The sequence below is a fragment of the Podarcis gaigeae genome (genome assembly GCF_964106915.1).
Source record: "Podarcis gaigeae genome assembly, chromosome: 4".
NCBI lineage: Eukaryota > Metazoa > Chordata > Lepidosauria > Squamata > Lacertidae > Podarcis > Podarcis gaigeae.
The window spans coordinates 102,149,411-102,220,370 of record NC_139677.1 but is presented as its reverse complement, the minus strand read 5'-3'; the positions used below and the strand labels follow the sequence as shown (position 1 = coordinate 102,220,370).

The 70,960-nt window shown below is 42.8% G+C and overlaps 1 protein-coding gene across 2 annotated transcripts; it reads right to left on the bottom strand.

Moving 5' to 3' along the window:
- Positions 1-20,587: 20,587 nt before the first annotated feature.
- Positions 20,588-70,733, bottom strand: LOC310843385 (uncharacterized protein). 2 transcript variants are annotated; one of them, XM_083736690.1, is made up of 5 exons: positions 70,241-70,733; positions 69,963-70,044; positions 69,596-69,678; positions 66,556-66,682; positions 20,588-22,437 (listed from the first exon to the last, which is right to left on the bottom strand). In XM_083736690.1, the coding sequence occupies exons 1-5, from the start codon at positions 70,640-70,642 to the stop codon at positions 21,095-21,097; spliced, it is 2,037 nt and encodes a 678-aa protein (XP_083592816.1). In that variant the 5' UTR covers positions 70,643-70,733; the 3' UTR covers positions 20,588-21,094. The 2 variants fall into 2 exon arrangements, with proteins under 2 accessions (XP_083592816.1, XP_083592815.1); XM_083736689.1 differs by lacking the exons at positions 66,556-66,682; positions 69,596-69,678 and adding exons at positions 31,971-32,097; positions 33,014-33,096 and having other exon boundaries at positions 70,241-70,726.
- Positions 70,734-70,960: the final 227 nt, after the last annotated feature.

Here is a 70,960-nt window from a genome sequence, read left to right as displayed (position 1 = left end):
AACATCTCTCTATTTTTAATGACGATCCAATCTTTTACCCAACAAAGACATGCGGCCTCATAATATAACCTCAGATTTGGGACCGCAAGACCCCCCCTATCTCTTTGGTCTGTAAGCAGTTTAAATTTAATTCTGGGTCTTTTTCCCTGCCAAATAAATTTGGAAAGTAGTCTCTGCCATTCTTTAAATATTGCAATTCCCCTAATTATTGGAATGTTCTGGAATAAGAAAAGTAATTTGGGTAATAAACTCATTTTAATTGCCGCCATTCTGCCCATCCACGAGAGATGTAATCCAAGTCCTTCATTATCTCTTTCCATGTTTTCTTATAATTATTTTCCATCAAATTTATATTTTTCATAGTTATCCAAATTCCAAGGTATTTTACTTTTTTGGTTGTTTTAATTCCAGTTTGTCTTTCAAGCTCATTTATGGTGTCTTCTTTCATATTTTTAGTCATTATTTTGGTTTTTTCTTTGTTCAATTTAAATCCCGATAATTTTCCAAATTCTTCTAGTAATTTTATAACTTTGCCAATGCTCTCCTTTGGTTCTTCCAATGACAACATAAGATCATCTGCATATGTTTTCAATTTATGTTCATTCGCGCCGATTTTTATACCACGGATCTCTGGGGTTTTCCTTATCTTATTTGTAATTGTCTCTAAGACTATGATAAACAATAGCGGTGATAGAGGGCACCCCTGTCGAGTACCTTTTGCTATTTCAAACTGTTCTGTCAGGTTGTTATTTATAATTAATCTGGCTCTTTGTTGTGTGTATATTGCTCTAACTCCTTCTAGGAATGTGCCCTCTATCCCTGTTTTTTCCAGACATTTTATTAGAAAACCCCAGGAGACATTATCGAAAGCCTTCTCGGCGTCGACGAACATTAAAGCGGCAGGGATTTCGTTATGGCATTCTAGATATTCAATAATGTCTATTGTGTGTCTGATGTTGTCTTTTATTTGTCTATTAGGAAGGAAGCCGGCCTGATCACTGTGTATAAGGTTAATTAAACATTTTTTAAGTCTATGTGCCATTATGTCTGCAAAGATTTTATAATCATTGTTCAGTAGTGAAATCGGTCTGTAATTCTTAATATTAAGTTTATCTGAATCTGGTTTCGGGATCAAAGTAATGTAGGCTTCTTTCCAGGATGTTGGCATTTTTCCTCCTCTTAATATCTCATTCATAACGTCACATAGTACTGGTGTTATATATTCCTCTAAGACCTTGTAATATTTAGCTGATAAACCATCTGGTCCTGGGGCTTTTCCTAATTTCATCCTCTTGATCGCTTCTCGAATTTCCTCTATTTTTATAGGTCTGTTTAAGGCGGTTCTTTCTTCTTCTGTTATATTTTTTGGATTATTTTCTTCTAAGTATTTTATAATGTTCGTTAAATCTTCTTCTTCTCTTTTGTATAAGTTCATATAAAATTTAAGGAAGTGCTTTTTTATTACTTTAGGGTCTTCCAGAACTTGCTCATCCACTTTTATTTTGTTTATGATGTTACATTTTCTTCTTTTCCTCAGTTGCCACGCCAGAAATTTTCCAATTTTATTTGCCGATTCGAAGAACTTTTGTTTTATTAACTTTATTCCCCATTCAACCTCTTGGCTTATTAATGTTGAATATTGTATTTGGAGCATTTTATATTGTTGCTTATGGCGATCCTCTTTTGGATTTTTTATCATGTTTTTTTTCACATTCTTTCAGTTGAAGGATTAATTCTTCTTTTTTTCTTTCCTTAGCCTTTTTTCTTTGAGAGTTTTGTTGTATCAGGAGACCTCTTAACACTGCCTTACTGGCATCCCATACTGTATCTATTCCAGTCTCTTTGTTAATATTTAAAGCAAAATAATCTTTTATAGTGGTTTTTGCTTTTTCGATCACTTCTTCTTTTTCAAATAGGTAGTCATTCATTCTCCATCTGTACAAACCTTGGGTCTTCCATTTTAATTGTAATGTTATTGGGCTGTGATCCGATAAAGTTCTGGGTAAAATTTCACATCTCTCCGTTCTTATTACTAATTCTCTCGAAATCCATATTTGATCCAGTCTGCTCCAACTCTGGTGTGGTTCAGAGAAGTGGGTAAATTGTTTCGTTGTGGGGTTTCTATATCTCCATATATCTATTAAGTCCAGATTTTCTTCCAAATCATTGAACGATTTTGGTAATTTCCCTTGATTTAAATTTTTTTCCCTTGTGTTTCTATCTAATTCTGGTGTCGACACCGTGTTTAAATCTCCAAGTAGGACTAGTTTGTTGTTATCTAAATCTAATAAAAGTTGTTCCAATTTTTTAAAAAACTCCATTCTATTTGAGTTTGGGGCATAGACTGTTACCACATTTATTCTCTCTCCCTGGTAATTAATTTGGATTCCTAAGATTCTTCCTTCCTCATCCTTGCATATTTGTTTGGGTTCTAATTTCTCTTTCGCATAAATTACTACTCCTCTCTTTTTCTTAGAATCTGAATTGATAAATTCTATTCCCAACCTTTTATTTATTAGAATATGCTTGTGTTTTTTAGCAACATGGGTTTCTTGGCAACAAATGACATCAATGTTTTTTTTCTTTATAATCTTTTCAAATTTATTTCTCTTGGACTTATCATTAAAGCCGTTCACATTCCACGAAAAAAACTTAAGAGACATTTTGGGTTATTGCTAGGTTCACTTTATCCTTATTTCTGCTTTATAATCTGGTATTATTCCTTCTTTTAGATTCTCTGCCTTCTCCTTCTTCTTCTTCCTCCGACTTTGAATCCTCCGTTTCCTCCTCTGACCCCCCAGCCCCACCCCCGGCTCCATCCCTCCCTACCCCCCCCAACCAGGTCACCTCCTCGTTGTCTTGCCTCCTCTCCACCCAAATCTTTTTCGTATCTTCTCAAGAACTTTTCTGCTTCAAGTGTATCTGTCAACTTGAATTTTTTATTCTTGTAATAGAAAGAAACCCCTTCTGGGAATTCCCATTTATATTGGATTGCATTTCTTTTCAACACACTTGTCAGCTGAGTATATCCTTCCCTTTTGCGGAGAATCCTGACTGGAATTTCTTTGAAAATAATGATTGGGCGGTCTCCAATCACTAACTTTCTTTTAAAGCTCGTTCTTAATATTGTATTCTTCATTTCAATGGTATTAAAAATTACCAAGCAATCTCCAGGGTTTTTTTTTAATTTGTTTTGTTGTGGTTTCCCTCTTATTCTAAAGGCATTCTCTATAGTATATGCTACTTGTTCTTCTTCCCTCTGTAACCATTTTGCAAGTTCTTTGACTATTCTTTCCCTTATATTTTCATTTACTTCTTCTACTATCCCTCTGAATTTTAAATAAAGATTTTTTGGCGCAGTTCTGTCATAGCTAAATTGTCCCATAGTTGATCTTGTGTTTTATTTAAACTTTTTATTTCATCCTTTAACCTCTCAGTTTCTTTCTTTTGGTCCCTCAAATCTTTCTGTGTTCTTTTATTTGATTCTTCAAATATTTTTGATTTGACTGTTAGGTCTTGTATCTTTTTCGTCAGTTCCCCTACAACACTTTCTATTTTGTTATCTATTTGCTCCTGCAGTTCTCCTAATTTGTTTTCATGTGTACTTCCCTTTGTTTGAATTCTTCTTTGATTTTTAACCATAGAATGTCTAAATCTTTGACCTCCTCATGCCGGGATACCTTCCTTTCCACCGGGGTACCTCCGGTTTTTTTTGTATCTTTCCCCGACATCCTATGGGTTGTTTCTCTCTCCCCAAAGGGGCTCACAATCTTATTTATTTTGTTTTATTTTTTATTTTTTATAATTTTGTTTTTTGTTTTTTGTTTTTTGAGCCTCTTTTTTGTTTCCCCCCTTTCAAAACCTTTCGTTTTCTTAATTCAGTATACCTATTTCCACTATTCACTTCATTTACGTTTTCAAAAACCTTTTGTTGTTAAATACTCAGAGTTTAGTTAGTATGTTAGTATAGTTGATTTAAAGACCAAGAAGGTTAACCAAAATTAGAAGGATGTAGGCAAAGATCAAATATAGTGTCCTTCTTTTGTCCTTCTTTTGTAGTCCAGGGGGAATTGAATAGTCTTTCTATGTTCCAGAACTTTCAGCCACTTGATAGGCTTAATCCAATTTCCAGAGGTTATGTTGGGTTTTTGCACTCTGGAGACTCTGGGTCCAAATTCCAATGACTTTCTATCCACAGTTTCTTGTCATCTAACGTGGGGGTTTTATCTGGCAACTTACAAGGCGACCAATTCAAATGTTGTTCAGATGGTTCAGATAGTTCAGAATCCTTCCATAGCCAAAATGTAAAAAATGAGTCTAAGAATGAATTAAATAGGTTTTTAGTTGAGTTAAATTTTTACATTAGAGGGGAGAGAGAAGGAAGAAAGGCAAGGAGGATAAATATTCAAGAGAAAAAACGAGGGGGGAAAGCAGAGGGTGGAAAGATAAGGAGGGGTGACTGGGGAGCACAAAGGGGAGGAGAAAAGAACACTAAATAATATATGTAGTAGATAAGAGGATTTTATACAGCGGGTGATTATACTTTGTTTCTTAAAGTTTTATCTTAGCAGTAAGGGTCTTAAAAGAATCTTAAAAGCGCCTCTCTTCCGTGTCCTCAGATGTTCACAAATTGAAGGCTTTTTCCGTTACAGTTCTTTTATACTTGGACCACGTTCCCAACCAATTCTTTCAGGACTTTCAGATCTTTCAAATCTTTTCCCCGGATGCTTTTACCTTTCTCCCCCGAGAACCTTTACAGACAGTTCATAGGAACAGTCAAACTCGCAAAAATCCTAGCTTGGGGAGGCTTGAGGAGGCTCAATGTCGTGCTGTTTTTTAAAATCTTTGCAGCTCCTCTAAGCCGGCGCTAGCAATTCAAAGCAGTTCAGAGTCTGCAGTCCAAAGTCTAAATAGACGCTAGCGATCTTTCAGGTCCTTCTCCCAAATACTTTTACAGGTAGTTCATATAAGCAGATCTTTTTCTCTATTTAAACCTGCAAAGGTCCCGTCTTGAAGAGGCTCGATGTCAGACTGTTTTTTAAATCTTGGCAGCTCCTCTGAATAGGAGTCCGTGGCTGTGAGATATTTCAGGCTCTTTTTTTTTTATGTTCGTTACTCTAGAAGTCCAAAATATTTGCTTTGTAACTCAAAAGGTCCAAGATAATTGCTTTATGGCTTTATAGCTCACAAGTTAATTGCTTTATGGCTTTATAGCTCACACAGTCAAGCGGAAAAAAAGACTTCCTGCCACCTCCTTGCTACTTAATAGCCAGCGCCATTTTAAGCCTCTGATCGAGATAAACTCCCAAAGTTGAATCTTCTAACATCTGACGTTCTCTTAGTGTATTTTCAAAGTTTTTGAAGTAAAAAGCAGCTACTCACACTAAGGGTTCCGCACTTATGGCTTTGGAGGTCCGTCGCCTTCTTCAGGGGGAGCCTGAGGCATCGTAATGCAGGATCGTTGTTTCCCCTTTGATGCTAGCGGTTTCGTCACTCCGGGCTCTTAAACAAAAAAAAACCCGAAAAGTGGCGGTCCGCATCCACACGGCTGGGGCTCTTTCCCTCAAGAGATTCCCCCCTTGAGCTTTCTGGGAGGGCGCAGTGCCCTTGCGACCCCCCCTTATCACTGCATTATTCGGAAAACTCCTCCGGAGTTTTTCCGCACTCCCTTTCTGCTCGCGACGGAAACTGGAAGCCGACCAAATTCTTGAATCAATTCTAATACTCTTTTTGTACTAGATTCTGGCTCCTGTAACGTCAAAACTAAGTCATCTGCAAAAGCTTTTCAAGCCGGTCTCTTCTAATCATATTTAGCAAAACCTCCAGGACCGAAATAAAAAGCAATGGGGAAATTGGGCAACCTTGTCGTGTCCCTTTCTCTATCTTAAATTCCTCTGTCATCACATTATTAACCAATAGCTTAGCCTTTGTTCTGAATAGATTGCACTTATACCATTTTCAAACCCTTGACCAACCCCCATCCCCTGAAGATTTTTCTTCATAAAATTCCAAGAAATGTTGTCAAAGGCTTTCTCCACAGCTATAAAATATTATCACTGCTTTAGTATTGATGTTCACTTGCAATTTCTCCAAAATGTTAATTATATTCCTCGTGTTGTCAGACAAGTGTCTACCTGGGAGAAAGCCAGCTTGGTCCTTGTGTATCTCTTCCACTAATACTTTTTTTAATCTATTAGCCAAAATATCAGCAAATATTTTGTAATCCACATTGAGCAGGGATATGGGGCGGTAGTTCTTAAGTTGTGTCTTTTCAGACTCAGTTTTCGGTATAAGGGTGATGTAGGCTTCCTTCCACGACTCTGGCGCTTTTTTCCCCTCCAAAATTTCATTACAAACCTCCTTTAGTGGTTGAATTAACCAGTCTTTCAAAGATTTATAAGATTTTGAGGTTAGGCCATCCAGCCCTGGAGATTTGCCCAACTGCATATTCTGAATGGCACCTTCTACCTCCTGTTCTGTAATTTTATGGTTCAGCATTATCTTATTTTCTTGAGAGATTTTTTTGTAATCCATTTGTTTTTAGAAAATGGTCCATATCAAGTTCTTTCTGTGGCCCTTGTGTATATAACTGCTTAAAATACCTCTGGAAGCATTTTCTAATTTCCACTGCATTCTGAATATTCTTTCCTTCCACTTCCAAGTTAGTAATTGTATTAAGCTTTTGTCTTTTTTTCATTTGCCAAGCTAACAATTTTCCACATTTATTCGCCGATTCAAATGTCCTTTGTCTCATTTGTTTGATTTTCCATTCAATTTCCTGGTTCATCATCTTCATATATTGCACTTGATATAACTTTATGTCTCTCAGAATCTCTTGTGACTTTGGTTTTGCTCTTAATTTCTTTTCACCCTCTTTTATCTTTTCAAAAATTTTATCTTTTTTCTCATTCTGGGCTCTCTTCTTTATTGCATTCTGTTGAATCAGAAACCCCCTCATGACTGCTTTACTTGCGTCCCAGATTATTCTTTTTTCAATATTGGTATTCAAATTTATCTCAAAATAGTCTCTCAAAGTTTTTTGGGCCTTCTTAATGACCTCTTGATCTCTAAACAAGGTGTCATTCATCCTCCATCTGAAGGAACCGGTTGGTGTTTGCTTCATATCCATTTTCACAGCATTGTGGTCGGAGCAAGTTTTGGGGCAAATTTCCGCTTTTTGAATCTTAGGTGCCATTCCTCTAGTTATCCATATTTGGTCAATTCTTGTCCATGTCATTTTGGCTCCAGAAAAGAATGTTCCCTCACAGAAAGAACATGGCTCCTCAGACCCCTTTTAATCTTCTTTTAATTTTTTATATTTTATCTTAACTGACTCAGTCAGTTTTTGAAGTATTTTATAATTGCTGCAGCCACATGCTATGGAAACTCTCTGAGAGACTTGGCTCTGCTCCAGACTGCTGCAGCCCGCTCTTTGTTTCCCTCTTATCAGCGAGCCGGCCTCAGCTGCTAAAAGAGTTGAGACATTATTTTAATTGTGTGTCAAGTACTATGTTATTTTAAGAATCGTATAATCCCTGGTCTGAGGAAAGTATGGGTCAGAAAAAACGCTTGAGAGACTTTGACGAGCCCCTATCATCCCCTAAACCAAAACTATCAAGGTTGGTGCCTCACCGGAATAGAGGAGGGTGTGACCACGCCGAGCAGTGCTTTGCAGTGGAAACCCAAAATCGCTTCCTACCTCTAATTGATTTAGAAGCTACTCCAATTTCGACGACTCAAAATGTCTCAAAAGTAAAGTCTGTAAAGGAGAATACAAAAGAAAAACTCTCAGCACAGGAAGATGGTTTGGCATCTGACGTGGGGGAGTTCCCCGGTTGTGAGCAGTTACACTTAGTAATTAAGACCCTTCACTATATTTTTAAAAGGCTGGACGAGGTATCTTCACAATTATCCAATATCCTGCTGAAAATTGAAAAATTTGAATCAACAACACAATCCTCAGTTCGTGAGGTCAAAAACTTACTGCCTCACCCCAATTCAGATAAAATAAAGGAGACTAAAATTAAATATATCTTAAACTCCCAATTGAACAATCAGATATTAACTCTGCAACCCAAGAAAAGTTGCCTTTCTGTCAGGTCGGAAATAGGAAGATGGTCAACGCTAGAAGGGGCTAAAGACTGTTTAAGCAAACTTTTAAAAATTAAGAAACATCAGATTGACCTATATGCTGTGATGCCCCTTCCCCGGCAGACCAACTTCTTGAAGGTGATACTTGCGTTTCACTCTGGAAAGATACCATCTATTATTGCTAGGAGAAAAACGCTTTTGTCCATGGCCGACATCGTAGCAACGAGGGTTTTTATAGACACTAAGATCAAACCCCTTCTAAATAGGTGCCCTGGCGGTGAGGACGTTAGGACAAGAGGCTCTGTCTTACTTCAAAATACTGTCAGGCCCCACCGCAATGACTCTGCAGCGTGCCATCCTCGACCAAACTCGATACCCTCTCAAACAGCCATATATGAGGACGATAATCTGCAGACTGCCCTTGACGAAAGGGAACTTATTGATTCATTCAGAGCCCTCCCGCCAAAAGAACAGTTGGCGATGATGCAAAGATTTGACACGCTTAAATCTCAGCTTTTGCAAGTTCAACATAGAGGGGAAGATACTAGCGAGGTCTCAAATAATCCCACTGGGGCTCACCGGACAGAAGTGGTTGACCTTCTTCAGCTCAGCCCTACTCTGAAAACAAAAACCATCCGACAAGACTCAAATCTTCAAGTTGTTTCTGCCCCGTGCGCTACATCACGAGACGACCAGGCTCTGTCATCCTCACGGAACCTTCATCTATATTCATCGACCAACATACCTAAGGATGAAATTCTGATTTCCCTGCTTGACCCAAATCCCTCCTTAACTCACTCATCTATGCCAGAGCTAGAATCTTCTCCAGTTTCGACCAGATATAGAAGTAGTCCACAAGTGATGCCCCTGAGAGAGCCTTCCGCAATTTCCGCCCCCGTGATGCCCCCTCAATTACCTTTATCAAAGGAAACTGGGAATGTTACACCTTGGGACCCGCTGTCGGAAACGATTGAAGACCCGACGGGACGCATCAACAAAATCATCCAAATGTCGGGTGATAAATCTGCGAGAGGGCTTCCTTCGACGGACTTAACTTCTCCCTCCCTGGGTATTTCTCTGTCAAGTGGTACCAAGAATTTCGAAATGAAAAGACTTCCTGTTCAGGGATCTACCTTCAGTGGATCATCCAACAGTCGAACCAAATTGTTAAAAACTTTAATTTGGAGGGCTCCCCACAGTTACCATCTTCGCATATGCAGGCTGCGCCGGAATTCCAGCAGGATCCTCCCACCAACGCCCCCGTTGCCATGACTACAACAGACAATAGGAACAAAGGAGGACATGAGATGGATGAGGACCGCTATCAGCGCGTATCGGCATTAGATAAAGGGTCATCATTGACATTAATTCCAGGGGTCTCTGGAGCAGGCAAATCAGTTTTGCACTCTCCATCCCCAAAGGCTGAAACAACTGATTTGGATGACCTGGACCAGCTTCTTGGAGAACTACCTGATGACCTTTTCTCCAACGTTGATGCCCAAAGCAATCTATGATAGCTCACTGATGTCCAAACAAGAGGACCTGCTGTCATAGAACCATGGCTACTGTCCTGAGCCCTGCATAGACTTGCCCAGTGACGCAGACTCCCTTGCACATATCTTTGAGATTTTTGCCTTCAGCATCTCTATCAACATTGGTTGCGATTGGAGGAAAGACGCTCCTTCCGTAATTGGACAGAAATTGGAGCCCCAGCAGGAACAGCATTGGACATTAAGCTCTCACTACTTCTAATTTTACTGCAGCCTGCCAGTTGTTTAAAGGCACAGCCCACCAAGCAACAAGATTTCTGGCAGTCCACACCCAGCATCACACCTTATTCCAGACCTACTTCGGCCTGCGCAGCGCTTTGCCTGGATGTTCAAGCCAGCCAGAACGGTTGTTTAGCACGTTAAGCAGCTGTCGTTCTCTTCTGATTTGAAACACTATCTCTCCTGATGCCTGTCAGGGGCAACACGCGAATAATCTTGTAAATAACCTTATAAATAATCTTATGCGGATGGAAGCAGTTAGCAAAATATGTGAAGTTGACTTTTGCCGATAGAACCTTATGAAAAAGACGTTTGGAAAGGAAGGCTTTGAGCGTGTTGTATCTTTCTATTTAATCCTTGCCTTTTATTCCTTTGTGATTGACATTTTGATTTACTGTGGGATTTAAAGGGAGTATGTGCATAATATATTTTATACATATGAACTTAGTGATCTGGCTCCAGAAAGGCAAGTAGCCTTCTCTGCCAGGTAGCTCATGCCAATTTGAACTCTGGATGTCGCAGCAGCCTCTGCCCAACCAAGTGACGGAGCACATAAGGCAGATACGGTCATCCCCATTTATAAAGCTAGTAAATATATTGCAACCAGTTTGTTTCCCCTCCAAAGGTCAATATTTTAACTTAACAAGCAGCTGTTTGTTGAGCTGCTTTCTTGTTTTAGTTTCCTACGCACTCTAGTGTGTGCCCAAAGTTGTTGATGCAGACTCTTAATGGTGTGAGCATAGGTGTACCATGGGGTCAAGTGTGATGCATTTTGTTTTAATGTTATACTATTAACTCAATAAAGTTTTTTTTTTTAAAAAAAAAAGCCTTCCGGAGGCGGCGCGGCCTTCCGGAGGCGGCGCGAACGGTAATGGCTGCCCTTTCCTAACCGGGAGAGGGAAGCTCCGTTGAGAACGGGTCGTCTGCTGCGGCGAAGCGGAGACCCATCTCGGAAAACCACAGGCGGCAGAAGCCTGTGGTCTTGGGACCCGGCGGGCGCCAGGAGCAGTCCCCGAAACGTTGAAGGAACCCCGTAAGGGGCTCCGGATCGCGGAGGGGGCAGCGGCGCTGTGGGTCAATGTGCAATCAGCGGAGCGAAGCCGCGTTGCTGTTGCCGGTGAGCGCTGACCTTTCTTCCTGACACCCAAGATTTGGAACGTAACAACCCGTGAGTAATTAAGGATTTTACCAAATTTCGAGACCGAAAAACACTGAATCAGGCTGAAAGCGGAGCGACGAAAAAAAAGGAAGTCCGTCTTCCGCAGCCATTGAACTTCAAAGTAAAGAGCTGGAGGAGTGGAGGCATTGAGTGAACTTTTGACAGAACAGATTGAGCATCCGCAGAAATTATTTTTAATCAATTTAATGATTTCAAGTAACTGATTTTAGGATTTCTATTAGGACTGTGATATTCCTCTTCTTTGTGGATTACAATTTGATTAAGAAGTCCAGGTGGCAGAACTGCCTGAGCAGCTGAACAGTCAGACTGCAAACTTAGATACTTTGAATTTAAACTTTGAAACAATCTGAGGAAGTTTGGAATGGTTACTCTTTAGCATCATGGAACTCCAGTAAGCACAATTTGAAATATTGTGGCTTTTTTAAAACCAACTCTGCCAAAACCTACTTTAGTGAAGGTTCTTGAGCACTGTTTTAGATTTTATCATTTTTATTGGAATGGATCTCTTCCCTAAGGACATTTTATGCTCCCTCTAGAGGATTTGGGATTTATAACAGTGACATTGTTTTACTTTCTATTTCCCGGCCTCCTGTTTGACTGTTACCATATGGGCCGTTGCTTTCTCATGGGAACAACTCAGCTTGACCTTGACTTTCAGATAACTCTGGAATGAGTGGCGCAAGAAGAAGGGGACCAAGAACCAGACAAACAACTCTAACAACTTTAACTGCAGCCTCACAGGCACGCAGATCATCTGTGCCTACTTTGCCTTCTGAGGAAAAAGCTGCCTCTCTGCCACGGGCAGGGGAGGGAGAAACTGAGGAATTACAATTAGAAGAGATGGCCTCAGGAGCATCTGGCTCTGTTTTAGAGAGAATTATTGAGAAATTGGAATCTTTGGATAGGAAAGTTGATCAGCAAACAGCGAAAATTGATTTAAACACAGAAACTTTAAATAAATTATCTGGGCAAGTTGCACAGAATACACAAGCAATTGGACAATTGAAGGAGGCTGCAGGTGAAAATCAGAAATTGGCTGAAGACACCAGCCAAAGACTGGGAGAGTTAGAAAAAGAAGTAAGGCCACTCAGCAAACAAGTAGGGGAACATCAGACCTATCTCTCCATGATAGAACTTCGGAACAGGGAGACTAATTTAAGGATAAGGTCGATACCAGAAGTGGAAGAAGGTAACCTAGCTGAGTTTCTGACTAAAGAATTTTCCAAGTTTTGGAACTTAGAGGAAAAAGACTTTAAAATTGTGTCAGCCTTCAGGCTTGGAAGACTTATAAAGAAAGAGAAGCCCAGAGATTGCTTGATAACATTGAGATCAAAGGAGGAAAGGGACAAGATTTTAGGCCTGCACTACGGAAAGTCTCTGGACATTTTGGACAAAAGAATTGAAATTTACAAGGACATTCCTAAACAGCTGTTGGACCTTAGATCTGACTATTTGGAACTAGTAAGACCGTTGAGAAGCAATTCAATCATCTTCAGGTGGGATTTTCCCCAAGGATTATCCTTTACTTTTAAAGGAAAGAAGATCAAAATCAGAACATTGGAAGATAGAGATAAGTTTTTGACTGCCTACGGAGAGGACCTTCACAAAGGACTTGAACTACTCTCAGGGCCCGAACCACCAGAGGTACCTGCACCTCCGGATCCTGAAGATCTACAGAACAAAACACCATCCCAAGGAAAATAACCAGATTTATCCAGGATGTCTCTGCAACTCTTGAGCTGGAACATAAATGGCTGCAACAGTCCGGAAAAAAGGAGGAAAATCTTTCACATATTAAAAAAGGAACAATTAGATATTATTTGTTTACAAGAAACACACGTGACCAGGCTCCACAGAAAAATACTAATAAATAAAAGGCTTGGCCAGGAATTCATATCTTCGGACATAGTTAAGAAAAGAGGAGTGGTGATATACGCAAAAGAGAGCCTTTCACCTAAATTTTTATTTAAAGATGAACATGGAAGAATTTTGGCAATTGAAATACAGCATCAAGGAGAGAAAATTTTGATATTAGGAATTTATGCTCCAAACGAAGGGAAATCAGAATTCTACAAGAAGTTGCATGGGATCATGCTGGACTATCTGGATTATGACAACATCATCATGATGGGAGATATGAATGGAATTGTATCAACTAACATGGATAAGTCACAAAGCCAAAAAGTTACCAAAGATGGCAGACTACCAAAGACTTTTTTCGAAATGACAGACAATATGGACTGGATTGATATATGGAGAACAAAGAACCCCTTGGGAAAAGAAGGAACATTCTTCTCTGAAGCCCAGCTGACTTGGACAAGAATCGACCAAATATGGATTACTAGAGGTCTGGCACCTAAGGTTAGGAAAGTGGAAATCTGCCCAAAGACCTGCTCCGACCATAATGCTTTGAAAATGGACATGACACTATTACCAACCGGCTCCTTTAGATGGAAGATGAATGACAATTTGTTTAGAGATCAGGAGATCACTAAGAAGGCCCAAAAAGTTTTAAAGGACTATTTTGAGATAAATTTGAACACTACGGTGGAAAAAAGAATAATCTGGGACGCAAGCAAAGCTGTGATGAGAGGGTTCTTGATACAACAGAATGCTATAAAGAAAAGAACACAAAATGAAAAGAAAGACAAGATCTTGGAGAAAATTAAAGAACTAGAGAAGAAGTTAAGAATAAACCCGAAGTCACAGCCGATTTTGAGAGAAATTAAACTTCATCAGGCACAATATTCTAAACTGATAAATCAGGAAATAGAATGGAAGATTAAATCAATGAAACAAAAAACGTTTGAATCGGCAAATAAATGTGGGAAACTGCTGGCCTGGCAGTTGAAGAAGAGACAAAAGTTGAATATAGTAACAAATTTGGAAATTGAAGGAAGAAATATCCAGAACCCTGTGGAGATTAGAAAGTGTTTTCATAAATATTTTAAAAAATTATATACTCAAGGGCCGCAAAATGAGGCTGAGATTGAACAATTTTTGGGAAAAAATGGACTTAAAAAACTGTCACAAGAAAACAGACTACTCCTGAACAGCAAAATAACACGACAAGAGATAGAACATGCCATTCAGAACATGAAACTGGGCAAATCTCCAGGGCCAGATGGCTTGACCTCCAAGTATTATAAGACATTAAGTGACTATTTGATCCAACCATTGTTGGAGGTTAGCAATGAAATTATGGAGGGAAAGAAGGCGCCGGAATCATGGAAAGAAGCTTTTATCACATTGATACCAAAATCAGAAACTGAAAAGACACAACTCAAGAACTACCGTCCCATCTCCCTTTTAAATGTGGATTATAAAATATTTGCTGATGTTTTGGCAGGCAGACTCAAAAGAGTTTTAAATGAAGTAATTCATAAAGACCAGGCAGGCTTTCTCCCAGGTAGACACATGTTTGCCAACACAAGGAACATTATTGACATTCTGGAACTTTTGCAAACAGATATAAACACTAAAGCAGTGCTAATCTTTATAGATGCGGAGAAGGCCTTTGACAACATCTCTTGGAAATTTATGAAGGGAAACTTAAAAGAAATGGGAGTGGGGCGGGGTTTTGAAAATGGGATTGATGCGATATATTCAGAACAAAAGGCAAAATTGATAGTTAACAATGTGGTTACAGAAGAGTTTAAAATTGAAAAAGGAACACGACAAGGCTGCCCAATTTCCCCTTTGTTGTTTATCTCAGTTCTGGAGGTGCTCTTGAATTTGATTAGAGGGGACCGGTTGGTGCAAGGGATTCAGGTCGGAGCGAAACAATACAAACTTAAAGCTTTTGCAGATGACCTAGTTTTGACACTGCAGGAGCCAGAATCTAGTACGAAAAGAGTATTACAGTTGATTTATGACTTTGGTCGGGTGGCGGGATTTAAGTTAAATAAACAGAAAACTAAGGTGTTGGGGAAAAATTTGACAGATACAGAGGCAGAATGGTTTCAGAGAGAAACAGAACTATCATTGGTGAAAAAGGTAAAGTACCTAGGGGTAGACATAACAGCAAAAAAGCTGAGTCTATTTAAGGATAATTATGAAAAATGTTGGTCTGAAATTAAGAGAGACCTGGACAGTTGGACAAAATTGAAGCTTTCTTTGTTAGGCCGAATTGCCGCTATTAAGATGAATGTATTGCCAAAGATGTTGTTTTTGTTTCAAACGTTACAAATTGTGGACAGAATGTTCCCTCTCTTCCTAAGGGGTTCTTAACTCTCCAAATATCAATCAAATCCATATTGTCAGTCAGTTCAATTGTCTAACAACACTTTGGATGCTACCCAGGGGCTTTCCGAAGGGGTTATGATCCCTGCCTTCAAGATCTCCCTTACCTCATTGCTAACTTTCCCCACATATTCTCCTGTTATCCTATAGGGGGTTACAGCAATGGGCTCGGCATCCCTGGTGTTGATATGATGTACAACTCCCTTAGCTCTACCTGGAGTATTACTGAAAATTTCCTTATAATCTTGTAGGATCTGTTTAACCTCCACCTGCTGATTAAGGGTTAATGTAGGAGCTATCTTAATTTCTTGTAGATTGCACAATTGCTCCCCTCTCCCTTCCCAGCATGTTCTATCAGCTTCGTCTGGATCTTCATGTATTGCATACACTGTCCAGCCTTCTGGTCTAAGATAAGGCTTTAACATGTTCACACGAACCACCTGACGCCCTTCTTCCCTTTGTTGGATTATGTAATTTACATCACTCATTTTGGACACAATTTTGTATGGTTCCTTCCATGCTAGTTGCATTTTATTTCCTTTGGTTGGTCTCAGTAGCAACACTTCACTATAGGGTTCAAAAGTTCTTGGCCTTTTTGTCGTACCAGGTTTTCTGCTTTGTTTGGGCTGCCTTCTTGGGCAAAACTAGGTTTTTGGTTTTTTGTAAAAGGAACCAGCAGGGCTTCATTTCTCCCCTCAGAGATCTGTTCCTCAGCTTTGTCTCCTTTGACAACAGTAGCATTCCCCTCAGCATCGGGTGACTGTTGAACCCCCTTGGAGTAACTACAAAAGAACTCTGTTCATGCTATAAGAGATCCCATCCGATCAGCACAGCGGTGGGAATCTCCTCAGAAATAGCAACCTGCCACTGTCCTGACCAATCTTGGAACTTAACATGGATCTCTGCAACGGGTAATACCTCAGGCTGCTTTGAAATTCCTTTTAATCGCATAACTTTCCTTGGAATTATTTTGGTGGGACAGATTATCTCTGGGTGGACAATAGTGACTTGCGAGCCTGTATCTTTTAACCCTAGAAATCTCCTCCCTTCAATCCAAATAATTTCCCCAGCGTTTTTCAAAAAAGGTTGTCTTGTTTAATGGCATAGCAATGTGCCACTTTAGCCTCCACCACTTCAGCAGGCTTCGGCCTATCCTGACTAGCTTGGCTCTCCTCAGCTGCTTTGATACAATATGTTTTTTTTGGAGGGCTAACATTTCCCCTCCAGTTCTACGATTAAAATTTTTGTGGCCAAATTTTCCACATCCCCAGCATTTCGGTTCTTTGGGATTTGTATAATTTGTTTTCCACTCTTTCTCCTCAGTGAGACTGGTGTTTGCTTGGGCCTTGTCATTTTGCCCTTTTGACAATGGCCTATTTCCCTTGTCTGTCTCTGAAGATGGGTTTCCCTTTGCCTGTTGGAATCTATTTCTGGTAGTCCCCCATACCAGTGTGGTGTAGTGGTTAAGAGCAGTGGACTCGTAATCTGGGGAACCGGGTTCGCGTCTCTGCTCCTCCACATGCAGCTGCTGGGTGACCTTGGGGCAGTCACACGTCTTTGAAGTCTCTCAGCCCCACCCACCTCACAGAGTGTTTGTTGTGGGGGAGGAAGGGAAAGGAGAATGTTAGCCGCTTTGAGACTCCTTAAAGGGAGTGAAAGGCGGGATATCAAATCCAAACTCTTCTTCTTCTTCTTCTTTCCCGCCAAAACTTGGTTCATCAAACCTATGGTCCCTTATTTCATTTATTCGGTCAGCTAAGTTAGCGGCTTCTTGAAGTGATTGGAGGGTGTCTTTCCTTTATAAGATATTTTAATTGGCTGTTTATCATTTCATAAAATTGTTCCAGAGCAAACACTTCTCTGATTTTTGGAACGGAGTCTGCCCTCTCCTGTTCTAAGCATTTTGTGAGGTAGTTTGAGATTTTAGCCCCAAACTGAGCGTATGTCTCCTCCCTCACTTTAGTCACACTTCTAAATTTCTTTCTCAGTTGTTCTAGGGTAATCCCAAACCTGGTATATATTAGTTGCTTAAACATATCAACATTTTTTGATTGGTCCTCAGTCATTTGGGCATAGATTTCAGCTAATGCACCACTTATTTTGGCTCTAAGTATCTTATTCTTATCTTCATCTTTCACTTGAAAATCTTGACAAACTCTTTCAAATGATATAATAAAAGCCTCAGGGCTATCTTCTTCCTTAAACACAGGAAAACGCTTTAAATCTACCTTCACTTGAGTTTGACTAATGGTGTTATTACTATTATTTTGATTTTCCATAGCTGCTAATTCCAGTTTCCTCATCTCCAGCTGAAATTGCATTCTTTCACTCACTTTCCCTCTCCTGCTCAGCTCTCATTCTTTCGCTCTCCTGCTAAGCCCTAATTCTTTAGCTCTCACTTTCAGCTTTAATTCTTTCTATTTCTTGTACAGATCTAATCTTTTCTAATTCCAATTTATATTCTTGTTCTAACTTCCACTTTACAAAGTCTTCAGAGAATTTTGGACCTCCTGCCTCAGGTTGAATGTTAGTTACATTTTCTAAACACTGCTCTCCCCTCTGAGGATTTCCATTTTCCTCTCCTTCAGAACTTTCATAAGTTGTTTCCCTCACAGGGTTTCTTATCTTTTTGGGCGGCATAATGTGTGAGTGAGAATTGTCAGTAAATTAACAAAATAAGAGAAATTTCCTCTCAGTACCGTTCCCTCTGGCTAGGCTTCTCTCAAGACTCTGGTCCCAAAGTTCTGCTATGGGTTTTCTCTCTAACCCTTCAAGCTTACTGCCTCTGACCACAAGCCTAAACCCTCTGCCAGAACAGATTTTGAGCTCTCTTTTTCCTTGTTATTTTGGCTTTGTGGCTTACCTTGGGTATTTTACAACTACACACTCAGGCTAGGTAATCACTTCACAGATTTACCCTTCCCCCTCCAAGTGTATTGTTTTCCCCAACACAGGCGTATCTATCTGATCCCGCCTCAAACATATTGATTGGGATCCCACTGCTGCTGTCGCTTTTTTGGTGACTAGGTGCAACAATCTAAATATCCCACCACAGGGTATTGAATGGATTTCACAGGCATATTGATGTTATCCCACCGCTGCCAACACTTTTGTGGCGTTCACACAGGGTTCCCGGACGTTTGACAGTCTATTGATCCCTGTGCCACCACTGGATCGCCTCCCCGCTGCCACCAACCCGTTTCTCTCAGGTACACACTGCATCTAGACAGTTGTTAACATTAAACCAAATAAACAAGTTTATTTTATAAGCATTAACAAGTTTATGGTTTCAGATAATTTTTCTTTTTTTTTAATGAATATTTATTAGCATTTTCAAAAAAGAACAACACATATAACAACAAAGACAAAGATAAACAAACAAAAAGAAAAAATACAAAAATCCAAAACTTAAAAATAAAAACAATTAAAAACACCTGAAAGTTCAGATACTTATTTTCTTTTAACTTGTTTCTCAGACCTCCTCACACCTCCCCTTCTTGTATTCCAATTTAAATTATTGGCTCAGCAAATCCTTAATTTACTTCTCCATTTTAACTTAATTTAATTTATTCTAACATATTGTTATTTTATTTTTCTTCTTTCTTCCATTTCCTCAATTTATATTTACAAACCTTATTTTCCTTTAATTTTAGCCATTTAAAAAAAGATCAATTTTAACTTAACCAAATTTACACCTACAATATTTATACCTCATTATTTTTTCTTAAACAAAACGTATTTCCTAAAGTCGAGCAAAATTTCCCTTCCACGTCTTTCCCAATTTCCATACCAATAACAAAGCAAAATAAAAATAAAACAAAATATATTTATATACCCTTTGGACTCCCAGACTCCACCCACCCTTTTCCTGGTTTCAGTCCTCAACAAAAATCCATCAGTCTCAATATACTGTTTAGCCTGGAGATCTCACGTCCGAGGCTCTCAATTCTCTCTCAGTTCCTCTCTGCCGGTCTTTTTGATAGTCTTTTATGTTAAACTCCAAGTCTCGAAGAAGCTCCAGCCCAACAGGATCCAAATCTCTAAGAAACTCCGGCCCAACAGGATCCATATTTCTACCAGGCAGACCTCCATTTTTAGTGATAAAGCTTATGGGGTACTTCAAATCTTGTTTTATACTCCTTTCAGGTCCAAATGTCCCCCAGGCTCCAACTTCCACCTCCAATTCAGGCCAGGCTCTCCACATCAGATTTTTATTTTCCTTTTTTGTCATCATGTCAGGCTTCAAAATGTTGCTCTCCTTTAACTTCTGCACAGTTTCAGCTCCTCCTTACTTTTCTTCAGGGACATCTGTCACCTGCTCCATATTGTCAAAGCTCTCCGTTTTCTCTATTTGTTCAATTGGATAGGCTCCTTGTTTCAAGTCCTTATCAGGTTCAACAATGTTCTTTACTGCTGAATCCAGAGCTGTAACATTCATAGCCAAAACATCAGATTGGCCTCGTAACTTTCCCAAGAGAACAAATGCTCTGTCCAATTCAGCCTGAATTTTCCTTCCTCCAGCCATTCCTGTAATGTCATTAAACCCCTCTAGGGGGATTTTAGTTCCTTAGTATTCCTTTCAGCTCAAGTCTAAAAGTCAGGTTATTTTGTATCAGCCCTTCCTTATTTTCAACAAATTATTTCAAATTAACCAACAGAAGCAACAGAAACTAGGTTCTCCTTTTCCGTCTCACAGCCAACTTGACAGCTGTCAAACTTTCCAGTCTTTCATCAACAGGCTCTCTCGTGGGACATTCCCGGGTCCGGGGGGGTGAAACTTCAGCTCCCAAAATTAATCTTTTAATCCTCCAGCAAAAATTCTTATAATGTCAAAACCGTGAAATTAAAGTCTTTTACTAAAAAAAAAAAAAAGATTCTCTCGACCTTAGCTAGCAGGTCCTTTGCTTTAAATTGTTTACAAAGGGGGGGTGGACTTCCTTTTTAACCCTTCCCCGCTCGTTCCTGACCCGCAAAATTTTTCTTTAAGATTCCAATTTCCGTATTACGGGTTGCTGTTTTAAAGTCTGAATGTTCCAAGGAAAAAGTCAGCGCTCTCCGATAATGGCTCGCGGCTTCACTCCGCAGATGAAGGAGTACTCTCAGCACCGCGCCGCACCCGTCCCCGTTCCGAATCCTTTAAAAAGGCTCAGATTGGGGGGGCGCAAATGGTGCCCGCCAAGTCACTACACTCACAGGCTTCTACGCCTGTGATTTTAAGGGTCGCCGCGTCGCCGCAGCGGTAAGACCCGGTCTCTGCAGAGCCGATTCCCTCCGGAGCTCAGAGAGAATCCGCCATTAAACGATGGCGCCAACCCAGAAGTCCCGGTTTCAGATAATTTTTCTTGTCAGTTTCTTAACCTTAGTTTCATTACCGGCCTATACCTTCCTAATACCTTCTAACTGATTATCCCAGCTGTTTAACTGACTCCTCTTAACAGATTCTCTCACTCTCTCGCATCAAACTAGCCCCACCCACAGACTTATCCTCCCTCTCCCTTCTCTAACTCCAGACTCACTTCTTAACAACTCTAACTCCTCCCCTTGGGTTCCTATTGGTTAATCATTTTACACTTAGTTAACCCTTTCCTTATGACCCAGTATGATGCCATACACTTAGGAGGGCAAACGCCACAGGCCAAATTAAATATTTTATGGGGGGGAGACGCCTAGGTCTTTAAATATTGGCGCATATTCCTACACCCACAGGTCTCAGGGTGGTTACAACATAAAAACACAAAACACCACATGTTCAAAAGGCATTAGATGTCAATCAGATAAACTCAAGGTAATAAAGGTGCGGATTTCTTAGCTCCTAAAGCTGTAAAATGGTTTTTCCGACTTTTGAATGGATTCTTTTATGGGAAGTGAGTTTGGAGCTTTGACTGAAGCTCTTTCCACATTCCACACACTGATAGGGTTTCTCCCCTGTATGAATTCTTTGATGGTAAGTGAGACTGGAGCTCTGACTGAAGCTCTTTCCACATTCTACACACTGATAGGGTTTCTCCCCTGTATGAATTATGTGATGAGAAGTGAGAGAGGAGCTCTGACTAAAGCTCTTTCCACATTCCATGCACTGATAGGGTTTCTCCCCTGTATGAATTCTTTGATGAGAAGTGAGACTATTGCTGTGACTAAAGCTCTTTCCACATTCCATGCACTGATAGGGTTTCTCCCCTGTATGAATTCTTTGATGGCAAGTGAGAATGTACTTCTTCCTGAAGCTCTTTCCACATTCCACACACTGATAGGGTTTCTCCCTTGTATGAATTCTTTGATGGGAAGTGAGAATGTACTTCCTCCTGAAGCTCTTTCCACATTCCACACACTGATAGGGTTTCTCCCCTGTATGAATTCTTTGATGGGAAGTGAGATGGTTGTTCATCCTGAAGCTCTTTCCACATTCTACACACTGATAAGGTTTCTCACCTGTATGAATTTTTTGATGGGAAGTGAGATGGGAGCTCTTCATGAAGCTCTTTCCACATTCCACACACTGATAGGGTTTCTCCCCTGTATGAATTCTTTGATGGCAAGTGAGATCGCAGCTCTTCCTGAAGCTCTTTCCACATTCCACACACTGATAGGGTTTCTCCCCTGTATGAATTCTTTGATGGGCAGTGAGATGGGAGCTCTGACTGAACCATTTTCCACATTCCACACACTGATAGGGTTTCTCCCCTGTATGAATTCTCTGATGGGAGGTGAGACTGTGGCTGTCACTGAAGCTCTTTCCACATTCCACACACTGATATGGTTTCACCCTTGTATGAATTCTTTGATGTGAAGTGAGACTGCGGCTGTTACTGAAGCTCTTTCCACATTCCACACACTGATAGGGTTTCTCTCCTGTATGAATTTTTTGATGGGAAGTGAGATGGGAGCTCTTCATGAAGCTCTTTCCACATTCCACACACTGGTAGGGTTTCTCCCCTGTATGAATTCTTTGATGGCAAGTGAGATCGCGGCTCTTCCTGAAACTCTTTCCACATTCCACACACTGATATGGTTTCTTTCCAATGAGATTTTGTTGATGGGAAGTGGAATGGGAGCTCTGACTGCAGCTTTCTCCACACTCTAAATTTTTACGTGGCTTCTCCTCTCTGGGGATTTTATCGTGGTCACCTTTGTTCTCGATTTCCGATTCATCACAATCTGCAATGCAGACAAAAAGGGTTAGAGCCTCCGAGAAGAACTGAAGGGAGTTGGGTGTGTGTTCATTACCTGTGTTGTTTGTCATTAACCAACATATTTATTATGAGATTCTGATGTGTTGTTGAATGTTGCTTTGTTTGATATACAGTAGTGGTCAAAATTGCAGAAGCCTTTGGAGAAATATTTCAGAGGCTTGATGGCTCAAAACTCTGCTTCTTTTGGAGTAATATTATAAAATTATATATCAATGGAAAGATAATTTAATTTAATCAAGAATGCAATTCAAGAAAGTTTGTTTAATTACCCGTATTCTATCAAACATTATAGCGAAAAAACCAGAAAAAGGAAGAACAACTTGCTTAGGTTGACTTTTGTCAGTGTGTTACGTGATTGCTAAGAAGTTGGTTGGTTTTCTGTCTTCTTTCATTTAGTGAGGTTGAACAACATAATAAAATTAAAGAAATGGCACAAAGAGTTGATTGGTCACCCAGAAAGCGATGTAAAATAGTACTATTAAGTGAACAGGGCTACAGTTATTAAGAAATTAGAAGAAAGATTGTGGAAAACATAACCAAAGCTGGCCTTTCTATATTTTTGAAGACGTATATGGACTCTCAGTCACTAAAAAATCAGACTGGTTAAGGCAGGAAAAGGTGCACAAAGGCAAGTGACGATCGAAGAATGGAGAGACTGTCCCTACCTGAAAGAAGAATATCATCTGGGTGTATACAAGATGACATGGTGCAATGTAATTTGAAGTAGTGTGCAAAGACTGGTCGAAATGTTAGAATTCTAAGGAAAAAGCCATTGTTATCTCTCAAGCAAAGCTTGAAAGACTAAACCCTTGTTAAGTGGACAGTGGAAGAATGGGACAGTGTTATTTGAAGGGATGAGACCCAAATCTCCTTGCTTGGTAGTGATGGCATGAAATACGCGAGGACAAGAATCAGAGAATATTTACACGCTACTTGCATTACACCGACCGTGAAACACCCAGATAGTGTGATGATCTGGGGTTGTATGGCAGCAAAAGGTGTGGGCAGAATTTGCGTCATTAATGGAAATGTAAATGCCCCCAAATACATAAAGGAAATACCTTAGCCCAAACTGAAGCGTTCCACATCAGCGTTCCCTGATACTGAAGCATGAAGCCGAAAGCACCAGCCTGAAGATGACGAGTGAGACCTCGTCGAAACGTCGCCTAGACACCCCAACTTTTACACGGGAAGACACCCGAGGACACCAAAACCTGCATTCCTGTACCCGTGAAAATCTACGAAAGCATATATATATGCTTGCCAAAGTTTGGGTTTGTGTTCTGACTTGTCTAAAGCATTGGTTTCAAAGTGTTCCATGTACAGGTTTGCGATGACCGGTGAGAGGGGTGATCCCATAGGTGCTCTCCTATCAGTGAAGAAATCCAGCTAAGAATCATCCCCAGAGAAAAATCATCCAGATGCCCCAAACTCTACGGCCTCCCCAAGATACACAAAGAAGGAACACCACTCAGACCAATAGTCAGCTCCATAGGCTCACCTCTACAAAATCTCGCTAAATTTCTCGCCAAGCAACTTCAGCCCTATGCAGAATCCATCTCTTCACACGTACCAAACTCCTTCCAGTTCATAGAAACAATAAAGAAGCAAAACCTACATCCTAATGACCTACTTGTGAGCTTCGATGTTGTATCTCTCTTCACACAAGTGCCCATTAATGAAGCCTTGACAGCTATTCAAAACAAATACAATCCCCCCGAATACATCTTGGACCTGACCAACCACTGCCTAACCAACACGTACTTCATCCACAATGGACAAAGATACAAACAGATAGAAGGAGCACCTATGGGATCACCCCTCTCACCGGTCATCGCAAACCTGTACATGGAACACTTTGAAACCAATGCTTTAGACAAGTCAGAACACAAACCCAAACTTTGGCTCAGATATGTTGACGACACCTTTGTAATTTGGCCACACGGGAAGGAAAAACTGGATAGCTTCCTCACACATCTCAACAACTTACACCCCAAAATACAATTCACTATGGAAATAGAAGCCAACAACCAACTTCCCTTCCTTGACGTCCTAATCTACAAAAAACCTGATGGCTCCCTAGGACACACTATCTACCAGAAAAAAACACACACCAACCGCTACTTACATGCACAATCACACCACCACCCTGCACAAATAAACTCCGTAGCCAAGACTCTCATCTCCAGAACCAAACGCCTGGCTGACAAAGACCACTTGACAACTGAGTTACAGAATCTCTCAAATGTGTTAATTGCCAATGGATACCAGCAAAACAGGATTACGAAGCTAATCCAAAAGGAAACACCCCCCAAAAACCAAGACACAGAAGAAAACAATGGCATGGCCCTCCTTCCTTATATCAAGGGCACTACAGATAAAATTAGCAAAATCCTCCATAAACACAATATCAAAACAGCCTTTTGCACCAACCAAAAAATAGCCAATATCCTCAGAAACCCCAAGGATAAAATCCAGTTGGAAAACCAAGGGATCTATGAAATACCCTGCAAAGTCTGCCCAGCCACGTACATTGGACAAACAAACAGACGAATAAATGCACGTATCGCAGAACACAAGAATGCCGTCAAAAAAGAAGAAAAAACTTCCTCTCTTTTCCAACACATGAAAGAAACAGGACACGAAATTAATTTTGCAGATTCCAAATTGCTCTTTAACACGGAACATCACCACAAGAGAATAATCATGGAAGCCATCGAGATAGAGAAACACCCTCACAACATGAACAAGCGTGACGACACATCCCGCTTGCCAGACATCTGGAAATTAGCCCTCCCCACAAAAACTGACACCAGATCCAGAGGCACACAGAACGCCAACACCAATCAACCACACCAGACCCAAACCCAGACCCTCTCCACAGATGAATTACTGACACCATCCAGTAGCCAATCCATGGTGGCACCTCCGGATGCTGCACCCCCCTGCAATCCCCACACAGATCTGGCTGACACAAGCCACAAAACCACAGCTCGCCCCTATACACGAAGCCAAGCCAAAGCACAACTAAGTGCAATACAGCCATCTTCTCAGGAAAACTCTTCACAAAGTTCAAGAGGTCAAGACACAAAGACTTTAGCAACTAATCCACACCTAATGACCCACCTAAGTGGTACTCAGGATATCACTCAAGAAATCACTCAAGGTATCTCTCAAGTAATTAAGGAACAAAAGAAGAAAAGGCACACTAGCCTGGGAACTTCCTCTCTGCCCAGAACATTGGAGGCTAGACACCACACCCCCTCTACAGTATTTATAGGAACTCAAACATTGAGATCCCGCTCTGTTCCAGTAACAAGAAGCCGAAAGCACCAGCCTGAAGATGACGAGTGAGACCTCGTCGAAACGTCGCCTAGACACCCCAACTTTTACACGGGAAGACACCCGAGGACACCAAAACCTGCATTCCTGTACCCGTGAAAATCTACGAAAGCAAATATATATATATATATATATATATATATATATTATTTTTCTATTTCAACAAGATTCAGCTCAGCTCCATGTCATGTTGCTGGTGTGTGCAAGCGGTGCTTTCAAGATAATTCTATTCCACTGCCAGAATGTCCTGGGAATAGCTCAGATTTTAACCCAATCGGAAGCCCAATTAATAGAGGCAATAATTCAGTCTTGGTTTCACATTCTCACAGCTGCACAACTAAAAACTTCATGGGAAGGCATTGTAAGGCCGTAATTAAAGCTAATTAATTAATTATGTTAATTAATTACTTTTAATTAATTGATTAATGTAATTAATTAATTTTAATTAATTAATTAATGTAATTAATTAATTTTAATTAATTAAAACACCTTCATGGATCACTGCCTTGCCGTGGCGAAGGGGCTTAAATAACTCAGAGAAGCTATGAGCTATGTCATGCAGGGCCACCCAAGATAGACAGGTCATAGTGGAGACTTTTGACCAAACATGATCCACCTGGAGCAGGAACCGGCAAGCCACTCCAGTATCCCTGCCAAGAAAACTCCATGGACAAAGACAACAGGCATATAAAAGTTATGACGCTGGAAGATGAGCCCCTCAGGTCGGAAGGTGTCCAACATGCTACTGAGGAAGAGCGGAGGACAAGTACAAGTAGATTCAGAGCTGATGAAGCGGCTGGGCCAAAGCAGAAAGGATGCTGAGTTGCGGATATGCCTGGAAGCGAAAGGAAAGTCCAATGCTGTAAAGAAAAATATTGCATAGGAACCTGGAATGTAAGAACCATGAACTTGGATGTGGTCAAAAATGAGATGGCAAGAATATTGACATCCTGGGCATCAGTGAACTAAAATGGAAGGGAATGGGTAAATTCAGTTCGGATGACCATCATATCTACTACTGTGGGCAAGAACCCATAAAAGAAATGGAGTGGCCCTCATAGTCAACAAAAGAGTGGTGAAAGCTGTACTGGGATGCAATCTCAAAAATGATAGAATGATCTCGATACGAATTCAAGGCAGACCTTTTAACATCACAGTAATCCAAGTTTATGCACCAACCACTGGTGCTGAAGAAACTGAAATTGACCAATTCTATGAAGACTTACAACACCTTATAGAAGTGACACCAAAGAAGGATGTTCTTCTCATTATAGGGGATTGGAATGCTAAAGTAGGGAGTCAAGAGATAAAAGGAACAACTGGCAAGTTTGGCCTTGGAGTTCAAAACGAAGCAGGGCAAAGGCTAATAGAGTTCTGCCAAGAGAACAAGCTGGTCATCACAAACACTCTTTTCCAACAACACAAGAGATGACTCTACACATGGACATCACCAGATGGGCAGCATTGAAATCAGATTGATTATATTCTCTGCAGCCAAAGATGGAGAAGCTCTATACAGTTAGCAAAAACAAGACCTGGAGCTGACTGTGGCTCAGATCATCAGCTTCTTATAGCAAAATTCAAGCTCAAACTGAAGAAAATAGGAAAAACCACTGGGCCAGTAAGATACAGTCTATGTCAAATCCCTTATGAATACACAGTGGAAGTGAGGAACAGGTTTAAGGATTTAGATTTGGTGGACAGAGTGCCTGATGAACTGTGGATGGAGGCTCGTAACATTATACAGGAGGCAGCAACGAAAACCATCCCAATGAAAAGGAAATGCAAGAAAGCAAAGTGGCTGTCCAACAAGGCCTTACAAATAGCGGGGGAGAGAAGGCAAGCAAAATGTGAGGGAGATAGTGAAAGATACAGGAAATTGAATGCAGATTTCCAAAAAAATAGCAAGGAGAGACAAGAAGGCCTTCTTAAACGAGCAATGCAAAGAAATGGAGGAAAACAATAGAATGGGAAAAACCAGAGATCTGTTCAAGAAAATTGGAGATATGAAAGGAACATTTCGTACAAAGATTACTGTAATAAAAGACAAAAGTGGAAAGGACCTATCAGAAGCAGAAGACATCAAGAAGAGGTGGCAAGAATACACAAAGGAACTATACCAGAAAGAAATGGATGTCTCGTATACCCCAAGTAGTGTGGTTGCTGACCTTGAGCCAGACATCTTGGAGAGTGAAGTCAAATGGGCCTTAGAAAGCACTGCTAATAACAAGGCCAGTGGAAGTGATGGTATTCCAGCTGAACTACCGTATTTTTCGCTCTATAACACGCACCCGACCATAACACGCACATAGTTTTTAGAGGAGGAAAATCCGTAGGCATGCCACCCGTAGGCATTCCCTCCATAACACGCACAGACATTTCCCCTTACTTTTTAGGAGGAAAAAAGTGAGTGTTATGGTGCAAAAAATACGGTATTTAACATTTTAAAAGATGATGCTGTTAAGGTGCTACACTCAATATGCCAGCAAATTTGGAAAACTCAGCAGTGGCCAGAGGATTGGAGAAGATCAGTCTACATCCCAATCCCAAAAAGGGCAGTGCCAAAGAATGCTCCAACTACCGCACAATTGCACTCATTTCACACGCTAGCAAGGTTATGCTTAAAATCCTACAAGGCAGGCTTAAGCAGTATGTGGACCGAGAACTCCCAGAAGTGCAAGCTGGATTTAGAAGGGGCAGAGGAACCAGAGACCAAATTGCAAACATGTGCTGGATTATGGAGAAAGCTAGAGAGTTCCAGAAAGACATCCACTTCTGCTTCATTGACTCTGCAAAGGCCTTTGACGGTGTCGACCACAGCAAACTATGGCAAGTTCTTAAAGAAATGGGAGTGCCTGATCACCTCATCTGTCTCCTGAGAAATCTCTATGTGGGACAAGAAGCTACAGTTAGAACTGGATATGGAACAACTGATTGGTTCAAAATTGGGAAAGGAGTACGGCAAGGCTGTATATTGTCTCCCTGCATATTTAACTTATATGCAGAATTCATCATGCAAAAGGCTGGGCTGGAACAATCCCAAGCCGGAATTAAGATTGCCAGAAAAAATATCAGATATGCAGATGACACAACCTTGATGGCAGAAAGTGAGGAGGCATTAAGGAACCTTTTAATGAGGGTGAAAGAGGAAAGCGCAAAATATGGTCTGAAGCTCAACATCAAAAAAATGAAGATCATGGCCACTGGGCCCATCACCTCCTGGCAAATAGAAGGGGAAGAAATGGAGGCAGTGGTATCTTAAAAAGTAGAGACATCACCTTGACAACAAAGGTCCGTATAGTTAAAGCTATGGTTTTCCCAGTAGTGATGTATGGAAATGAAAGCTGGACCATAAAGAAGGTTGATCGCCGAAGAATTGATGCTTTTGAATTCTGGTGCTGGAGGAGACTCTTGAGAGTCCCATGGACTGCAAGAAGATCAAACCTATCCAATCTTAAGGAAATCAGCCCTGAGAGCTCACTGGAAGGACAGATCCTGAAGCTGAGGCTCCAATACTTTGGCCACCTCCTGAGAAGAGAAGACTCCCTGGAAAAGACCCTGATGTTGGGAAAGATTGAGGGCGCAAGGAGAAGGGGATGACAGAGGACGAGATGGTTGGACAGTGTTCTCGAAGCTATGAGCATGAGTTTTACCAAACTGCGGGAGACAGTGGAAGACAGGAGTGCCTGGCGTGCTCTGGTCCCTGGGGTCACAAAGATTAAAAAACAACAAGCGATTAAAAAACAACAACGACATTAAAGGTAAAGGTACCCCTGCCCGTACGGGCCAGTCTTGACAGACTTTAGGGTTGTGCGCCCATCTCACTTAAGAGGCCAGGGGCCAGCGCTGTCCGGAGACACTTCCGGGTCACGTGGCCAGCGTGACAAAGCTGCATCTGGTGAGCCAGTGCAGCACACGGAAACGCCGTTTACCTTCCCGCCAGAGCGGTCCCTATTTATCTACTTGCACCCACGGGTGCTTTCGAACTGCTAGGTTGGCAGGCGCTGGGACCAAGCAACGGGAGCGCACCCCGCCGCGGGGATTCGAATCGCCGACCTTTCGATCGGCAAGCCCTAGGCGCTGAGGCTTTTACCCACAGCGCCACCCGCGTCCCAGACATTACTCCACAGAAAAGTGGTGTTATGAGCCATCAAACCTCAGAAACACTTTCCACAAAAGGTTTCCACAATTTTGGCCACCAGTATAAGTTGCTCATTTTATTATTGATGTTTCATGATTATATATGTTGGAAGCCACCCAGAGTGACTGGGGCAACCCAGTCAGATGGGCAGGGTAGAAATAAAAATGTCAGCTTTGTTCCGGAGCTGACAGAGGCTGGAATGTATGAAAGCAGGCAAAGAGAAATAAGGAAACTGGAATGTGAGCCGGAATGTGAGAGGGAGGAGGGGCAGCCGAGTGGCAGAGCTTCAGAGAACAGAGAGCAGGCAGCAGATAGCAAAGATCCACAAAATACCAATCTTAGCTCAGAGACAGAAGGGGAGAGGCCAGGAATAGCTAGCCCAAAAACTCAAAGGCGCGAAAAGGTCAGTGAGAGGAGGGGGAAAGAGCGGAAGCGAAAGGGTTTTTTCCCCTCTTGGAAGAAGAGGAAGGGGCGGAGTTTAGACTTGGCAACTACAAACTTGGAAGTCAGACACGGAGTGAAGGAGCTCCGGAGTGATTTATGTGTTTGAGCAACAAACCTGAGATAATTACTGCCGGTGTCTCGCTTCTGTGGGAGAGCCAAGCCATTACAAAAAATTATTATTATTAGTACAGTGGTACCTGTTCTGGAAAAAATTAAGTTTGTAAACCGAGGTACCACTGTATCATCATCCTCCTCATCCTCATCACTGCTACTACTACCTGAGATTCCATAAGCCTAGCTCTTCTCTGGGATGGATTTTGTTTGGCCCACTCATGGCATCCCCTCCATCTCCAATGTCAGTCCTTGTTATGGCTTGGTCTCTCCCACAAACGTGAGATGACTCTGGCTGTTAATTATTTCAGATTTATTGCTAAAACAACAAACTTGGACGGAGCTCCTCTACTCTTCGTCCTCCCCACAAGATGGAGTTGTCCAGACTGAGCTCCTCCCCCTTCCTCAGCACGGAAGCCCCCACCTTCTCTTCCAGTATCTTTAAGTTCTCTTCCAGTATCTTTAAATTAGGCAGAGAATGCTTCCTGCATTCCAGTGTCTGACTCACTCCTGTAGCTCTCACACAGCTGTCTGTCACTCTGTCTCTCTTTTTCTTCTCCCCTTTGTTCAGAGCTCAGATGACAGTTCCTCTCCCCCTCCTCTCTGCCTTCCGCTGCTAACTCTCCTCTCCCTAGGCCTGCTTCTTCTCTGGCTGGCAGCACCTGAGCTTCGCTGCCAGTCGTCGCTTTGGTCAACCCAAGACTGACAAAAACAAAAACCTGAAGCTACTTATTTTTCCTAACAATTCTGAAGCTGACATTTAAGATGGCCTCGGAAGTTCAGACCAGCTCGGGGGCCGCTAGTGGCGCCTTGGAAGATGGTGGATATTAACATCTATCCAGCTCGCACGTGGTAATTAGAGGCTGATTATGGGGAGAGATGCAGTTTTCACCCGCTGTTCGGAAATCACCCCCGAGTTCGGAAGAAGGAGGGGGTGAGGCACTGGGTGCACAACCCTCGGCGGGCCTCGGAACTCCTCCGAAGCTACTTCCAGGAGTGAAACTAGTTGCGTTACTTAAAAGGAAAAAAATTGGTGAAAGATAACGCACAGGCTTCAAGAGAGGCAGGATATTTTTATCTGCTAACAATTTTACCATTGAAATGAAGAAGACTGAGACGGAAGATTACATCAAAGTACTACAGACATGGTATGTGGAATGGAATGCAATGGAACTGAAAGGGGGGGATGACTTATTTATTTTTTTGCTCTATGTGATTAACTAATAACCCTAACTAATAAGAAGAAGAAGTTCAGACCAGCCCAACTGTGGTAGAAAAAGGAATAATTTGAGGAAGATTGTTCAAAGAAAAAACTGTAATTTACTCTTTATTGTGGGGGTGTTAATTTCCCAGGTGTTATAGGGGGCGCTGTTGAGCTCTGTAAAAATAGATGAGGTTGGTCCCATAGTGGTATTTTTTGAATTTCCAGGCAGATATGACGATCCCACAGGGAGGCTTACCAAGAGAGGCCACGATCCCATGATTCTCCTCCATGACGTCCTTATGCAGAGCTCTCTGGTCAGGATCCAGCAACACCCACTCCTCGTCCGTGAAACGAACAGCAACATCTTGAAAGCACACTGGACCCTAAAAGAAAAAGTGAAATGTCCTCCTTTGAGACAGCAGAAATATGATCTGCTACACAATGCTCTGTTGTTTCCATCCTGTACATTGTGGTGTTGTTTCAATAGGATTGCTTTGCTTCACATTTTAAATATGGATGCTTATTTTATTCTGTGTTCTAATAATGGGTATTCGTCTTTGTGCAAATAGGTGGTACTCCACAATGTATCTTCCAATTCATTCTGCCTACGCAAGCATTCGAGTTTCCCCAATGGAAGGATCCACTTTCTCCCCTCCTCATGAGCTGTTCTGGGGAGTTCCCTCCCAATGCCCTAGAGCCAAATTCCAGGAGTTCATGGGGGCATGGAGGGGGGAGCAATGGGGGGCAGGCCCCATTTTGCAGTAGATTGGGCTGATTAGGTGAATCCAGGCCACTATTTGTTCTCATTTGTCCACTGTTTAGAAACCGATTTTAGCATTCAGTGATCAATTTAGAAATAAAATAAGCCTATTTTAAATGTCTCTAGCATGATCTAGCAGAGATTCCTGCATTGCACGGGGTCTCCTGGCTCTGAGACACAAGCAGGGAAGGTGGCTTCTGGCAAAAGGAGAGGGAGCCACCTATCGCTCTTCCTTATGCTGACTCACCTCTGCCTCTCGACCTTCCTCTCCCACTCGCCTCCTTCCTCTTCTGCCTCTGATTCTGCACTGCATTCTGCCACCTCACTAAGTCCTGTAAGCCCTTCAGCTTCTGACACCTCATCTTCCCAGGCTTATCCCTCTTCCCCCTATCATTCTTCTACCTCCAGTCCTTCGGCTCTGAGCTGTCTTCCCTTCCTGGTTCCCCAGCTGCTTCCTCCCGCCATTCCTCTGTGCCCAACAAGTCCATGACATTTCTCCATCCCTCGGCCTCTGGCCCCACAAGGCAGCTTCCCCTGACCTGATCTGGTTCCACAGCCGCTGCTTCCCTTCTGCCCCTATGAAAAGACAGATCAGGAGGTCTTGCCAGCATCATTCTGTCACCTGCAAGAGATAAAAGTTAAACAGGAGGCCAGGAGTGTTGGATTCTCTCACAGGTGAAACAGGGCATCTCTAACTGCAGATGGGCCGTTGAGAAAGCCTTACCTACTGAGAGCATTTGGACGTTTGTGCCCATTTCATATGTTTGTTCTGCAGAAATACATCTCCCCTCCTCTGGACCCTCCTTCCCAACTGTCTCCCCCCAAAGCAAGATGAAAACAACTCACAGATGAGTTGGAAAACCAACAGAATGAGACCAAACAGAGAAAAGCCTCCTTCCTCCTTACCCAGTGGCCTCTCTCTGGTGTCCAACGGAGGCCTCTCTGCCTCACTGGAATCCAGGTCCATTTCCGCAAAGAGATCCTTTCCCTGAAAAAGAAACACGGATTAAAAACAGAGAATGGTGAGAAAGGCTGTGAGATCTCATTCCATGGATGCTTTCCCATAAAACGGATGGGCCATCAGCAGACCATTATGGGATGTTCTCTTTTTTTAAGAAAAAAATATTTATTAGGGTTTAACAAATACAGACAAGAGAAAAAACAAGCAATAAAAGAAAAAACAACAACAACCACAGTACATCAAGACACTAAAAAAGAAAAACATTTAAAAAGCAAAAACATTTAAGAAGAAAAAAAAACCCAGTATTTTCATGTCCTTCTCTTTCATTTGCTTATTTTCTTGACTTCCTCACACCTCCCTTTTTGTATTCTAGTTCAACTAGTTGTTTCAGCAAGTCCTTTCCCTCTTTCTCAAATTTAGTTCCATAATTTATCTTAGCACAATTTAACCTTGAATTCTACACCTTTACCCACAATCAATCTATTCTTACTTAATTCTTAATAACATTTCTACTAAAGCCATATAACATCTTCCCATAAAACGGATTGGCCAGCAGCAGACCATTATGGGATGTTCTCTGTCCTGTTTGGAGCCCCTTGAGAGTATCCAGAGGAAAGTCTCTCTCACCTGCTTTCTCTCCTCTGCCTGACTCAGGAGGAAACCTTCGGCCAGAGCCACCGCCTGGGAACTGGTCTCCGCTCCGCATTCCCTCACCCAGCTCTCCATCTCCAGGGGAAGGACAGCCAAGAACTGCTCCAAGATCACCAAGTCCAGCATCTCAGCTTTCGTGTGCCTTTCCGGCTTCAGCCACTGGTGGCAAAAGTGGTAGAGTCGGCTGCAAACCTCTCGTGGTCCTTTGGCCTCCTGGCAGCAGAACTGCCTCAACTGCTGGCTCTGCACCTCTGAGCGGAGGGTGCCCTCCTCACTCAGGATCTTCTGCACTGGGTTTTCCCAGATTCCCCCACTGCTCCCAGTTTGGCTGCCATGGCCTCTTCCTGTTCCAGGGCCAGCTAAGTCTCGCTCATCCATCTGTGCTCTCAGGAAGCCTCTGAGAGATCAGAAGGAACCCTTTGGACGTCTGCCAAGTTCTGTCTGTTGTAATGAAAAGCTCAAGGAAATCCTACAAAGAAAATACATTGTTTTGTTACAGAATTTGTAGGTCAGAGGAAGAAAAAGCTTCGCTTAGCAAGCAAACCATGAGCTATTTTCTGAAGAAGAAGAAGAAGAAGAAGAAGAAGAAGAAGAGGAAGAGGAAGAGGAAGAAGAAGAAGAAGAAGAAGAAGAAGAAGAAGAAGAAGAAGCAGCTCTCCCAGAAAGAAGATTGCAATGCAAAATGTGGAGGCAACTGAAGGTGGGGAATGGTTCCCTGAGGAAGCATGGATGAGTCTTGCTGGGAAACAGGGCTGGACTGCACCAGATCCCAGACCATGAGCTATCTTTTTGAAAAGAAATAGGAGGAAGAGGAGAAGAAATAAGTCTCTAGCCTTCTAGCAATGCAAAATGTGGAGGCAACTGAAGGGATTTCTGGGAGATTAATCAACCTGGTTTCTGCTGCCTTCCAGTCAATGCATGAAGTCAGAACCGACTAACAAGCAAATCGTTTGTATCTTGTGAAAAATGGATGCTTGGCTCTAGTGGGGGTCCTCACCCGGGGGTCCTCAGGAGTTGCTCCCCACCCCCACTCCCCTGCTTCTGTCTCCTTTTCTTGCACTTGGACTCTCTGCCGCTCTCAGACAGACTCCTGCGGTGGGGTCCCTTTTTCTTTGCTCTGAGGGCCAGGTATGTATCTGACCAATCCCCTGAGGTCCAAGTGGGCAGGGCCAAAGACATCTGCCTAAAAATTTAGACGGGTAATTTTTTATTATTATTATTATTATTATTATTATTATTATTATTATTATTATTATTCTGCTAGATAGCTTAACAAACACACAGCCATTCATGCCAAGGTCCCTGGAGGCTCAGTGAGTAGCAGCACCCATTTCCGGCTGGTTTGCCAGCAACAATCCCTTTAGGACAGAGAGGATGTGGTTCTGGGATGCCATGCTCTGGGTGCGAGGGGATTGCTGCAGTGGCCTCCGTGGGGAGCTGCCCTTGGAGACAACTGGGAAACTGGTTCGCAATGCAGCAGCCAGACTATGGGCTGGGATCCCTCTCTTTATTCCTCTCCTTTCTCTCCCACCTTTCCTCCCTTCCTCCACGTGGGGTTTTCTTTTTGGGGGGGGGGCTAGTCCACCTCCTCGTCCAGCTTTGGAAAACCATTTGCACATGTTTCCTCTGTTGTGCAATGAGGCTGAGCGACGTCACACAGAGTTAAATCCTAGGGACTCCTTTGTTTAAAGAAGGGAGTTTTTTTCTGAAAGGGGAGGGCGGAGGGCCAGATGAGTTTGGGATCCTCTGATCTCCAGGAAGGAGAGCGTGGCAGACCTGGCCCCTCCCTGATCAGGCCCCCCAGGCATCCTCCCCTGCTGCAGCCCTGGGCCCCCCCCCCCGTCTCCCCACTGCACCCTCTGGGGACTCACCAGATCCCGGGAGGGGACCGCGAGGCAGCCCTTGCAGGAGAGACCCCAAAGCAAGGAAAGGACTGGGGAGGGAGGGGCCTTGGCTCTAGAGTTCCTGGCCCCCTCTTGCTTCCTGGCCTCTCTAGGAAGGCAGCTCGCTTCCCTTTAACCCTTGCCAAGCCGAGTCCCTCCAGCTCAGCCCTCTCTCGCTTGGCAGAACCTCAGATTCTTATTATTTTTTATGGATTTAGGGGGGCAGCTGCCCAGATGCCCAGATATCCTTTTGGGGGTGAGGCTCTTGGCTGGACTCTGAGCATCTCCCTCCCTTGGCCAGAAACCAGAGGAAGAGCTTGCAGGGAAAAGGGCTTTGCAGGAGGCAAGGAAGCTCCTCCTAGAATTCCGGAGTGGAGAGATAGGAGGGGATCCCAGGGTCATCTAGTCCAACCCCCAGCAATGCAGGAATCTCCGCTAAAGCATCCATGGCAGATGGCCGTCCGGTCTCTGCTTAGAAACCTCCAAGGAAGGAGAGTCCCCCACCTCCCAAGGGAGACCTTTCCCCTGCCCAACTGCTCTTAGATGTCCCTCAAGGCAGCGGGTCCTGAGTTCTAGTCCTGCTGAAACAATCGCACTGGCTGCCAAGGAACCCAGCGAAGTTCAAAATAAATTAATCCTATTCTCATCATAAATGAGTAATACTTTCTCATGCATGCTTTTTAGGCTAATAAAAAAGTATGAAGCCTTATTTACCTAGGGATCCATCAGCCTCGCCATCCCCGGACCTTGGAGGGAACAAAAGTACCAGGAAAGCAAAATCTTCTTTGGAGAAAAAGTTTATTGAAATCTGTGCACAGAGACAATCTGTGCGCAGAGACAATCAGCAGGATAGCTCCTAAGAACTGGTTGTGTCTCAAGACACTTCAGCAGACTTTCTTATACTTTTCTGAACACTCTCCCCCCTCCCATACCCTTTACAGACTTTCCCCATCAGCTGGCAAATGTTCAACTTATTATTGCTTGCTTAACACATCTTTCTGCCGGCTAAGCACTTCCTCATACGTGTCTTTCTGCTAGTTAAGCACTCCCCCCTCCCCTCTTGCTTGTATGTGTCTTTTCTTATTTTTGCATTAGTAAGCATAAGCACAGGAAGGGGGCCTTTTTGGCAGGCCTGGTTAAATCTGCAAACAGCAGCTAAAATATTTCTGCAAGCTAAGAGACGGACTCTTGACCCGCCAGACAAATTTAGCAAACACTCACTGGCGGTGTGCTAACTGTCTAGCCGAAATTTGCAGAAGTAAGATTAGCACAGGATTAGCACAGGAATTTGCTGCAGATAGTAATTGAGAGCAACCTTTCTTAGGTACAAAGTACAAAGCACAAAGAACCCCGAGAGAAATCCTTCCCATCTCCCTTTAGTATGCCATTTCCCTTTCCAGAAATGCTTAATTGCTAATTCAATGGACTGAAAATGGATTGTTGTTATTTTTATGTTTAGGGAAGCTTTTAATATTTGATGGACTATTGTATTTTAATATTTTGTTGGAAGCCGCCCAGAGTGCCTTGGGAACCCAGCCAGTGGGCAGGGTATAAATATATTATTATTATTATTATTATTATTATTATTATTATTATTATTATTATTATTTGATGAGGAGGGTGTTCTCCTTTCGAAAGAGGCAGGTGGAATCTCCACGGTTGCTAATAGCATAACGTTGAAACGCTAGGGAAATATGGGGAGCCCTAGAGCATCTGCTTGGCATGCAGAATGTCCCAGGGTCAACCCCTGACATCTCCTGCAAGGGCTGGACGAAATCCCTGCCTGAAACTCCCTGCCTGAAACTACAGTAAGTGTAGGCCAGGGGTCCTCAAACTATGTCCCGCGGGATGAATCCAGCCTGCCAGGGTTGTCAATCTAGCCTGTACGGCCATTTTAGAACTCGCCAAGTGTCTGAGGCTGAAAGCATCTTTCCACCTGCTCAGTCAGTCCCCGTGCCGCACTGAGGTATAACACCGGTCTAGAAAGTCCTACATTGGCTCTCAGTATGTTTCCGAGCACAATTCAAAGTGTTGGTGCTGACCTTGAAAGCCCTAAATGGCCTCAGCCCAGTATACCTGAAGGAGTGTCTCCACCCCCATCGTTCTGCCTGGACACGGAGGTCCAGTGCTGAGGGCCTTCTGGCGGTTCCCTTATTGCGAGAAGCAAAGCTACAGGGAACCAGGCAGAGGGCCTTCTCGGTAATGGCGCCCACCCTGTGGAACGCCCTCCCATCAGATGTCAAAGTGATAAACAACTACCTGAGATTCAAAAGACATCTTAAGGCAGCCCTGTTCAGGGAGGTTTTTAATGTGTGACATTTTAGTGTATTTTTGGTTGCTGTGGAAGCCGCCCAGAGTGGCTGGGGAAACCCAGCCAGATGCACGGGGTACAAATAATAAATTATTATTATTATTATTATTATTAGGTAAACGCTACAAGTGTTGGCGCTGCTTTTCCCCACTGCCAGCCTCAAAACCAGGTCGGGGAGTAGTGCGAAGGTATTGCACGCCTTCCCACTGCCCCCCCCCCCCAGTCTGTGGGGCTGGCGTGGGGGGAAGCGCTGCTTTCCCCCACCGCCAGCCTCAAAGACAAGACTCTCCTGGCTTCAGTGAAAGCAACTCCAAGCCTCCGGAATGCACGCTTCAGAGGCTTCGGGTTGCTATCGCTGAAGCCAGGGAGACTGCATTCGCTCTATAGGATGCACACACATTTCCCCTTAATTTTGAGAAGTTGAGAAGAACTGACTGTCTGACTTTTGCAGGAGCCAGAACAAGACCTCTTGCTCCAGGTGATGCAGAGCTGCCAGGCAGCTGCCTTTTAAAAAAGTAATACTTTGAGCCCGTAGTTCACTTTCCCAGCAGCTCCCCTTGCCCCGGAGAACACTTCTAGCATTCCATCTCCTCTACCTGTGGCATTGTTCAGCAGTGGGGAAAGTGACCTCTTCACAACGGATGTCCATTTGATATGGCCCTTTCCAGGTTTTTCCCTGCCCCTTGTGTTTGTCTTTCATTTGTTCTCCTCTGTGTGTTGCCAGTAGACGCCACAATTCTGTGGGTACTCTAGGTGGTGCAGAAAGCGCCTAGAAGCTCCCTAGAGGTAGAAGTGCCGATCAAACTTCAGTTTTGCGCTCTATTAATTCCAGTTAGCAGTACTGGGGGTGGTTCACATTCTGGGGCAGTGCTTTTGTCCAGCAGAGGGTGTCACAGGGCCAGCCTATTTTCCCTATAAAGCAAACGTGGGTCTCCAGCTGGTTTTGGATTACAACTCCCATCATCCCTAGCTAGCAAAACCAATGGGAAGGGATGATGGTAACTGTAGTCCGGGAGCTGCTGGGGACCCAAGTTTGGCCCATAAGGATCGGACCTGTCCACATTTGTATTTTCTTGTATTTTGTTTTCCTCCTTTGTGCATTTATTTATTTTTTGTTTTTTAAGAGGGCAAATTGAAAGAGAAATTGTATGGTAAGTTGCGGAATAATAAAAGGTTGCGTTTGAAAAAAACAAACAAACCTGGGGGTGGCCTTGTAATCATTTTACACTTAGTTAACCCTTTCCTTATGACCCAGTATGATGTCACACACCTAGGAGGGCTAACGCCACATACCTCCCCCCTTAAGAAGATTGACTCAGGAGGGATAACTTAACCTACCGTATTTTTCGCTCTATAGCACGCACCTGACCATAAGACGCACATAGTTTTTAGAGGAGGAAAAGAAGAAGAAAATATTCTAAACGAAACAGTGGATGTATGATTTTTGTGGTTCATGCTGTGGCCACAGACATGTGATCTGACGGTGAATTTGGGGTGACCCAGTGCAAAAATCCTGAGGATCCATGTGGATCCGTGCTTTGTAACCACGTTTTAAGTGGGGAGGGAAGGAAAAGCACTCAAGGGACAAGGAACACTCGTGGGGTGGGTGGAGAAGGATCTTTTCGGCGAGCTGAGCGGGGAGGAGGGAGGGAAAGAGCACTGTTGCTTTAAAGGTATACTTAAGGTATTTGCCCTTTGCCTGGGGTTTTTTCCATTTAACAGTTTGCTGCCTTTTCCTTCCGCTCCTTGTTTTGAGGCAGAATAGATTTGAGCAAGTGAGGAGGACTTGGATTGCAGGGGATTCACCATTAGCTGTGTAAAAGTGCTCCTCCTTGCAGCCTTCTACTTTGTTTGTACACGTGGCTACTGGTATCAGGTTCAGTTTGAGTGATAAGCAGCCACCAGCAGCAATAGAATGGAGCACAAAAAAGCAGTAGGGGCACTAGGACCCAGACAATGCTCAAATCTATCCTGCCTGAAAACAAGCTGCAGAAGTAAAAAAGCACCTCCAGCTCCTGTCCCCAGCGGATCAGCTGAGACAGCGGGGGATTTGCATAGTTTTGCCCTCTCCCTCATCCCGTGCCTTCCCCAGCTTTTTTTTTTACTTCCTGGTTTTCACTGCGCTCGCTGGTGGCTCAGAGCTCGAGGTTGGGGTTTTTTGGGCTGCTGGTTACTTAATTTTTTTCCTTCCCGATCCAACCCCTCCTGTGCCCTGCCGTCCCTCTGCAGCCTCATTGCTCCGTTTAGAGAGCGAGCGGACCTGTGCTAGCTGAGGCTGCAGCAGCTGTTGCTGACTACGCAACTCTCTTAAAAGCTCCTGCTGGCGTTTAACCGCCTGCCTCCTTCCGGCTCGATATGGCTCCCGTCTGTCCCTCCTCCCGTGTAAGCGGCTGCTGCCCGCTTTGCTGCCATGGCTCTCCTTCCCTCCCTCCTCCCCGGCTCCTCCGTAGGTTGCTTTAAAGCAAGCAAAGCGAGGACAGACGCTTTGCTTGACTGACGGCAGCCTGGGCTCCAGTCCAGTGCATTCGCTCCGTAACACGTACAGGCATTTTCCCTTACTTTCTAGGAGCAAAAAAGTGCATGTTATGGAGCGAAAATTACAGTAGTTATTCTCCTGATCAATCAGCATTACATATCTAAGGCAAATAAACATTTACTAACCTGTTATTACACCCTTCACATCCCACATAACATTGGTACATCAATTACTCTGTTCTGGCAAAATGTACATTTATACATAAAACCTGATATATCTTAGGTATTCAGTTAACTACAGAAAAATTATAAGTGTGCACTGGTTAACTTTCAACCGCAGGTTGGCAAGGCATTCCTTCTCGATGGTCGAAAATGTCTTTCCTTCGGAAGTAATTTCTTGCTTATGAAGGTGATTGGATGCAGGTTGTCCTTCTCTCCCTGTTGACACAGTACGGCCCCGATCCCGGCATTGGAGGCATCGGTGAAGACGGTGAACTCACGATCGTAATTAGGAGCAACAAGGACTGGTCCTGACGTCAAGGCGCTTTTTAAGACATCAAAGGCCTGCTGACACGCTGCTGTCCATTTGACCTTATCTGGCTCCTTCTTCCGAGTTAGGTCAGATAAAGGCGCTGCTAACTCACTAAATTTTGGAATAAATTTTCGATAATAACCGGCTAGTCCTAGGAAAGCTCTGACTTTCTTCTTGGAGGTAGGGGTAGGCCATTTTGAAATGGCTTCTACCTTTGTCTCTAAAGGTTTCATCACTCCTCCTCCCAACATGTGTCCCAGGTATTGAATAATCGAGCCCCCTATCTGGCATTTGCTAGCTTTGATGGTTAAGCCCATCTCTTTAATTCGCTGTAGCACAATCCCGAAGTGCTCTTTGTGTTTATCCCGAGTTGGACTGTACACAGCAATATCGTCTAAATAAGCAACTGTGAACCCTCGTAATCCGTTCGGGATTTTGTCCACCAGTCGTTGAAAAGTGGCTGGCACATTCTTTAAACTCAAACTGCCCTAAGCGACTTCTAAACACAGTTTCCCCCTGGTTCCTAGGGTCCATTTTTACTTGATAGTATCCCTTTGTGAAGTATAGGCAGGTGATGTAATGACACCGGCCTATAGCTTCGATCAGGTCATCTAAATGTGGCATTGGATATGCATCGGCTTTAGTGACATGGTTCAGCTTCCTATAATCCAGGCAAAATCGGATAGATCCCTCAGGTTTGTCTAACAACACTTTGTTTTTTTAAAAAAGATATTTATTAAGGTTTTACAAAAAATAAACAAAAGTTTACAGAATAAAAAAGGAGAACATATAAGAACAAAGAAAAAAATACAAAAAATAAAAATACAATAATACATAGAGCAAAAAAAAATAAAAACACATCAGTGAAAGGAAAAAAAAGTTAAAAAACAAATCCACTTTTTATATCTTTTGGGTCATTTGCCACTTTCCTTGACCTCTCGCCTCCCCTTTTTGTATTCCCGTTTACATAATCAGTTCAGCAAATCCTTAGCCTCTTTTGTTTATCTTAACCCTATATCTTAACACATTATAACTAAATATTTTCATCCATTATCACTCCAGTTTTTGCATATTCGTTTTAACTTTGTTGCTAATACCACTTATTTTCAATCCAACATCAATTTAACATTCATTAATTTTACAATATTTCTGCAGGTAGTCTTTAAATTTCTTCCAATCTTCTTCCACCAACTCTTCTCCCAGGTCTCGGATTCTGCCAGTCATTTCCGCCAATTCCATATAGTCCATCACCTTCATCTGCCACTCTTCCAGGGTGGGTAAATCTTGTGTCTTCCAGTACTTTGCAATAAGTATTCCTGCTGCTGTTGTTGCGTACATAAAGAAAGTTCTGTCCTTCTTTGGCACCAATTGGCCGACTATGCCCAGGAGAAAGGCCTCTGGTTTCTTCAGAAAGGTATATTTAAATACCTTTTTCATTTCATTATATATCATCTCCCAGAAAGCCTTAATCCTTGGGCACGTCCACCAAAGGTGAAAGAATGTACCTTCGTTTTCCTTACATTTCCAACACTTGTTATCGGGCAAATGATAGATTTTTGCAAGCTTGACTGGAGTCATGTACCACCTGTATATCATTTTCATAATATTCTCTCTTAAGGCATTACATGCCGTAAATTTCATACCGGTGGTCCACAACCGTTCCCAGTCAGCAAACATAATGTTATGTCCTATATCGTGTGTCCATTTGATCATAGCAGATTTAACCATCTCAGCCCGCGTGTTCCATTTTAACAGCAAGTTATACATTCTTGAAAGTATCTTAGTTTTGGGATCTAACAGTTCTGTTTCCAATTTTGATTTTTCCACTTGGAAGCCAATTTTTTTATCCAAATTATAAGCCTCTCTTATTTGAAAATAATGAAGCCAGTCTCGCACTTTATCTTTTAGCTTCTTGAAGCTTTGCAATTTCAATTTGTCTCCTTCTTGTTCCAAAATTTCCCAATATTTCGGCCATTTGGCCTCCATATTGAGTTTTTTCAAAGCCTTTGCTTCCATTGGTGACAACCACCTTGGAGTTTTATTTTCCAACAAGTCTTTATATCTTATCCAGACGTTAAACAATGCTTTCCTGACGATATGGTTTTTAAATGCTTTATGTGCTTTAACCTTGTCGTACCACAAATATGCATGCCACCCGAAAACATCATTGAAACATTCTAAGTCCAAAATGTCTGTGTTCTCAAGAAGCAGCCAATCTTTCAGCCAGCAAAATGCTGCTGATTCATAATAAAGTTTAAGGTCTGGCAGGGCCAATCCGCCTCTTTCCTTTGCATCAGTTAATATTTTGAATTTTATTCTGGGCTTCTTGCCCTGCCAGACAAATCTAGAGATATCTTTCTGCCACTTCTTGAAACAGTCCATTTTGTCCACAATTTGCAATGATTGAAACAGAAACAGCATTCTTGGCAATACATTCATCTTTACAGCTGCAATTTGACCCAACAAGGAAAGCTTCAGATTTGACCATATTTCTAAATCTTTTTTCACTTCTGTCCAACATTTCTCATAGTTAATCTTTAAATAGGTTCACATTCTTAGCCGTCATATTAACCCCCAGGTATTTTACTTTCTTAACTATTGTTAAATCCGTCTCCTTCTGAAACCTCTCTTTCTCAATTGGTGTTAAATTTTTCTCAAGAACTTTAGTTTTTGATTTGTTCAACCTGAATCCTGCCACATGACCAAATTCTTGAATCAATTCTAATACTCTTTTTGTACTAGATTCTGGCTCCTGTAACGTCAAAACTAAGTCATCTGCAAAAGCTTTTCAAGCCGGTCTCTTCTAATCATATTTAGCAAAACCTCCAGGACCGAAATAAAAAGCAATGGGGAAATTGGGCAACCTTGTCGTGTCCCTTTCTCTATCTTAAATTCCTCTGTCATCACATTATTAACCAATAGCTTAGCCTTTGTTCTGAATAGATTGCACTTATACCATTTTTAAACCCTTGACCAACCCCCATCCCCTGAAGATTTTTCTTCATAAAATTCCAAGAAATGTTGTCAAAGGCTTTCTCCACAGCTATAAAATATTATCACTGCTTTAGTATTGATGTTCATTTGCAATTTCTCCAAAATGTTAATTATATTCCTCGTGTTGTCAGACAAGTGCCTACCTGGGAGAAAGCCAGCTTGGTCCTTGTGTATCTCCTCCACTAATACTTTTTTTAATCTATTAGCCAAAATATCAGCAAATATTTTGTAATCCACATTGAGCAGGGATATGGGGCGGTAGTTCTTAAGTTGTGTCTTTTCAGACTCAGTTTTCGGTATGAGGGTGATGTAGGCTTCCTTCCACGACTCTGGCGCTTTTTTCCCCTCCAAAATTTCATTACAAACCTCCTTTAGTGGTTGAATTAACCAGTCTTTCAAAGATTTATAAGATTTTGAGGTTAGGCCATCCAGCCCTGGAGATTTGCCCAACTGCATATTCTGAATGGCACCTTCTACCTCCTGTTCTGTAATTTTATGGTTCAGCATTATCTTATTTTCTTGAGAGATTTTTTGTAATCCATTTGTTTTTAGAAAATGGTCTATATCAAGTTCTTTCTGTGGCCCTTGTGTATATAACTGCTTAAAATACCTCTGGAAGCATTTTCTAATTTCCACTGGATTCTGAATATTCTTTCCTTCCACTTCCAAGTTAGTAATTGTATTAAGCTTTTGTCTTTTTTTCATTTGCCAAGCTAACAATTTTCCACATTTATTCGCCGATTCAAATGTCCTTTGTCTCATTTGTTTGATTTTCTATTCAATTTCCTGGTTCATCATCTTCATATATTGCACTTGATATAACTTTATGTCTCTCAGAATCTCTTGTGACTTTGGTTTTGCTCTTAATTTCTTTTCACCCTCTTTTATCTTTTCAAAAATTTTATCTTTTTTCTCATTCTGGGCTCTCTTCTTTATTGCATTCTGTTGAATCAGAAACCCCCTCATGACTGCTTTACTTGCGTCCCAAATTATTCTTTTTTCAATATTGGTATTCAAATTTATCTCAAAATAGTCTCTCAAAGTTTTTTGGGCCTTCTTAATAACCTCTTGATCTCTAAACTGTTGGAATGAAAATCACGGGAGACGAGTAGTAGGTGTCATGTGAGAGGCGTCTGCCGGGGAAGCCCCAGGAACTCTCTTTTATTGAATATTACAAACATTGCCACAGGTGTGGTTGTGGCTGATTGGTTGATACAAACACAAAGAAACTCATTGCCTATTGGTTAATGCAAATGCAAGGCGGGAATTACATGTGAGGGGTGGGAATTACATGTGAACATTAATCACTGGTAGATTAAAGGCTGGGAAACGAGGTTGGGACTAGACAAGCATGAAACCTCCTAACTAAAGATTAATATGGCATGAAACAATTACTAATGATTGATCATAACATGAAAGAATACAATAATCAAGTTCTATAGATGTGGTCAGCTATGCATGGAGTACAAGTCACCATGAACTTAAGGTGAACGGAGCGATGAGGGAATGTCTTGGTATTTGGAGCAAGTTCGTACAGTGTGTGCAGAAACAGAGAGAAGATTATAAGCGAGACTTCCCAGAATGCAAGAGAAAAGAAGCAATACTTCCCATAGCAAGACTTCCCATAAGGCCACAGTTATGTGTAGAAAGAGATGCAATGCTTCCCTATAATGCAACAGTTATGTGCAGAGGGAAAACATATGTGCAGAAGGAAAACTTCCCTTTATCTCCCCCTTTCTTTTCTTTTTTGCGAGGCGTACTGGGTAAATAAGGCAAAAATATTTCGGGATTAGTGGTGTGCCAGCAAATGCCCAAAATAAGTTCGCCAGGGAGGATGGGACAGAAGATCCTACGAGATACGTGGTTTGCCAACGCATGCTCGAAATAAATCTGCCCATATCTCCCCTTTGGTTTACTGTTGGTGTTGCCATTTCGCAAAATAAGCAGCAAGGATTTTATTGGGTGGCTGAGGGGGAGAGAGAAACCGGGAGAAAAGACTTATGAGGCCAGGAATGCATTGGAGGAAGCAGCAAAACAAAATTAATATACATATAATAACAATGGCATATTGAAAAAGACTACGAAGCCAAGTAAGGTTTGGCAGCCATGCTGTAAGCCACTGGGTGAAAGAATCCCAGAAAGCAGGAAAACCAACATCCTGTTTGATATGATGTGTGAGATTTTGCAAATGAGAGATTTGTTTTTGGATAGCCTTAGAATTGTCAGTGATATTAAAGCAGCACATGTTTTCCACTTGTTCGCATCCGTAGTAATGGAGCATCAATAGGTAATCGATAGCAGCGCGGTAAGAGTCCATGACGCAATTCCCTCTGTTCTTTATTCAAAAGGTGAAGAGCTTGTGAAGTAGAATTCAAGGCTTTTGCTGCGGAGCAAGCTAAAGAGTTAATATTCCTGCTATTTCGTACAGCCAATCCAGGAACTCCTAAAAGAGAGACAGCTAGAGAGAAATATTCAGATCTGCTAAGGAGAAAAACAAAATCGTTATAATCATTAGTCAATTGCACAGAGCGTCAATATCGAGAGCGGGATAAATGATGCTTTTTTGGTAAAATAATAGACATACGGCTTAAGCAGCAAGGTGTGCCATGGCTGATGTTTTCAGGAATGTAATTAAACGTAAAGCCTGGACACGACCAAAACCAGCCGTCAGGCAGCTCTGTGTATTTATATATATATGAAATATTTACATAATCAGAGCAATTGAAATTATCCTTGCCCATTTTCACACAGTTGGTTTTTGTGCAGTTCACCATACGGGCACAAGAAACATTAAAGGAAGCCACGTATGGGGTCATGGAATTGGCTGCGTGGAGAAATGATGCAAAACTTTAACAGCAGCTGCCAGCTCAGAATGCTGGGCAAACTTCTGTGGAAGAATGTAGAGGCTGTGCCATTTATCATTTTGTTGCCATGCAACGACCCCCCTGGAGGGGGCTCCATTAATAAACGCAGTAAGGGCATCCAACGGGACAGGGCTACTGCGCTATGCTTAAATTCACTTTCAAAAACTACATATTGAGCAGCAGATAAAAGCATTTGGTTGGCTGCCAAATTTGGATTGGCTCCGGCAAGCAAGGACATGGCATGGCTCTGGTTGCCAATTTCCGCACAGGATTGAATCATGTGAGCCGGATCGTATTTAGGACGGTTAATGATTGACTGCAAAGCCTTCTTACAGTCGGTGTTTGCATTTTCAAAAGCCAATTTTTTCATGAGTTCATTCTGGGCTGTAGTATTATCAACCTGCCTGGTGACTGCTTCTTTCAATCTATCTATAAATTGATGGTAGGGCTCTGAATGCTGTTGTTTAATATTAACAAAAGAGCTAATAGGGAAAGCAGAAGGCAATTCCCCAGCCCACACAGATTCCTCCTCTAAGGACAGAATTCCTTTCTGCCTAGCCAGAGAAAGTGAGGTGCGCACAGCTCCTGTAGGAGAGCACGCAGGGGTTGTGGCAGGCAAAGCAGGCAAAGGAGGAAGGGGAGGGGTGGATGGGTTTGTGGGCTGAGGTGTAGGGAGGGGTTGGCAAGGCTGCAATGGAGGCAAAAGCTTAGGATAAGGGGGGGGAGATTGTCTGCTACAGCCAGAAGGGCAGGGGCCGAAGGAGACGCCTGGGGTCCTAATTTAGCAACGGCAGCTGCACATTTCTGCCAGGTGAGCAGACAATGAATTGGAGCCCTCGGTTCTGCAAAGAGGGTCTTCCCGATCTTTTGCCAAGTCTCCACTTCCAGAGAGCCGGTCTCTGGATAGGAAGGATATTGGCAAGCGATCTCACAAAGCATTTGTTCAATTTCTTTTAAGGAAACATGAACACCCACAACCCGCTGCCTAACTAGAGAAAACAATTCCCTGGCATGTTCTCTCTGCGATTTCGTCAAATCGTTCCCCATACTCACGAAGTAAGCGCGCTGAGACTTTTCCAGTCGAGTGAAGTACAGGGGCTAGGCTGCGTAAGGGATCTGGCACGTCGGGGTCACCAGATGTTGGAATGAAAATCACGGGAGACGAGTAGTAGGTGTCATGTGAGAGGCGTCTGCCGGGGAAGCCCCAGGAACTCTCTTTTATTGAATATTACAAACATTGCCACAGGTGTGGTTGTGGCTGATTGGTTGATACAAACACAAAGAAACTCATTGCCTATTGGTTAATGCAAATGCAAGGCGGGAATTACATGTGAACATTAATCACTGGTAGATTAAAGGCTGGGAAACGAGGTTGGGACTAGACAAGCATGAAACCTCCTAACTAAAGATTAATATGGCATGAAACAATTACTAATGATTGATCATAACATGAAAGAATACAATAATCAAGTTCTATAGATGTGGTCAGCTATGCATGGAGTACAAGTCACCATGAACTTAAGGTGAACGGAGCGATGAGGGAATGTCTTGGTATTTGGAGCAAGTTCGTACAGTGTGTGCAGAAACAGAGAGAAGATTATAAGCGAGACTTCCCAGAATGCAAGAGAAAAGAAGCAATACTTCCCATAGCAAGACTTCCCATAAGGCCACAGTTATGTGTAGAAAGAGATGCAATGCTTCCCTATAATGCAACAGTTATGTGCAGAGGGAAAACATATGTGCAGAAGGAAAACTTCCCTTTACTAAACAAGGTGTCATTCATCCTCCATCTGAAGGAACCGGTTGGTGTTTGCTTCGTATCCATTTTCACAGCATTGTGGTTGGAGCAAGTTTTGGGGCAAATTTCCGCTTTTTGAATCTTAGGTGCCATTCCTCTAGTTATCCATATTTGGTCAATTCTTGTCCATGTCATTTTGGCTCCAGAAAATAATGTTCCCTCTCTTCCTAAGGGGTTCTTAACTCTCCAAATATCAATCAAATCCATATTGTCAGTCAGTTCAATTGTCTAACAACACTTTGGATGCTACCCAGGGGCTTTCCGAAGGGGTTATGATCCCTGCCTTCAAGATCTCCCTTACCTCATTGCTAACTTTCCCCACATATTCTCCTGTTATCCTATAGGGGGTTACAGCAATGGGCTCGGCATCCCCGGTGTTGATATGATGTACAACTCCCTTAGCTCTACCTGGAGTATTACTGAAAATTTCCTTATAATCTTGTAGGATCTGTTTAACCTCCACCTGCTGATTAAGGGTTAATGTAGGAGCTATCTTAATTTCTTGTAGATTGCACAATTGCTCCCCTCTCCCTTCCCAGCATGTTCTATCGGCTTCATCTGGATCTTCACGTATTGCATACACTGTCCAGCCTTCTGGTCTAAGATAAGGCTTTAACATGTTCACACGAACCACCTGACGCCCTTCTTCCCTTTGTTGGATTATGTAATTTACATCACTCATTTTGGACACAATTTTGTATGGTTCCTTCCATGCTAGTTGCATTTTATTTCCTTTGGTTGGTCTCAGTAGCAACACTTCACTATAGGGTTCAAAAGTTCTTGGCCTTTTTGTCGTACCAGGTTTTCTGCTTTGTTTGGGCTGCCTTCTTGGGCAAAACTAGGTTTTTGGTTTTTTGTAAAAGGAACCAGCAGGGCTTCATTTCTCCCCTCAGAGATCTGTTCCTCAGCTTTGTCTCCTTTGACAACAGTAGCATTCCCCTCAGCATCGGGTGACTGTTGAACCCCCTTGGAGTAACTACAAAAGAACTCTGTTCATGCTATAAGAGATCCCATCCGATCAGCACAGCGGTGGGAATCTCCTCAGAAATAGCAACCTGCCACTGTCCTGACCAATCTTGGAACTTAACATGGATCTCTGCAACGGGTAATACCTCAGGCTGCTTTGAAATTCCTTTTAATCGCATAACTTTCCTTGGAATTATTTTGGTGGGACAGATTACCTCTGGGTGGACAATAGTGACTTGCGAGCCTGTATCTTTTAACCCTAGAAATCTCCTCCCTTCAATCCAAATAATTTCCCCAGCGTTTTTCAAAAAAGGTTGTCTTGTTTAATGGCATAGCAATGTGCCACTTTAGCCTCCACCACTTCAGCAGGCTTCGGCCTATCCTGACTAGCTTGGCTCTCCTCAGCTGCTTTGATACAATATGTTTTTTTTGGAGGGCTAACATTTCCCCTCCAGTTCTACGATTAAAATTTTTGTGGCCAAATTTTCCACATCCCCAGCATTTCGGTTCTTTGGGATTTGTATAATTTGTTTTCCACTCTTTCTCCTCAGTGAGACTGGTGTTTGCTTGGGCCTTGTCATTTTGCCCTTTTGACAATGGCCTATTTCCCTTGTCTGTCTCTGAAGATGGGTTTCCCTTTGCCTGTTGGAATCTATTTCTGGTAGTCCCCCACACCAGTGTGGTGTAGTGGTTAAGAGCAGTGGACTCGTAATCTGGGGAACCGGGTTCGCTTCCCTGCTCCTCCACATGCAGCTGCTGGGTGACCTTGGGGCAGTCACACGTCTTTGAAGTCTCTCAGCCCCACTCACCTCACAGAGTGTTTGTTGTGGGGGAGGAAGGGAAAGGAGAATATTAGCCGCTTTGAGACTCCTTAAAGGGAGTGAAAGGCGGGATATCAAATCCAAACTCTTCTTCTTCTTCTTCTTTCCCGCCAAAACTTGGTTCATCAAACCTATGGTCCCTTATTTCATTTATTCGGTCAGCTAAGTTAGCGGCTTCTTGAAGTGATTGGAGGGTGTCTTTCCTTTATAAGATATTTTAATTGGCTGTTTATCATTTCATAAAATTGTTCCAGAGCAAACACTTCTCTGATTTTTGGAACGGAGTCTGCCCTCTCCTGTTCTAAGCATTTTGTGAGGTAGTTTGAGATTTTAGCCCCAAACTGAGCGTATGTCTCCTCCCTCACTTTAGTCACACTTCTAAATTTCTTTCTCAGTTGTTCTAGGGTAATCCCAAACCTGGTATATATTAGTTGCTTAAACATATCAACATTTTTTGATTGGTCCTCAGTCATTTGGGCATAGATTTCAGCTAATGCACCACTTATTTTGGCTCTAAGTATCTTCATCTTATCTTCATCTTTCACTTGAAAATCTTGACAAACTCTTTCAAATGATATAATAAAAGCCTCAGGGCTATCTTCTTCCTTAAACACAGGAAAACGCTTTAAATCTACCTTCACTTGAGTTTGACTAATGGTGTTATTACTATTATTTTGATTTTCCATAGCTGCTAATTCCAGTTTCCTCATCTCCAGCTGAAATTGCATTCTTTCACTCACTTTCCCTCTCCTGCTCAGCTCTCATTCTTTCGCTCTCCTGCTAAGCCCTAATTCTTTAGCTCTCACTTTCAGCTTTAATTCTTTCTATTTCTTGTACAGATCTAATCTTTTCTAATTCCAATTTATATTCTTGTTCTAACTTCCACTTTACAAAGTCTTCAGAGAATTTTGGACCTCCTGCCTCAGGTTGAATGTTAGTTACATTTTCTAAACACTGCTCTCCCCTCTGAGGATTTCCATTTTCCTCTCCTTCAGAACTTTCATAAGTTGTTTCCCTCACAGGGTTTCTTATCTTTTTGGGCGGCATAATGTGTGAGTGAGAATTGTCAGTAAATTAACAAAATAAGAGAAATTTCCTCTCAGTACCGTTCCCTCTGGCTAGGCTTCTCTCAAGACTCTGGTCCCAAAGTTCTGCTATGGGTTTTCTCTCTAACCCTTCAAGCTTACTGCCTCTGACCACAAGCCTAAACCCTCTGCCAGAACAGATTTTGAGCTCTCTTTTTCCTTGTTATTTTGGCTTTGTGGCTTACCTTGGGTATTTTACAACTACACACTCAGGCTAGGTAATCACTTCACAGATTTACCCTTCCCCCTCCAAGTGTATTGTTTTCCCCAACACAGGCGTATCTATCTGATCCCGCCTCAAACATATTGATTGGGATCCCACTGCTGCTGTCGCTTTTTTGGTGACTAGGTGCAACAATCTAAATATCCCACCACAGGGTATTGAATGGATTTCACAGGCATATTGATGTTATCCCACCGCTGCCAACACTTTTGTGGCGTTCACACAGGGTTCCCGGACGTTTGACAGTCTATTGATCCCTGTGCCACCACTGGATCGCCTCCCCGCTGCCACCAACCCGTTTCTCTCAGGTACACACTGCATCTAGACAGTTGTTAACATTAAACCAAATAAACAAGTTTATTTTATAAGCATTAACAAGTTTATGGTTTCAGATAATTTTTCTTTTTTTTTAATGAATATTTATTAGCATTTTCAAAAAAGAACAACACATATAACAACAAAGACAAAGATAAACAAACAAAAAGAAAAAATACAAAAATCCAAAACTTAAAAATAAAAACAATTAAAAACACCTGAAAGTTCAGATACTTATTTTCTTTTAACTTGTTTCTCAGACCTCCTCACACCTCCCCTTCTTGTATTCCAATTTAAATTATTGGCTCAGCAAATCCTTAATTTACTTCTCCATTTTAACTTAATTTAATTTATTCTAACATATTGTTATTTTATTTTTCTTCTTTCTTCCATTTCCTCAATTTATATTTACAAACCTTATTTTCCTTTAATTTTAGCCATTTAAAAAAAGATCAATTTTAACTTAACCAAATTTACACCTACAATATTTATACCTCATTATTTTTTCTTAAACAAAACGTATTTCCTAAAGTCGACCAAAATTTCCCTTCCACGTCTTTCCCAATTTCCATACCAATAACAAAGCAAAATAAAAATAAAACAAAATATATTTATATACCCTTTGGACTCCCAGACTCCACCCACCCTTTTCCTGGTTTCAGTCCTCAACAAAAATCCATCAGTCTCAATATACTGTTTAGCCTGGAGATCTCACGTCCGAGGCTCTCAATTCTCTCTCAGTTCCTCTCTGCCGGTCTTTTTGATAGTCTTTTATGTTAAACTCCAAGTCTCGAAGAAGCTCCAGCCCAACAGGATCCAAATCTCTAAGAAACTCCGGCCCAACAGGATCCATATTTCTACCAGGCAGACCTCCATTTTTAGTGATAAAGCTTATGGGGTACTTCAAATCTTGTTTTATACTCCTTTCAGGTCCAAATGTCCCCCAGGCTCCAACTTCCACCTCCAATTCAGGCCAGGCTCTCCACATCAGATTTTTATTTTCCTTTTTTGTCATCATGTCAGGCTTCAAAATGTTGCTCTCCTTTAACTTCTGCACAGTTTCAGCTCCTCCTTACTTTTCTTCAGGGACATCTGTCACCTGCTCCATATTGTCAAAGCTCTCCGTTTTCTCTATTTGTTCAATTGGATAGGCTCCTTGTTTCAAGTCCTTATCAGGTTCAACAATGTTCTTTACTGCTGAATCCAGAGCTGTAACATTCATAGCCAAAACATCAGATTGGCCTCGTAACTTTCCCAAGAGAACAAATGCTCTGTCCAATTCAGCCTGAATTTTCCTTCCTCCAGCCATTCCTGTAATGTCATTAAACCCCTCTAGGGGGATTTTAGTTCCTTAGTATTCCTTTCAGCTCAAGTCTAAAAGTCAGGTTATTTTGTATCAGCCCTTCCTTATTTTCAACAAATTATTACAAATTAACCAACAGAAGCAACAGAAACTAGGTTCTCCTTTTCCGTCTCACAGCCAACTTGACAGCTGTCAAACTTTCCAGTCTTTCATCAACAGGCTCTCTCGTGGGACATTCCCGGGTCCGGGGGGGGGGGTGAAACTTCAGCTCCCAAAATTAATCTTTTAATCCTCCAGCAAAAATTCTTATAATGTCAAAACCGTGAAATTAAAGTCTTTTACTAAAAAAAAAAAAAAGATTCTCTCGACCTTAGCTAGCAGGTCCTTTGCTTTAAATTGTTTACAAAGGGGGGGTGGACTTCCTTTTTAACCCTTCCCCGCTCGTTCCTGACCCGCAAAATTTTTCTTTAAGATTCCAATTTCCGTATTACTCACGGGTTGCTGTTTTAAAGTCCGAATGTTCCAAGGAAAAAGTCAGCGCTCTCCGATAATGGCTCGCGGCTTCACTCCGCAGATGAAGGAGTACTCTCAGCACCGCGCCGCACCCCGTCCCCGTTCCGAATCCTTTAAAAAGGCTCAGATTGGGGGGGCGCAAATGGTGCCCGCCAAGTCACTACGCTCACAGGCTTCTACGCCTGTGATTTTAAGGGTTGCCGCGTCGCCGCAGCGGTAAGACCCGGTCTCTGCAGAGCCGATTCCCTCCGGAGCTCAGAGAGAATCCGCCATTAAACGATGGCGCCAACCCAGAAGTCCCAGTTTCAGATAATTTTTCTTGTCAGTTTCTTAACCTTAGTTTCATTACCGGCCTATACCTTCCTAATACCTTCTAACTGATTATCCCAGCTGTTTAACTGACTCCTCTTAACAGATTCTCTCACTCTCTCGCATCAAACTAGCCCCACCCACAGACTTATCCTCCCTCTCCCTTCTCTAACTCCAGACTCACTTCTTAACAACTCTAACTCCTCCCCTTGGGTTCCTATTGGTTAATCATTTTACACTTAGTTAACCCTTTCCTTATGACCCAGTATGATGCCATACACTTAGGAGGGCAAACGCCACAGGCCAAATTAAAATTTTATGGGGGGGAGACGCCTAGGTCTTTAAATATTGGCGCATATTCCTACACCCACAGGTCTCAGGGTGGTTACAACATAAAAACACAAAACACCACATGTTCAAAAGGCATTAGATGTCAATCAGATAAACTCAAGGTAATAAAGGTGCAGATTTCTTAGCTCCTAAAGCTGTAAAATGGTTTTTCCGACTTTTGAATGGATTCTTTTATGGGAAGTGAGTTTGGAGCTTTGACTGAAGCTCTTTCCACATTCCACACACTGATAGGGTTTCTCCCCTGTATGAATTCTTTGATGGTAAGTGAGACTGGAGCTCTGACTGAAGCTCTTTCCACATTCTACACACTGATAGGGTTTCTCCCCTGTATGAATTATGTGATGAGAAGTGAGAGAGGAGCTCTGACTAAAGCTCTTTCCACATTCCATGCACTGATAGGGTTTCTCCCCTGTATGAATTCTTTGATGAGAAGTGAGACTATTGCTGTGACTAAAGCTCTTTCCACATTCCATGCACTGATAGGGTTTCTCCCCTGTATGAATTCTTTGATGGGAAGTGAGAATGTACTTCTTCCTGAAGCTCTTTCCACATTCCACACACTGATAGGGTTTCTCCCCTGTATGAATTCTTTGATGGGAAGTGAGGTGGTAGTTCTTCCTGAAGCTCTTTCCACATTCCACACACTGATAGGGTTTCTCCCCTGTATGAATTCGCTTATGGGAAGTGAGATCGGAGCTCTGACTGAAGCTCTTTCCACATTCTACACACTGATAAGGTTTCTCACCTGTATGAATTTTTTGATGGGAAGTGAGATGGGAGCTCTTCATGAAGCTCTTTCCACATTCCACACAATGATAGGGTTTCTCCCCTGTATGAATTCTTTGATGGCAAGTGAGATCGCAGCTCTTCCTGAAGCTCTTTCCACATTCCACACACTGATAGGGTTTCTCCCCTGTATGAATTCTTTGATGGGCAGTGAGATGGGAGCTCTGACTGAACCATTTTCCACATTCCACACACTGATAGGGTTTCTCCCCTGTATGAATTCTCTGATGGGAGGTGAGACTGTGGCTGTCACTGAAGCTGTTTCCACATTCCACACACTGATAGGGTTTCTCCCCTGTATGAATTCTTTGATGTGAAGTGAGACTGCGGCTGTTACTGAAGCTCTTTCCACATTCCACACACTGATAGGGTTTCTCTCCTGTATGAATTCTTTGATGGCAAGTGAGATCGCGGCTCTTCCTGAAACTCTTTCCACATTCCACACACTGATATTGTTTCTTTCCAATGAGATTTTGTTGATGGGAAGTGGAATGGGAGCTCTGACTGCAGCTTTCTCCACACTCTAAATTTTTACGTGGCTTCTCCTCTCTGGGGATTTTATCGTGGTCACCTTTGTTCTCGATTTCCGACTCATCGTAATCTGCAATGCAGACAAAAAGGGTTAGAGCCTCAGAGAAGAACTGAAGGGAGTTGGGTGTGTGTTCATTACCTGTGTTGTTTGTCATTAACCAACATATTTATTATGAGATTCTGATGTGTTGTTGAATGTTGCTTTGTTTGATATACAGTAGTGGTCAAAATTGCAGAAGCCTTTGGAGAAATATTTCAGAGGCTTGATGGCTCAAAACTCTGCTTCTTTTGGAGTAATATTATAAAATTATATATCAATGGAAAGATAATTTAATTTAATCAAGAATGCAATTCAAGAAAGTTTGTTTAATTACCCGTATTCTATCAAACATTATAGCGAAAAAACCAGAAAAAGGAAGAACAACTTGCTTAGGTTGACTTTTGTCAGTGTGTTACGTGATTGCTAAGAAGTTGGTTGGTTTTCTGTCTTCTTTCATTTAGTGAGGTTGAACAACATAATAAAATTAAAGAAATGGCACAAAGAGTTGATTGGTCACCCAGAAAGCGATGTAAAATAGTACTATTAAGTGAACAGGGCTACAGTTATTAAGAAATTAGAAGAAAGATTGTGGAAAACATAACCAAAGCTGGCCTTTCTATATTTTTGAAGACGTATATGGAGACTCAGTCACTAAAAAATCAGACTGGTTAAGGCAGGAAAAGGTGCACAAAGGCAAGTGACGATCGAAGAATGGAGAGACTGTCCCTACCTGAAAGAAGAATATCATCTGGGTGTATACAAGATGACATGGTGCAATGTAATGTGAAGTTGAGTGCAAAGACTGGTCGAAATGTTAGAATTCTAAGGGAAAAGCCATTGTTATCTCTCAAGCAAAGCTTGAAAGACTAAACCCTTGTTAAGTGGACAGTGGAAGAATGGGACAGTGTTATTTGAAGGGATGAGACCCAAATCACGTTGCTTGGTAGTGATGGCATGAAATACGCGAGGACAAGAATCAGAGAACATTTACATCCTACTTGCATTACACCGACCGTGAAACACCCAGATAATGTGATGATCTGCGGTTGTATGGCAGCAAAAGGTGTGGGCAGAATTTGCGTCATTAATGGAAATGTAAATGCCCCCAAATACATAAAGGAAATACCTTAGCCCAAACTGAAGCATTCCACAGTTGATATTTTCCCTGATACTGAAGCATATATATATACATATATATATATTATTTATTTATTTATTTTTCTATTTCAACAAGATTCAGCCCCATGTCATGTTGCTGGTGTGTGCAAGCGGTGCTTTCAAGATAATTCTATTCCACTGCCAGAATGTCCTGGGAATAGCTCAGATTTTAACCCAATCGGAAGCCCAATTAATAGAGGCAATAATTCAGTCTTGGTTTCACATTCTCACAGCTGCAGAACTAAAAACTTCATGGGAAGGCATTGTAAGGCCGTAATTAAAGCTAATTAATTAATTAATTATGTTAATTAATTAATTAATGTAATCCGCTGAGTTGCGGATATGCCTGGAAGCGAAAGGAAAGTCCAATGCTGTAAAGAAAAATATTGCATAGGAACCTGGAATGTAAGAACCATGAACTTGGATGTGGTCAAAAATGAGATGGCAAGAATATTGACATCCTGAGCATCAGTGAACTAAAATGGAAGGGAATGGGCAAATTCAGTTCGGATGACCATCATATCTACTACTGTGGGCAAGAACCCATAAAAGAAATGGAGTGGCCCTCATAGTCAACAAAAGAGTGGTGAAAGCTGTACTGGGATGCAATCTCAAAAATGATAGAATGATCTCGATACGAATTCAAGGCAGACCTTTTAACATCACAGTAATCCAAGTTTATGCACCAACCACTGGTGCTGAAGAAACTGAAATTGACCAATTCTATGAAGACTTACAACACCTTATAGAACTGACACCAAAGAAGGATGTTCTTCTCATTATAGGGGATTGGAATGCTAAAGTAGGGAGTCAAGAAATAAAAGGAACTGGCAAGTTTGGCCTTGGAGTTCAAAACGAAGCAGGGCAAAGGCTAATAGAGTTCTGCCAAGAGAACAAGCTGGTCATCACAAACACTCTTTTCCAACAACACAAGAGATGACTCTACACATGGACATCACCATATGGGCAGCATTGAAACCAGATTGATTATATTCTCTGCAGCCAAAGATGGAGAAGCTCTATACAGTTAGCAAAAACAAGAACGGGAGCTGACTGTGGCTCAGATTCTTATAGCAAAATTCAAGCTTAAACTGAAGAAAATAGGAAAAACCACTGGGCCAGTAAGATACAATCTAAGTCAAATCCCTTATGAATACACAGTGGAAGTGAGGAACAGGTTTAAGGATTTAGATTTGGTGGACAGAGTGCCTGAAGAACTGTGGATGGAGGCTCGTAACATTATACAGAAGGCAGCAACGAAAACCATCCCAATGAAAAGGAAATGCAAGAAAGCAAAGTGGCTGTCCAATGAGGCCTTACAAATAGCGGGGGAGAGAAGGCAAGCAAAATGTGAGGAAGATAGTGAAAGATAGAGGAAATTGAATGCAGATTTCCAAAAAAATAGCAAGGAGAAACAAGAAGGCCTTCTTAAACAAACAATGCAAAGAAATGGAGGAAAACAATAGAATAGGAAAAACCAGAGATCTGTTCAAGAAAATTGGAGATATGAAAGGAACATTTCGTACAAAGATTACTGTAATAAAAGACAAAAGTGGAAAGGACCTATCAGAAGCAGAAGACATCAAGAAGAGGTGGCAAGAATACACAAAGGAACTATACCAGAAAGAAATGGATGACTCATATACCCCAAGTAGTGTGGTTGCTGACCTTGAGCCAGACATCCTGGAGAGTGAAGTCAAATGGGCCTTAGAAAGCACTGCTAATAACAAGGCCAGTGGAAGTGATGGTATTCTAGCTGAACTACCGTATTTTTCGCTCTATAACACGCACCCGACCATAACACGCACATAGTTTTTAGAGGAGGAAAATCCGTAGGCATGCCACCCGTAGGCATTCCCTCCATAACATGCACAGACATTTCCCCTTACTTTTTAGGAGGAAAAAAGTGAGTGTTATGGTGCAAAAAATACGGTATTTAACATTTTAAAAGATGATGCTGTTAAGGTGCTACACTCAATATGCCAGCAAATTTGGAAAACTCAGCAGTGGCCAGAGGATTGGAGAAGATCAGTCTACATCCCAATCCCAAAAAGGGCAGTGCCAAAGAATGCTCCAACTACCGCACAATTGCACTCATTTCACACGCTAGCAAGGTTATGCTTAAAATCCTACAAGGCAGGCTTAAGCAGTATGTGGACCGAGAACTCCCAGAAGTGCAAGCTGGATTTAGAAGGGGCAGAGGAACCAGAGACCAAATTGCAAATATGTGCTGGATTATGGAGAAAGCTAGAGAGTTCCAGAAAGACATCTACTTCTGCTTCATTGACTCTGCAAAAGCCTTTGACGGTGTCCACCACAGCAAACTATGGCAAGTTCTTAAAGAAATGGGAGTGCCTGATCACCTCATCTGTCTCCTGAGAAATCTCTATGTGGGACAAGAAGCTACAGTTAGAACTGGATATGGAACAACTGACTGGTTCAAAATTGGGAAAGGAGTACGGCAAGGCTGTATATTGTCTCCCTGCATATTTAACTTATATGCAGAATTCATCATGCAGAAGGCTGGGATGGATGAATCCCAAGCAGGAATTAAGATTGCCAGAAAAAATATCAGATATGCAGATGACACAACCTTGATGGCAGAAAGTGAGGAGGAATTAAGGAACCTTTTAATGAGGGTGAAAGAGGAAAGCGCAAAATATGGTCTGAAGCTCAACATCAAAAAAATGAAGATCATGGCCACTGGGCCCATCACCTCCTGGCAAATAGAAGGGGAAGAAATGGAGGCAGTGGCATCTTAAAAAGTAGAGACATCACCTTGACAACAAAGGTCCGTATAGTTAAAGCTATGGTTTTCCCAGTAGTGATGTATGGAAATGAAACCTGGACCATAAAGAAGGTTGATCGCTGAAGAATTGATGCTTTTGAATTCTGGTGCTGGAGGAGAATCTTGAGAGTCCCATGGACTGCAAGAAGATGAAACTTATCCAATCTTAAGGAAATCAGCCCTGAGTGCTCACTGGAAGGACAGATCCTGAAGCTGAGGCCCCAATACTTTGGCCACCTCATGAGAAGAGAAGACTCCCTGGAAAAGACCCTGAAGTTGGGAAAGATTGAGGGCACAAGGAGAAGGGGATGACAGAGGACGAGATGGTTGAACAGTGTTCTCGAAGCTATGAGGATGAGTTTTACCAAACTGCAGGAGACAGTGGAAGACAGGAGTGCCTGGCGTGCTCTGGTCCCTGGGGTCATGAAGAGTCGGACACAACCAAGCGATTAAAAAACAACAACGACATTAAAAGGTAAAGGTACCCCTGCCCGTACAGGCCAGTCTTGACAGACTCTAGGGTTGTGCGCCCATCTCACTTAAGAGGCCAGGGGCAAGGCTGTCCGGAGACACTTCTGGGTCACGTGGCCAGCGTGACAAGCTGCATCTGGTGAGCCAGCGCAGCACACGGAAACGCCGTTTACCTTCCCGCCAGAGCGGTCCCTATTTATCTACTTGCACCCGGGGGTGCTTTCGAACTGCTAGGTTGGCAGGCGCTGGGACCAAGCAACGGGAGCGCACCCTGCCGCGGGGATTCGAATCGCCGACCTTTCGAACGGCAAACGCTAGGCGCTGAGGCTTTTACCCACAGCGCCACCCGCGTCCCAGACATTACTCCACAGAAAAGTGGTGTTATGAGCCATCAAACCTCAGAAACACACTTTCCACAAAAGGTTTCCACAATTTTGGTCACCAGTATAAGTTGCTCATTTTAAGTTAATGTTCTTTTAATATGGGATCAGAATATTATTATTGATGTTTCATGATTATATATGTGTTGGAAGCCACCCAGAGTGGCTGGGGCAACCCAGCCAGGTGGGCAGGGTAGAAATAAAAATGTCAGCTTTGTCCCGGAGCTGACAGAGGCTGGAATGTATGAAAGCAGGCAAAGAGAGATAAGGACACTGGAATGTGAGCTGGAATGTGAGAGGGAGGAGGGGCAGCCGAGTGGCAGAGCTTCAGAGAACAGGGAGCAGGCAGCAGATAGCAAAGATCCACAAAATACCAATCTTAGCTCAGAGACAGAAGGGGAGAGGCCAGGAATAGCTAGCCCAAAAACTCGAAGGGGCGAAAAGGTCAGTGAGAGGAGGGGGAAAGAGCGGAAGCGAAAGGGTTTTTTCCCCTCTTGGAAGAAGAGGAAGGGGCGGAGTTTAGACTTGGCAACTGCAAACTTGGAAGTCAGACACGGAGTGAAGGAGCTCCGGAGTGATTTATGTGTTTGAAAAATAAACCTGAGATAATTACTGCCGGTGTCTCGCTTCTGTGGAAGAGCCAGGCCATTACAAAAAATTATTATTATTACTACAGTGGTACCTGTTCTGGAAAAAAATAGGTTTGTAAACCGAGGTACCACTGTATCTTCCTCATCCTCATCACTGCTACTACTACCTGAGATTCCATAAGCCTAGCTTTTCTCTGGGATGGATTTTGTTTGGCCCAGTCATGGCATCCCCTCCATCTCCAATGTCAGTCCTTGTTATGGCTTGGTCTCTCCCACAAACGTGAGACTGTTAATAATTTCAGATTTATTGCTAAAACAACAAACTTGGACGGAGCTCCTCTACTCTTCGTCCTCCCCACAAGATGGAGTTGCCCGGACTGATCTGCTCCCCCTTCCTCAGCACGGAAGCCCCCACCTTCTCTTCCAGTATCTTTAAATTAGGCAGAGAATGCTTCCTGCATTCCAGCGTCTGACTCACTCCTGTAGCTCTCACACAGCTGTCTGTCACTCTGTCTCTCTTTTTCTTCTCCCCCTTGTTCAGAGCTCAGATGACAGTTCCTCTCCCCCTCCTCTCTGCCTTCCGCTGCTAACTCTCCTCTCCCTAGGCCTGCTTCTTCTCTGGCTGGCAGCACCTGAGCTTCGCTGCCAGTCGTCGCTTTGGTCAACCCAAGACTGACAAAAACAAAAACCTGAAGCTACTTATCTTTCCTAACAATTCTGAAGCTGACATTTAAGATGGCCTCAATAGCAGAGATATTGGCTGATTGAGCAGATATATACATACAACAATGAGAATGAATCAAGGCACAAACTCCACCTTTGGAAGCAAGGATTACATCTAAAACATAAAAATTTTTAAGCGCAACATCTCTTATTTCTGACATTTCTTTGTTGATTATTTTTAAAACCAAGATGGTGGAATTTAAACAAAACAAGAAGATCCATTAAAATACTCATAGGTCCAATTACAATATGGATAATGACCTAAAAATTTATTGCTATTATGATTGAAACAAAAACAATAAGACACTATTTTTGCAAGCGACAGAAGCACAGGCGGTAAACTTACACAATTGTCCTTCATATTATTGCTAATCTTATATGAAGCATTTACTGGAATACTGGAATACCATCACCAAAAGAAGCTCAAAGCTTCTCAAAGCTTTTTTTCTTTCTTTCTTTCAGCAGCTAAAAGGCACTAGCCAAGCATATTGCAACAAGGTAGAGAATAGAGCCCATTGTCTTCTCAGGCCCTGCTAAAGAACCATATTGCAACTTGCTTTCTGTCCGGGAACCATGCCAAAGCACAAGAATGAAACAACTGGAACACACTGAAAACCCCCTCACCCCCTCTCCTGCCAAGAGTCCACAATAGTTCCAAGACAGCTTTCTGTACATGCTCAGGGGAACGCATCATAGGGCAGGAATCCTGAGGGAGGAAAAAAGAAGAAGAGATCTGGGGGGGTAAAATCCAAGCGATGCCGGTCCTGCGAGGGCATCCTTCAAAGCCAGGCTCACTTCCCAAACAAGAGACAGCAAAACTGTAATGATATTTGGTGGTTGAAGTGGCTTCCCAGGGAAAAGGGGAGCCAATGTGGTAGGAACGAAGATGGCCTTTAAACGTGCCAGGAAACACTGGAACAGCTGTAGAAGGTGACTCCATCCAGGGCACGTCAATGGGGCGATGTCTCCAGCTGCAGTGCGGGTTGAGATTAGGTGGGAGGTCATCACTGGCATTCGAAGGTCTTGGAGAAGACGGTATCTCCCAGATGCCTTTTTTCTGATGACAAAGATGGGTGTATTCCACGGGCTGGTGGAAGGTTCAATATGGCCCAGTTCGAGTTGTTCTGCAATTAACTGGGCTGCCACTGCAAGCTTTCCTTTAGGCAAGGCCATTGAAGAAGAAACTGGTTCGGTGGCCCAGGCGGGGGGCCAATCCTTGATGGCAATCACAGAACAGTCCGCCCCCGTGTCCAAGACCCCTTCAATCGTGCGGCCCCCAAGGGTCATCTGGATCTTTGGGCGTTCTTCCGTGACTGAGAAGGTAGCAGCCACAAGAGGGTCATGGTTTTGGGCTGACCCTGGGATGCATATGATTTTTGCTATAGGAGAGCCAGATTGTAAATGCGCCTGGCGATCAGAAAAGACAGTCACATAGGGGTCATTTTGTTGCAATCCATGTAAAACATCTGGAACAAGGTGGATGCCTTGCAGTAAAACCTCTGACAATGGAAAAACAAGGCACTGTGCTGAAGAAGAAAAATCAGCCCCCACTGACACTCTAGCTTGGTGTGGCACAAAGGGAACTGGCAAGCGCAGGTCCTGAGTCAAAAAGAGGCGAGGTAAAGCCAGAGGTGGGGTTACCGGAGAGTGCGCTGGGTCACAGGTTTTATCCTTGGCAGGATTTTTGGATATGGTGGAGGACAGAGCCATGGCTAGAAGGCGAACTTTATGCGTCTCAGTGCCCAATGATTGGCAGGCTTTAAGCATATCTGCAATGGCTATATTGGGAGTTGTCATCAAAGGGCGTAGTGCTTGCTTACAATCCTCATTCGCATTATCAAACGCAAGCTGGCAGACAATCACTTCTTGGGCTGCTACGTCCTGAACTTGCCGCTTAAGGGTGTAATACAAGCGATCAACAAATTGTCCATAAGGCTCTGTAGGGCCCTGGCAAACGCTGTTGGGTGTAGCATACACGTTACGCGGGGGAGTATGAGGCAAATGAAGCCATTCCACAATAGACACAGTCCCAGACTTCTGGCCAGTGGTGTATACTATGGCCGTTGGAAGGAGTGGGGTGGCAAACACTGCAAGCGATAGCTGGTCCATGGAAAGAGAAGGGATCCTGTCCACCATACATCTGCGTAGGTGATCATTCACGGTTGTTAGAGCCTCTTCCATTGAAGGGTAACTGTGCCCTTGCCTGCTGGATCCTTATGTCCTTTAAGGGCAGAATATAGCGGAGACAGAGTGGAGGTGGGCAGGTCCAAGTAACTCTTTATCCAATTTAACTGTCCAAGGTCAGGGAACTGTAGTTGAGGTGCAACTGGAATGGCAGCAGCTGCGGTCAACTTGTGTTCCAAATACATAATAGGCAGGGTCCGCTGGATTTTTTCTCTAGCCACTGTCAATCCTGCTTGCTCAAACTGCTCGTGTTGGGCTGGACCTCCCCGCGGGGCGGCAGGAGCAATCACAGGAAAAAGATTAGGAGTTGCAGAATCAAAAGCCAGTAACGGAGCAGCAGTGCGAAGAGCCTCTTGAAGTGGGGTGGAAGTGGTGCCAGATGCCTTGGGCAGAGGAGCGGGGGGTGCCGAAGGAGGAGGATCTGGGGGCTTTGGTGGGGCATATACCGGAAGAGCAGAAGAAGGCAATGCTGGATATAGCAAGGGAAAGGTGACAGGCAAAGAAAAAGACGATGCAGCAGCCAGAAGGAGATTGGCTGGAGGCAAACTGGACATTGCTTTGTAAACTTTACACCAGGCATCCAAAACTTTGACATCAATTTGAGGATGGTTGTGGAAAAAATGTCCTACTTTTTCCCAGTCCTTTAAATGCAAAAGGCCATCCTGAGGAACCCAGGGGCAGTGGGTGTCCAAAGCTTGAATAAGCGCCTTGAGGTCGGCATCAAGTACAAGAAGGTTGTTACTGGCAAAAAGGAACTTAAGTTTGTCAAAAAAATTCTGTTGTGGCGCCGAAAGAGACTGCCCCATAACAGCAGAAGGAGCGGGAGCACTCACCAGGGATCCAAAGTGGATGAAAGACGCGTCTGGAACCCGTGCCGGGCGAGGTGAGCGCTGAGAGGGCCGCAGCCACGCAAAGTCCGAAATCAGTCGAAGTCTGAAAGAGACTGCCCCACAATGGCAGAAGGAAAGGGAGCCTCACCGGGATCCGAAGCGGATGAAAGACGTGTGGTGAGCGCTGGACGATGAGAAACAACGTGGAGTCCGAAGGTAGTCACACGGGGCACCAAATGACGAGATCCAGCTCGCCATCAGTAAGAAGCAGTCTCACACAGAGATGGGTTGAAGAATTATGGCTGCCTTAGAGCTGCTGCAGCACAGCCTTTATTGTGTGAAGTCCGAAAGATACAAAATACAAGGAATGCAACCCTTTCTAAGCCAGCAGATAAGGACCATCGCACTAGACCACGCAGACGATCAGGCTATGCTTACGTGGGCCAATCATTAGGACATCATGAGCTGTCCACGCGTTGATCATGCTCCAAGGATGCTTTTAGCTATGAAAGCACCCTGCAACTTTGCTCATGCTCTTATGTACAAGCAACCATTTTCCCACATCAGACCAGCTCGGGGGCCGCTAGTGGCGCCTTGGAAGATGGTGGATATTAACATCTATCCAGCTTGCATGTGGTAATTAGAGGCTGATTATTGGGAGAGATGCAGTTTTCACCCGCTGTTGCCATAAATCACCCCCGAGTTCGGAAGAAGGAGGGGGTGAGGCACTGGGTGCACAACCCTCGGCGGGCCTCGGAACTCCTCCGAAGCTACTTCCAGGAGCGAAACTAGTTGCGTTACTTAAAAGGAAAAAAATTGGTGAAAGATAACGCACAGGCTTCAAGAGAGGCAGGAGGTTTTTATCTGCTAACAATTTTACCATTGAAATGAAGAAGACTGAGACGGAAGATTACATCAAAGTACTACAGACATGGTATGTGGAATGGAATGCAATGGAACTGAAAGGGGGGGATGACTTATTTATTTTTTGCTCTATGTGATTAACTAATAACCCTAACTAATAAGAAGAAGAAGTTCAGACCAGCCCAATTGTGGTAGAAAAAGGAATAATTTGAGGAAGATTGTTCAAAGAAAAAACTGTAATTTACTCTTTATTGTGGGGGTTTTAATTTCCCACGTGTTATAGGGGGCGCTGTTGAGCTCTGTAAAAATAGATGAGGTTGGTCCCATAGTGGTATTTTTTGAATTTCCAGGCAGATATGACGATCCCACAGGGAGGCTTACCAAGAGAGGCCACGATCCCACGATTCTCCTCCATGACGTCCTTATGCAGAGCTCTCTGGTCAGGATCCAGCAACACCCACTCCTCGTCCGTGAAACGAACAGCAACATCTTGAAAGCACACTGGACCCTAAAAGAAAAAGGGAAATGTCCTCCTCTGAGACAGCAGAAATATGATCTGCTACACAATGCTCTGTTGTTTCCATCCTGTACATTGCGGTGTTGTTTCAATTGGATTGCTTTGCTTCACATTTTAAATATGGATGCTTATTTTATTCTGTGTTCTAATAATGGGTATTCGTCTTTGTGCAAATAGGTGGTACTCCACAATGTATCTTCCAATTCATTCTGCCTACGCAAGCATTCCAGTTTCCCCAATGGAAGGGTCCACTTTCTCCTCTCCTCCTGAGCTGTTCTGGGGAGTTCCCTCCCAATGCCCTAGAGCCAAATTCCAGGAGTTCATGGGGGCATGGAGGGGGGAGCAATGGGGGGCAGGACCCATTTTGCAGTAGATGGGGCTGATTTGGTGAATCCAGGCCACTATTTGTTCTCTTTTGTTTTTTTTTTTCTTTTCAAAATTTTTATTAGGTTTTTTTAATAAAAGAGATACAAAAATGAAAAACAGCATTGTTTGTGTCTTTACGAAATTTCATAACATCTTTGGACTTCCTCGCGTCATCCGCTCGCACATACATTGTTCATAAAATTTTTCAAGCAAATTACCATCTTATTTGTAATCTTATAACCAATCATTACAATATAGTCTAATAATGCTCATCTAATTTAGTGATGGCCAATTGTTTATAATCAAGCATCCTTCTTAGCATTCCATCAAATTACAATAATTTTGTAAATAAATCTTAAATTTCTTCCAGTCTTCTTCAATCCTTTCTTCTCCCAGGTCTCGAATTCTGCCAGTCATTTCCGCCAGCTGCATATAGTCCATCAGCTGCATCTGCCATTCTTCCAGCGTGGGTAGATCTTGAGTTTTCCAGTTCTTTGCGATGAGTATCCTTGCTGCCGTTGTTGCATACATAAAGAAAGTTCTGTCCTTCTTTGACACCTTCTGGCCGACAATACCCAGAAGGAAGGCCTCTGGTTTCTTAGTGAAAGTATACTTAAATACCTTTTTCAGTTCATTATATATCATTTCCCAGAAGGCCTTCACTTTAGGGCAAGTCCACCAGAGGTGAAAGAATGTTCCTTCATTTTCTTTACATTTCCAACATTTATTGTCAGACGAGTGGTATATTTTGGCAAGCTTAACTGGGGTCATGTACCATCTGTATATCATTTTCATTATATTTTCTTTCAAAGCATTACATGCAGTAAAGTTTAGCCCAGTGGTCCACAACCTTTCCCATTCCTCAAACATAATGTTATGCCCAATGTCCTGTGCCCACTTTATCATAGCCGATTTAACCATTTCGTCTTGTGTGCTCCATTTCAACAGCAAGTTATACATTCTTGAAAGTACCTTAGTCTTAGGTTCTAACAGTTCAGTTTCCAGCTTCGATTTCTCCACCTGGAACCCTAGCTTTTTGTCATTTTTAAAAACTTCTTTAATCTGAGCGTAATGTAACCAGTCTCGCACTTTATACTTCATTTTTTCCATACTCTGCAATTTCCAGTTATTTCCATCTTTTTCTAATATTTCCCAATATTTTGGCCAATTGGCTTCCATATTGGGTCTTTTTCGGGCCTTAGCTTCCGGAGGTGAAAGCCACCTTGGGGTTTTATATTCCAATAAGTCTTTATATTTTGTCCAGACATTAAACACTGCTTTTCTGACAATATGGTTCTTAAAGGCCTTATTGATCTTAACTTTGTCATACCATAAGTATGCATGCCAACCAAAATTATTATTAAACCCTTCCAGATCCAACACATCAGTGTCTTCGAGAAGTAGCCAGTCTTTTAGCCAGCAGAAAGCTGCGGCTTCATAATACAACCTTAAGTCTGGCAGGGCAAAGCCCCCTCTTTCCTTTGCGTCAGTCAGTATCTTAAACTTAATTCTGGGCTTTTTGCCCTGCCAGACAAATTTAGAAATATCTCTCTGCCACTTCCGGAAGCATTCCGTCTTATCTATAATCTGTAGTGTTTGAAACAAAAACAACATTTTTGGCAATACATTCATCTTAATAGCAGCAATTCGGCCTAACAAAGAAAGCTTCAATTTTGTCCAACTGTCCAAGTCTCTCTTAATTTCAGACCAGCATTTTTCATAATTTTCCTTAAATAGACTCAGATTTTTTGCTGTTATGTTCACCCCTAGGTACTTTACCTTTTTCACCAATGATAATTCTGTTTCTCTCTGAAACTGTTCTGATTCAATATCTGTCAAATTTTTCCCCAACACCTTAGTTTTCTGTTTGTTTAACTTAAATCCCGCCACCCGACCAAAATTGTCAATCAATTGTAAAACTCTTTTCGTACTAGATTCCGGCTCCTGCAGTGTCAAAACTAGGTCATCTGCAAAAGCTTTAAGTTTATATTGTTTCGCTCCGACCTATTTGTTCTCTTTTGTCCACTGTTTAGAAACCGATTTTAGCATTCAGTGATCAATCTAGAAATAAAATAAGCCTATTTTAAATGGCCATCTGTCTTGGATGATCTCGCAGCGATTCCTGCATTGCACGGGGTCTCCTGGCTCTGAGAGACAAGCAGGGAGGGTGGCTTCTGGCAAAAGGAGAGGGAGCCACCTATCGCTCTTCCTTATGCTGACTCACCTCTGCCTCTCGACCTTCCTCTCCCACTCGCCTCCTTCCTCTTCTGCCTCTGATTCTGCACTGCATTCTGCCACAGAGTCTCCCACCTTACTAAGCCCTGTAAGCCCTTCAGCTTCTGACACCTCCTCTTCCCAGGCTTCTCCCTCTTCCCCCTCTGACCGCCCATCCTTCCTCCACCTCCATTCCTTCGGCTCTGAGCCATCTTCCCTTCCCGGTTCCCCAGCTGCTTCCTCCCGCCATTCCTCTGTGCCCAACAAGTCCATGACATTGCTCCATCCCTCAGCCTCTGTCCCCACAAGGCAGCTTCCCCTGACCTGATCCGGTTCCACAGCCGCTGCTTCCCTTCTGCCCTCATGAAAAGACGGATCAGGAGGTCTTGCCGGCATCCTTCTGTCACCTGCACGAGAAAAAAGGTAAACAGGACGCCAGGAGTGCCGCCTTCTCTCAGAGGTGAAACGGGGCATCTCTAACTGGAGATGGGCCTTTGAGAAAGCCTTACCTACTGAGAGCATTTGGATGTTTGTGGCCATTTCATATGTTTGTTCTGCAGAAATACATCTCCCCTCCTCTGGACCCTTGTCCCCAACTGTCTCCCCCCAAAGCAAGATGAAAAGAACCCCCAGATGAGTTGGAAAACCAACAGAATGAGACCAGACAGAGAAAAACCACCTTCCTCCTTACCCAGTGGCCTCTCTCTGGTGTCCAACGGAGGCCTCTCTGCCTCACAGGAATCCAGGTCCATTTCTGAAAAGAGATCCTTTCCCTGAAAAAGAAACACGGATTAAAAACACAGAATGGTGAGAAATATTAGAAAGAGAATGGCAAAGACTTGAAGGGTGTGAGATCTCATTCCATGGATGCTTTCCCAGAAAACAAATGGGCCATCAGCAGACCATTATGGGATGTTCTCCGTCCTGTTTGGAGCCGCTTGGGAGTAACCAGAGGAAAGTCTCTCTCACCTGCTTTCTCTCCTCTGCCTGACTCAGGAGGAAACCTTCGGCCAGGGCCACTGCCTGGGAACTGGTCTCCGCTCCGCATTCCCTCACCCAGCTCTCCATCTCTGGGGGAAGGACAGCCAGGAACTGCTCCAAGATCACCAGGTCCAGCATCTCAGCTTTCGTGTGCCTTTCTGGCTTCAGCCACTGGTGGCAAAAGTGGTAGAGTCGGCTGCAAACCTCTCGGGGTCCTTTGGCCTCCTGGCAGCAGAACTGCCTCACCTGCTGGCTCTGCACCTCTGAGCGGAGGGCGTTCTTCTCACACAGGATCTTCTGCACTGGGTTTTCCCAGAATCCCCCACTGCTCCCAGTTTGGCTGGCATGGCCTCTTCCTGCTTCAGGGCCAGCTGAGTCTTGCTCTTCCATTTGTGCTCTCAGGAAGCCCTTGAGATATCAGAAGGAACCCTTTGGTCTTCTGACAAGTTCTGTCAGTCTTAATGAGAGGCTCTAGCAAATTCTACAAAGCAAATACATTGTTCTGTTACAAAATTTGTAGGAAAGGAAAATAAATATTTCCCTGAGGAAGCATGGATGAGTCTTGTTGGCAACCAGGGCAGGATTGCACCGCATCCCGGACCATGAGCTATCTTTTTGAAAAGAAAGAGCAGGAAGAGGAGAAGAAATACGTCTCTAGCCTTCTAGCAATGCAAAATGTGGAGGCAACTGCAGGGATTTCTGGGATGT

Coding starts and splice junctions, on each gene's coding strand:
- LOC310843385 (XM_083736690.1), bottom strand. CDS start 70,642: ATGGAAGAGCAAGACTCAGCTGGCCCTGAAGCAGGAAGAGGCCATGCC. Junction 70,045..70,240: donor AGGCAGAGGAGAGAAAGCAG/GTGAGAGAGACT, acceptor TTTCTTTTTCAG/GGAAAGGATCTCTTTTCAGA. Junction 22,438..66,555: donor TGGGATCGTGGCCTCTCTTG/GTAAGCCTCCCT, acceptor TCTGCATTGCAG/ATTGTGATGAATCGGAAATC.